This window comes from Grampus griseus, assembly GCF_964374135.1.
Source record: "Grampus griseus genome assembly, chromosome: 12".
Lineage (NCBI taxonomy): Eukaryota > Metazoa > Chordata > Mammalia > Artiodactyla > Delphinidae > Grampus > Grampus griseus.
Window position 1 is genome coordinate 1,277,204 of NC_139006.1, and position 71,478 is coordinate 1,348,681.

A 71,478-nucleotide genomic window follows, 5' to 3' on the forward strand; every position below is an offset into this window, starting at 1 on the left:
TACTCCTCACGACTCAGTGACGTCAACGTGATGACTGTCCCCATTTCACAGACGGGCAAGCTGAGAGTCGGAGCGGTGACGTCATTGCCCACGGCACGCGGCTGCGAGCTGCACGTCCTCCTGCCCCAGACCTGGGTGTCCTGCCAGCAGGTCCCGGAACCCCCGGCACATGGAGGCCACGGGGCCTCCTCTCCCGAATCCCAGGCTCTTCCCCACCGGCTCCAACTGAGAGTCCGGCTTTTCTTTCCTCTGCCCCCAGAGCACGGGCACAGGCCCAGGCAGCATTAATGACGGGGGCAAAGCCGCCTTGGGTGGTGCCTGGTCAGGACCTTTCTCACTCGGCCTCTGCACGGTCTGAACCACGAGCAGGAAAACAGCTTCGGCGTGAATCCTGGGGCAACGAACTGCAGCAAGCACACTACCAGGAGGTAAGGGCGCGTCTACAGCTCTGGGGGTGCGGCCCCCGAGCGGAGGGTCAGACGAGGCTTTACCGGGAGCCCAGCATCCTGAGTCATCGCTCCACCCCCGAGTCCTCATGGACTGAAGATTCAGTCACTCAGGTGGGACGTAGGCAGGGCTTTCAGCCTTTTCTCCACGGGGTGGGGCGCATGAGGGATGCTCTTCGAATGCACAACAGACACTCTCCCGGGGCTCATCTGGAGCCTGACAGACCCAGAGAGGCTGTGTAGGGGGTGAGTGGAAGCAGCAGCTCCTGAGCCCCAGATGAAGGATGACTCTTCAGTGCTGAGAGGGACAGAGAGAGCATCTCTGCCCATCTGCACCGAAATCGGCCCCCAGGGGTACTCGGAGGTTCCTGATGAAGATCCTGTTGTCTGTGTGGACTCCTGGATGGGAGTGAGCTGGAGGTAAGAGGTGAGCAGGGGCGGGGGGCGGGGCTGTTCTGGCTGGTCCCCGACCTCGCCACTTCCCTGGGCTCCGTGTTCCTCTCTACTGTGATGATGAACAAGCCGCCTTGGTCTTTGCATCTCTGCTTCCACAACCCAGTCTCAGCCTGTAGACTGAGAGAAATCAGTGACAAAGTCAAAGAGAAAGTCCATCTGTGTCAGAATGTGTTAAGTCTTTCTCCAAAGAGAGCTGAAACAGGGCAGACATTCCTGCCTGGGAAGCGCGGCCTGCGAAAGCAGGGTGCCCCTCCCCCAAGATTCCAGCACTCTGGGTGGGCAGGGCTTGGGACATGGGCCACCAGGTCAGGCTGACATCAAGGATGGTGTAGCAACACCTGTAATCACCGAGCCCTCAGCACCCAGCAGGGCTCAACAGCCTGGCTGGGGACCCAGGTTTGCTGTTACCTCCTGAGTCCCCAGGCTTGCCCCAAGCCTCAGTTTCCTCCTCTGTGAAATGGGAACACCGACCATAGTTCTCCACCAGTCAGGGTAATGCTGTGGGAGCACTTCCTGCGATTTCAGCGTCTTCAGAATAAAAGTGTTTCTCGCTCTCGGGACGCCCAGTGCAGATGCGTCTGCCGGGCCGGTGGCCTAGTCCACCCTCAGAAGGGCCCTGCGTGGGGTTTAATGCTCTGTGGATGTCATCTTGAAACCTGTCACAATTTTATATTTGACTCTGTCCACCACCATCCGGCCTGACTGTCCCCTGCCTCCTGGGTGCTGGGGCCCTGGGGCCCTCGGTCCCGTCCAGCCGCGCCTACTGCCCTGTGACGGCCACCCTCTGCTGGTGCAGTGACCAGGTCTCTTGAGTGAGGGCCACGCTCCACCCTCCGTTCCCAGGAGGGGTCTGGGTGTGGGCACGGGGGCGGGGCTGGGTTGGGCGTGCCCCCCGCAGCATCAGAGCGGGCAGCTCTAACAGTAGACATTTACAGTCCCAGGTCCCGGAGGCTGGAAGTCCAAGAGCAAGGTGTCACGGGGCTGGTTCCCTCTGAGGCCTCTCCCCTTGGTGTGTAGACGGCCGTCTCCCCCGCTGTCCTCGCATGGTCTTCCCCGTGTGCGTGTCTGTGTCCCAGTCGCCTGCTCTTCTAAGGACACCAGTCCCGTGGGATTCGGCCCTACCCTATTGACCTTGTTCTACCTCAGTCACCCATTTAAAGGCCCCGTCTCCACACACAGTCACATCCTGAGGTCCCGGGGGCCAGGGGTTCAGCATGTGAATTTTGGGGGACGCAATTCATCCCATAACAGCCTTTAACCGCACCCCATGCCGTGGGACCTGGGGCTCGTCCTGCGCCTCTCAGAAGCCCTCCTCCCCACCCCCACCCCCCAGTTATTCCTGCTTGCTGGGCGCCGGCACTGGGCCTGCTCTGCCTGTTACTGGTCCAGTCATCACCCCCTCCAGTGCGACGCGGCTGCCGCCACCCGGCACATGGGCGACGGAGGCCCAGTCCCGGGTTCCTCTGACCCTGGGTCTGTGCACTGAGCACCCCGACTCGCTCTGACCCCAGGAGCTCCTGCCGTTCCCTCAGTGACAGGAGCCCCAGGCCCTGAGGGGCCCTGCTTCCTGGGACCCCCCGAAAGCCGCCCCTCCCAGGCCCTCCCCGCCCCACGTGTCGGGGGCACAGACGGCCGTAGGAGCGCTGTGCCGGGGCCCAGCCGAAATACAGCCAAGCGGACAGACACATCGACCCTGTGTAATTCCGTCCCTGGAGGGGCTCTGGGGCCAGAAGAGGACATTAGGGAAAAACGAGGGAAGGTGAGCAAAGTAAGGGCTTGGTTAGTAATAATGTATCAGTACTGGTTCCTTAATGGGGACAAATGCACTGCGGTCCCATGAGAGGTGAGCAGGGGGGGAAACTGGGGGGCCGTGAGAGGCTCTGTGTAATTGCCCCAAGTTTTCAGTCGATCTGGAGCTGCTCTAAAATTGAAAGCGTCTTTAAAGTATGGAATGTGGTTAGTGTCGGGGTGTGTAGCTGGAGGCGAGGAGCTGTGGTCCCCTGAAACTCCTCCCCGCATGGAGGTGAGCTGGACACGGAGGGGCCCCCGGCCGAGCTCAGCGTTTCCTGCCTCAGCTCAGAAGCCGTTGCCCCATCCTAAGATGGTTGCGTATTCAATTGTCATCTTTCTCTTTCTCTCAAATAAAATGCGCCCGTGGGTGAGAAGGTGTAGAGTATGAAATGGGACCCAGTGGGGAGAAAAGACGTTTCTCCTTTGTTACTTTGACCATAAGTCTCCTGTTGGCCTCGCCGAAAGCAGCGGCTGCCACCCTGTTTCTGAGAATCTTTCCAGAGACGGTACGAACGTGAACAAGGGCACACATGTATATGTACACATATACACACAGGTACACATGCACACACACACATACACACAGGTACACATGCACAGACATACATAAACACACACGGATACACAGGGATACATCCACAAACACATCACACACACATGTACACACACATGTACACACATGCATAAGCACACACATTACACGCGTATACACATACATAAACATATACACACGCACACACACATACACTTATACACACGTACACATATACACACACATGCATATACACACACCCCAGCCTGTGCATATACATTTTTTTATATTATACAATTCCTCAAATAAGTACATTCACAGCACTCATTATTTTTCATGGTTTCAGAATGTCCTTTAGTATAGATGCCCCGTAATTTATTTAAGCAATTCTCTATCAACAGACATTTATCTCTGTCTTTACCACAAATAGCAACATAATGAACGCCTTTGTTCAGATATTCTGATGCACATGACAGCATTATTTTCATCTGCGTGGAATGCTGTTAGGATAATGTACAATAATTTATATAATGCATCCCCGATTTTAAACATTTAGATTCTCTCCAGTACTTCCACCATTATAAACAGCACTGTTATGCTCATTAATCTTGGCATACAATCATGGGATGAATTTCTAGAAGGAAGTGCTGGGCAAACACATTTTAACCCTAAAGCTTTCAAGCCCATTTCCCTAGGCCTGAGACAGGGCTGCCCCGCCTGGTGGTGCAGGTTGCACACTGCTCAGAGGTCCCAGAAGGGGCAGGAAGGGGCTGAGGAGGAGCCTGTGGTCCACTCCGCAGGTATCCAGGTGCCCCCTGGAGCAGGTAACTTTTTCGAGTCTGCACAGAGGCACAGAAAGTGCCAGCAGAGCCCTGACTGAGTTGTCAGACAAAGAGTCTGAGGTCAGGGGGACCCTCTGAAGCTTCAGACACATGTGATGTGACCTGCCTGCCCTTCCCTCTGCAATGCCAGTGGTCCATGAGCACCGAATCTTCTCTTTCCTGAGCCCCGCCTGACACTGTGCAGCCTTCTCCAAACAGGCGACTCCTGAAGGGCCTAGACTTCCTTCCCTCTGATCCACAGTGCTATCCAGGCCATGATATATGAGGAGACCAGGAGGTAGAGGCCCAGGGTGCTGTGAGCTCCCGCCCACAGAGAGGAGGCCCCTGCCCAGAGGGACACCTGCCCCGAGGGGCCTGACCTTCTGAGTTTAAAGAGAAGCTAAGAGGCTGGAAACTGGCATTTTAACTTTAAATGCCCTGAGTTTTCAAAGTTGGCTCATGCAGACCAATTAAAGTACCCCAGGCCACCAGGCTGCAACGCCTGCCTTAAATGTTTGAAATGTGACTGAACCAGCAGAATCATGTTTAAGTAACGAGCCCCGGCAGAGGGGCCCTGGGGGGCTCAGCGCTTCTCAGACCCCAGAAAAGCCGGAGGGCACCTGCCGCCAGGCGGCCTGGCTGGGAGAAGGGCGTCCTTTATAGGAATCCCCCAAGGCAAGGTGTTAGAGGGAGGGAGAAGGTTCTCCCCTCCCACCACTGCTCCCTTTGCTCGTTGGCAGAACTGTGCAGTTGTACCTTTAGGAGAACCTGTGGTGCAGGTTGCGCACTGTTCACGATGCCCAGAACGGGCAGGGGGCAGGAGGGGGCAGGAGGTAGGAGGTGGCAGGTGGGCAAGAGGCTCCAGGAGGCGGCTGTCCTCTAGAGCAGGTGCCTTTTCCTGTCTGCACCGTCGCGCTGGCAGGGCCCTGGCTGAGTTGTCAGAGGAAGAATCTGAGGTCAGAGGGGTCCCCTGTGAAGCCTCAGACACTCGTGGTGTGTGCTGATCGTGGAAAGGGGGGTGCTCCCTGCCTGCATCTCCTGATTTTACACAGGGGAGTCAGGAGGGGGCTGGGGCCCGGGACCCTCCTGGCTGTCCTCTTGCAGCCCTGTGGGCCCGTTTTGGGTCATTTCTCTCCCACATCAGGGTGATGCTAGAACCACCCCTCACCCTGGCTTCATCTGTGGTGAAGGGAGAACTGTTTTCAGAGCATCCTTGAAAGTGTTTTCTTATAAAGAGCCCACTGCACACTGCCCTTGCTGGTCCAAGCATGTGGATGAGAAAATAATCCAGGGACTGTGTGTGAATTTAGCAGCGAATCACACGCCCCCAGAAAACACTGATTCCGTGGACCAGGCCTCCCACCGGGTGTCCTGACTGAGAAGAGAAGGGGCCTCTGGACACACCTGGGAGACACAGGTGATGCATCCTGATTCCAGGCTGAGCTGAGTGGAGGTGAACTGTTTGAAAGTCACTAAAGATATGGCCTCAAAGATGTCTTTTACCTTGGACTTCAAGATCAAGGTCTTTATTAGTCTTTTTTTTAGCAGGTAAGCCTCTCTGTGCTCATTCTCAGGTGTGTGAGGAACGGAACGGTAGTTCCTTTGCAGTTTAACAAATGAATTGAATTTCTATCTGCGCCCCATTCTCCCAACGGGGCGCGTACTGAATCTCAGCCTCTTTGGGGCTATCTGTGTCCCTAGGGAGAATTCCTGGGTTTACAGAGAGCCAGGGAGCTGGGGGGAGGCGACTCCTCGAGGCCAAGCCTATTTGTCTGCACAAGACAGGGAGGGGACATCTGTTCTCTGAGGGACCCCCGCAAACGTGCTCTGGACTCAGTGAGCACACACCTGTGGGAGCCATTTGGTATGTTTTCAGGGAGTTTGTGATTCAGTTGTGAAACAGGGCCATTAATAAAAATTAAGCTGTATAGACTTACAAGTAAGTAAAAGAAGGCAAAGGGAATGGTTACTGACAACGCATCACCCTAGTTTTTTACTGCTGTTCACGGTGATATGCACTCGTGTCCACTGACTGTGGCAATGATTGTGGTGGCCTCTGGGATCCCCTCACAGCTGCCGGCTGGGGGACATCCTAGCGCACTGGGAAGTCGGCCACAGCAGCACGGTTTACACTGGGACACAGGCACGGGCCAGTCCCGCTGCAGGCCTTGGTCATCAGCTTGGGGAGGTTTCTCCTGGGTCACCCCTCGTCCCTCTCCCTGGGACTCGGACCTGGAGGCCCACTCAGAGTTTCTGTGCCTCTCTTGGGACACAGGGATGTCCCAAGGATGCCTGATCCTTCTGCCGAAGGATTCTGAACACCCACCTCCTTCGGTGGTTCCACCGTGGAGTCCTCATGGCTTTGAGACCCCACCAGCCACGTGGGGCTTCCCCTCCCTCCTACTGCCCTCCAGGGCTCGCCCCAGGGAGCCGACACAGCCCTCTCCTCATCTTCCTGGGCCGTTTTTTCCTGCTCTGTGGCCTCCACCCCTAGGTCCCAGCTGGAGCTGGAGGAAGGACCCCAGGGAGAGGAGACCCAGACCCTTGGGGAGGGGCCTGCATGGCAGGTACTGGTGCTCTGGAGTGGGTGCAGTGAGGCTGATTGTGGGAGGGCTGGGGCTCGGGGAATCAGGAGGCTGGAAGCACGTCCACTGCCAGGGCCACGCTCAGAGCAGCAGGAAGCAATCAGGAAGCTGCATGTCCCCTCCCTCATCAGTGGCCCCTAATGGCAGTACCTCACAGGGAGCAGCTTACCCTGCAGAACTGGGATGTGCAGGCTCAGCCCCAGGGTCACCTGACTGAGCAGAGAAGGACCATCTGGAGCTGGGACGTCACAGCCCAATGAGGGACACACCTACCTGATGGGTCCCATCTCCCCATAGTGAATTAGGGACTCACTGACGCACCAGATACGACCCCTGAGGCTTCTGGTCACAGGCAGAGAAGTCAGGTGGGGTACCGCCAGCAGCCTCTGCTGAGAAGCCGGGCAGAGAGGATCCTGCAGGAGCAGCTGCTCCCAAACTCACTGCTGGCCATCTCCCCACAAAGTGCAGGCAACGCCGCGGAACCCAAGGCCCTGAGGAAGAGAGCTTGGTCCACGTGTGTGTCTCCAGCCCCGGGCACTGAAGCTGTGGGGAACAGGCTCTCTCCTTACTGTCCACTGGGTGGGAAGACTCATCACATCACTTGGGCTAATGGGTGTGATGGGCTCTGCATGGAGGGGCCGCTTAGGGGGTGAAGGTTCGTCCCTGGTCCCTGATCGGGTGCAGGGCCAGCGTGTACCTTCCTGGTGGAACCTCTGGAAGGACGGATCTGAAGGAGTGATGACAGAGGCTCTCGGCCTGGGACAGGCTCTCAGAGGCCCTGGGCAGCCCTGCCGCAGTGGATTCTCCATGTTCCTGCGTGTGGAATGTCCTGGAGGCAGGTAGAAACAGACTGTGGGCCGCCCAGAGTGTCTGACTCAGCAGGTCCAGATGGGCCTGGGATGTGCGGTTCTAGCCAGCTCCAGGGGAGGGCCTGGGGACCGGCTGGGGGGCCCCACCCTAGCGCCCTGTGCCGGAGGGCAGGGGCGGTGGCTGGCCTCTCTTCCCGCCTGCCAAGCCCGGGAGAGTCTGTAGGATGTTCCGGTGCTGGCTGGGCTGTAAGCCCTGCACGCTCGCCTCCACGGACGGATGGATGACACACCCTCTCCACCAGCGCCGCAGCCCCTTGAGGTCTCAGGATGCCTGGTGCTGTCGGACCAACTGAGACAGAATCACTAGAGATCACAGGTGGCGAGCGGATCGGACAGAGGAGGGGATGCTGGGTTACTCCCCGGCCCCTCCAGGGCAGTCAGCTCCTGTACCATCTCCCGAGACATTCATTTCCCAGGCACGTGGCCTGTGGGGTCAGACGGTGGACCCAGACCTCAGGCATCCTGTGACAAGCTGGGGCTGAGCCCCCGTGCTGGTCCCATCCCAGCCTCTTTCTTGCTGGTCACGCCCATCAATAATTACGTCAGCTAACAGCTTCCTCCAACGTGGTGGCTTCACCCCTCCTTCCTGTCCACCAGCTCCCTTGGTCCAGCCCAGGACGCCAGCAGTCAACACGCATGGGCTCATTGATTCGGGTGTACGGCTCTGTTCCAGGTGCATCATGGGGATTAACTCACTGAGCTCTCACACACCTGTGACGTAGGGTCTGTGCCCCATTTACAGGGGAGGAAGCTGAGCCAGCTGTGCAGAGGCAGCTGTGGGCCCCAGCAGTCAGCTCCCAGATCCACACCATGACCCACCTGTCCCCAACGCGAACCCCCGGGGCCTTAGGGGAGGGCGTTTCCATAGAAACCAAGGATAACCGTATTCAATCCTTGGCTGTGGTCCGTTATAAAACAGACTAGAAAAGTGAACGATTCCAGTTTCTACCTCCAGGACAGAGAGGGGAGTACATAAACATACGGGACCCCAGACAGCAGCAGGGGGTCCCTGCCTCTGCCTGAGTGAGACCACCTACCCGGGGCCCCAGGGGGTGGGGTCGGGGCCAGCGACTGTCCAGTCTCATCCAGGTGACCCTGAGCATTGCCCAGGGTGAGGTACAGAGCCCTCTCCCTTCTGCCCACAGCCCCTGGGCCTGTCCGTCCACAGCAGGCACGGATTCCCCCACTGGTCGCCAGCTGAGTGATGCCCGTCTGTGTCCTGAGGGTTTGCCTAACCCCACAAGTCACCCCACGTGGACCAGACATGCCCCGTGGGCCTGCGAGCCTGCGATCCCAGAACGGAGGATGGGGCCTGGGCAGCAGCCGGGATGCTGGTGGGGACCGTGAGGAAGTTCCTGCCCCCGACGAGGGGGGTCGGATGGACTGAGCTGGGCTCTCCCTCTGAGCCCAGTGCCTGGGCCCCCCCGGTCACGCCCAGCACAGGGAGGGGTGCTGGCGTCTGGACAGAGAGCTGTGCGAGGGGAGACGCGGCCTGAGGGAGCCGTCCCAGCCGAGGGAGCTCACAGCCCCGCGGGGGCCCTGCAGACGGACGCCGTCCCTGTGAAGACCCCAGTCCCCAGGCTCGGGAGCCAGCTCTGTCCCCAGGGGCCGGCCTGGGGCTGCGCAAAGAGGGTCTCTCCTCCTGGGCCACCCAGCGCCTCCGCCGCGGGGGTGGGTGTCCCAGCCGAAATCTCTCAAGGTTTTCACAATTACACTTTATGGGGAAATCCCGGCAGAGCGCCCGCCTCCGTCCACACTAGTGGCAGCGGTCACCTCGGAGCGATAGCGCGATCTCAGTGGGTGAAAACACACTTAGAGTAACCCCTACGACAACCTTCCAGGCAGGGCTTTGCCCGTCTGAACGGAAACGGCCCCTCGAGGGGACCTGCGATGGGAGAGTCAGGACCATCTTCACCGCAGAGGCAGCCGCGGGGGTCTGGGAGCTCCAGCCACTTTGATTGCGGACTTAATGCACTGACCTTGTGCAACGTCAAGCCCCCGTTTGGGTGCAGAAGTGGCGCTTTTGAGATGATGGGCTTTTAATGATCACCTTTGACCCTGTCAGCTCAGTGACTAATCTACGGGAGAGACAGAGACAGGGAGGCAGAGAGATGGAGAGAGAGACAGAGAGAGACAAAGACAGAAATAGAGAGAGACAGAGAGATAGAGAGACAGAGACAGGGAGACAGAGACAGATAGAGAGACAGAGACAGAGAGACAGGGAGACAGAGAGATGGAGAGAGAGACAGAGAGAGACAGAGAGATAGAGAGACAGAGACAGGGAGACAAAGAGAGACAGAGACAGACAGACAGAGATAGATAGACAGAGACAGAGACAGATAGAGAGACAGAGACAGGGAGACAAAGAGATGGAGAGAGAGACAGAGAGAGACAAAGACAGAGATAGACAGAGAGACAGAGACAGATAGAGAGATAGAGAGACAGAGACAGAGAGATAGAGAGACAGAGACAGAGAGGAAATGGCATTAGGAGTGTCTTCTGGGGGGTGCAGGGCGGCCCTGCCGGGACCCTACTCCCCAGTCCTGTGAGGTAGGGTCTGGGCAGGGCGGTGACTTGGGGTTTTCCTCTTTCCTTCCTCTGCAAAGAGACGTGGAACCAGAGCCAGAGGATGGGGGAGAGAGAGGAGGAGAAACATCACGTGTCTGCTCCGGTGACAGGAAGCACTGATCCCAACGGGCACGTCCGTGGGTCCACGTGATGGTTTCGGACCTGCTCAGGGAGAGGCCAGAGCAGCAGGGGGCACTCGGGACTGTTAGCCGCCGCCACCTCCCCTCCCTCCCCACCCTGTGGCTTTGAGCTCATGGGGCCCTAACAACTGTTAGGGTTGAAATACGTGAATGTGTCTAAGCCTGTGAACAGGCACTGCCCATCCGCCTGTGCTGGTTACTTCTGTGTCCACTTGACCAGGCACCCGGACGGCTGGGCAGCGTGTCCTGGTGTGTCTGAGAGGGTGTTGTGGGTGAATTCGCATCTGGAGCCAAGGATGTAGTAAAGCAGGTGGCCTCCCATGGTGGGCGGGCCTCGTCCCGGCCCCGGAGGCCTGAATGGAACAGAAGGGCCGAGCAGGACGAATTCATGGAGCTAGGACGCCAGCAGCCTTGGCCTCAGACTGCAGCTGGGTCTCCAGCAGCCTTGGCTTCAGACTGGAGCTGGGTCTCCAGCTGGCCGACCTCAGGTCCTGGGGCTGCTGGGCCTGTGACCAAGGGAGCGGAATACTTATAATAAATCTCTTTCCACCAAGAGTCCAAATGTGACACGTCCCGGGTCGGTGTTGTCAGAGGTGAATGGGGAAGGTCTCTGTGTGGAAGTTCTTACCCTCAAGTCCATGGCGTCCAGTTTGCAAACCTTTCCAGGGCTTCTGGGCCCCTTGAAACATGCCTCTTTGCCCTCAGGGACCCTGGGGATGAGACTGGAGGCCGGTGCTGGGCCCAGAGGTGCAAAATCTCAGGGCCACTTGGTCATTCTCTGGACGGCCTGGGCGGGGGCGGGGGGAGTCCCACAGAGATGCTCACACGGCACCCAGCCTCTTGGCCATCGGGGGGCTAGAATCCGATGGCATGGGCCGGCCTGAGTGACCCAGAGACAAGGCTGGGGGACACACGCCTACCTCTCGGCCGCACTTCCGGGGCTCAGGACACACCTTTGCAGGCTGTCTGCATGCACTAATTAACTCCCCTCAGCAGACCTGGACAGCAGCCGGCAGCCCTGTGGCCCCGATTCCAGGTCCTCCCGGGAATGGAGCTGCATTTCCTCCGAGCGTTGCCCACATCCGATGTTCCCGACCCAGCGCCCCCTCCCACATCCGGGTCCGACTGACAGGCGCGTCTCCCCTTCACAGATGACACCTGCCAACCCTGCAGGACGGCGGTCCCCCCTGAATGGCTCTGCCCCAGGGACCCCCAGGTTGTGGACAGTCGGAAATGAGGCTCAGAGTCCGACTTCCCAGGGGCCTCCAGGCTGGGTGTCTCCTCGTGCTGGGTCATTTCCAGCAGATAAAGGGGCAGAACACCTCCCCACAGCTTCTCCTAATGCTCGGCTCCGCAGGCGGGAGAAAGAACAGACGTGCCTTCCTGGCAGGCGGGAGGGGAGAAGCTTCGCCCTCCAGCAGCCCTGCCTTGGGGGATCCCCTTCCCCGGGGAAGCGCATTCCTAAAACGGCGCCCTTCTCCCAGCCAGGCCGCCTGGCGGCAGGTGCCCTCCGGCTTTTCTGGGGTCTGAGAAGCGCTGAGCCCCCCAGGGCCCCTCTGCCGGGGCTCGTTACTTAAACATGATTCTGCTGGTTCAGTCACATTTCAAACATTTAAGGCAGGCGTTGCAGCCTGGTGGCCTGGGGTACTTTAATTGGTCTGCATGAGCCAACTTTGAAAACTCAGGGCATTTAAAGTTAAAATGCCAGTTTCCAGCCTCTTAGCTTCTCTTTAAACTCAGAAGGTCAGGCCCCTCGGGGCAGGTGTCCCTCTGGGCAGGGGCCTCCTCTCTGTGGGCGGGAGCTCACAGCACCCTGGGCCTCTACCTCCTGGTCTCCTCATATATCATGGCCTGGATAGCACTGTGGATCAGAGGGAAGGAAGTCTAGGCCCTTCAGGAGTCGCCTGTTTGGAGAAGGCTGCACAGTGTCAGGCGGGGCTCAGGAAAGAGAAGATTCGGTGCTCATGGACCACTGGCATTGCAGAGGGAAGGGCAGGCAGGTCACATCACATGTGTCTGAAGCTTCAGAGGGTCCCCCTGACCTCAGACTCTTTGTCTGACAACTCAGTCAGGGCTCTGCTAGCACTTTCTGTGCCTCTGTGCAGACTCGAAAAAGTTACCTGCTCCAGGGGGCACCTGGATACCTGCGGAGTGGACCACAGGCTCCTCCTCAGCCCCTTCCTGCCCCTTCTGGGACCTCTGAGCAGTGTGCAACCTGCACCACCAGGCGGGGCAGCCCTGTCTCAGGCCTAGGGAAATGGGCTTGAAAGCTTTAGGGTTAAAACGTGTTTGCCCAGCACTTCCTTCTAGAAATTCATCCCAGGGAAGCATTCAGGAGTGTGTGTCAGGATTTATGATCGTAGCAGTATTGTTTATAATGATGGAGAAATTGGAAACTATCTAAATATTTTAAAACAGGGACCCATTAAATAAATTCTTGTGCAGTATTCTCACAGCTCTCCAAGCAGCAGTAAAAATAGTGCTGTGATGCGCATAAGACCATCTGTGCGAGGATGTTCACTGCAGGCTTGTCTGGTGTAACTAAAGACTGAGGTAAACGTCTACAGATAGGGAACCACTTCAGTGAACTGTGGGCGTCTGTACAATGGCCGCTCTGCAGCCTTCGACCGTAACGACAGCAAGGGAGTTCCAGCAATGTGGAAGAATCCTTGAGATTTCTGTTCACTGTGAAGAGGAAGGTTGTATAATATAAAGACGTATGCGTGTGCTACCATTTGTGGAATATACAGAGATACATGTACATGTATATGTTTATCCCATTCGTGCTTATTCTCCTACATGCTTGTTCTTGGTTGGAGCATCTCTGGAAAGACCTTGAAAACACGATGACGATGGCTGCGTTTGGTGAGGCCGACAGGGAGACTCTGTGGTCAAAGTCACAAAGAAGAAGCTCCTTTTCTCTCCACTGTATCCTGTTTTATACTCTACAGTTTTAGCCATAGGCATGTCTTATTTGGGGAGATAAAGGCAAAAGAAATGTCCACAGTCCCCTTCCCCGGGGTAACGGCGTCTGGGCAGTCGTGGATATGATCAGCCCAGCTCAGCTGCCCGCACTGTGTTCAATCATCTCCCTGGGGGGAACAGTTTCGGGGGTCACAGCCCCTCGTCTCTGATTGGCAGCCCAAACTCTCACCCAGTAGTTATGTACATTTTTAAAGAAACCTTTTATTCCAGAATGGTGTTCGTTTTACTGAAAAGCTGTGAAGATGGTGCAGTGTTCTCCTGTACCTCACCGATGGCTTTCCCATCACTAACATCCCACAGACTGTGGCGCACTTGTTAGAGTTCGTGAATTAATATTGATATTATTGGTAACTAAAGTCCACACTTTATCCGTTCTTCGTTAGTTTTTACCCAATGTTTCAAGGAGTGTCTAGGGACACTGTCAACGAAAATAATCAATAATCAATAATAAGAATAGAAAAAAAGTTTTATTTGAGCCAAACTGAGGACTAGCGTAGAAGCCTGCTTCCCAGATGACTCTGAGAAACAGTTCTGGAGAAGCAGCGTTCTCAGCACAGTTTTATGTCTTGTCAGAAAAAAAAGAACATTAAACAAGTCAGGGTTACAGGTCTTCAAAGTTTAAAAAAAAAAAAAAAAAGACCAGACCAGCAGGTATGCAGCGAGTCAGCGTGGCCTTGGCACCTGGGAGGGAGTCTTATCATCAAAGGGGGACCAGCGCTGGTGTCCCAGGAAGAGGGCCATTTAATCTTTATAGATGTTCTGACTCCTGGTCAATGTGCCCCTTTCTTTACGAATTAAAGCAGACGTACACTGTATGTTTGACAGGCCACAAACAGGCTATTTTAGTTAACATCAAATCCAAGTGAACTGATGTATAAGCCACAATGACTTCCCTGTACCTCAATATGTGAACATTTCTTTTACCAACACCAAAGACCACAGGGGAGATGGGCTCTTCCACTTTGGCCACGGGAGCTCTTTCAGGTGGGCCATGTGTCCTGTCCCATCACCGTATGCATGTGTGTGCATGTGTGTTCACACTTCCTTAATCTCTGGCACCACCAGGGGCTCCCCCATCGCCTGTGTGTTTCCTGCTCCCTTGTCCTCATAGACTGATGGACCCACAATGTCCAGTTATTCCTTCCCCGCCCGGCGACGGAAGTGACACATCAGTGACACGAGGGTCAGAGAGACTGAGGCCAAGCCCCGCTCCATCTCCTGGGAGCCATGGGCTTAGTCTGCTGCTCTGTGGGGTGGAGGTAAGACCCCCTGGCAGGGCGGCTGCAGGACTGAGGGATGTGCGATCCGGGCACTGTTGGGGGCCTCCAGCTGCAGGAACAAAACCGGCACCGAAACCATCCCTGCCTCGTGGTCCTGCTGCTCCTGGAGCCCCTGTATCCCTTCTAAGATGGAACGAGTCACGCCTCCTCTCCTTCCTTCTGAGGGGCGGCAGGAGTCCCCCGGGCCCTCGGGCCCTCACTGTGCAACACAGGAGGCCTGGTCACCCTCCCCCTTGGGAACGTCGTGGGAATGACGTGGATGCATCCTGATCTCCAGCCCCTGCCTTCCCAGACCAGCGGAAGCACCCCAGTGTGTCAGCCCCCCAGGCCCACATCAAATCACCATTTGGGGCCCAGTGATGGTCCTGAAGAGGAGGTCAGAGGTCAAGTTCCAGCGGCGCCCTGAGAGCCGCTGGCTAATTGTAGGGGCTAATCAGAGGCTCATGGCTTTAATCCCTGTCTCAGCAGAGATGACCCGCAGTCACAGGCCAGTGCCACAGGGAGGGAGAGAGGCCGTCAGCTGTCCCGGGGCAGGAGAGACGCCACCTGCGGACGGTGGCAGAGGACGGTGTCTGAAAGGCCAGCTCAGGGCGGGGACACGGCAGTTACAAGGGGACACATGAATCTCACAGATCATGTGTCTGACATCAAATAAGACGACCCTCCGCAGCCATGAGTGGCTCGGAGTGGGGTCCTGAGGCTCGCGGGGGGCGGTTTTGAGAAACGGCTCTGGGACTGATTCCCCTGCATGCCTCACCGGAGTGGAAACGTGGTCAGCAGCCGCCTCACCTCCGTTTCCCGCCTGCTTCTCTTCCCTCTCCTCTCCTTTCTCACGGCCCCCTCCCCCGCCCTCCCCTGCTTAGTATTTACGGCCCGGGAACTGTCAATCATGCTGCCCATGGGATGTGACAGTTCATGGCTCCTGAGAGAAGCCCAGGGTCTTGGACAGCGCCGTGGACTTCCTTCAGGAGCACGTCTAAGCAGACCTGGAGAATTCTGGAAGGGCCAAAGCTTGGGCACGGTTAGAGGCTGCTGGGAAACACACAGCACCCACCGCTCTTGAGCGAGGTGGAGGGTCAGTGGGGAGAGGGGGGCACTGACCCGAGGTCCTGGGTGGTTGTGTTACGTTTGCTCAAGGGGATGGAAACAAAGCAGGTGCCTGACACCCTCCCTTTGCAGGAACTTCAGGCCCTGACAACCCAGGTGGGGACAACTCCTCTACAGAGAGCAGAGGTGACTCACACCCAGCATATACCTGTTCAAAAGGCTCAATTCTCCAGCTGTCAACTGGAATCCATTAAAGAGACTAAGATTCAATTATCTTTCCTGCACCAGTAGGAAGAGAAGAAGAAGTGGGAGGAGGAAGAGACCGGGGGAGGGGGAGCAGAAGGAGGGGGGATGGAGACGGAGAGGGGATGGAGGAGGGAGGGGGATGGAGGAGGGAGGAGGAGATGGAGCTGGGAGGGGGGATGGAGGAGGGAGGGGGATGGAGGAGGGAGGGGGTGGGTGGAGGACGGTTCCTGGATCCACAGCTACCCTCTCTGTACACACACACACACACACACACACACACACACACACACACACACTCTGGCATCCCCTCCTTGGCCCTCACTGGCCCCCTCTGTTTGCTGCCTTTGCTCTTGGTCCTTTTTTCCTCCTCTTGCAATATTCCCACGGCCCGGTTCTCCCAGCTCCTGCACAGCCAGGTCGGAAACCTGAGGTGCTGACACCCCCATGACACAGCCTGGTTCTGTTACCAGTGACTTTCCCCATGTGTCCTGGGGACAGGGTTGCAGAAATTATTGCTGCTGCCTCTTTGCGTGTCAGAGGAGAAGTACGGTTGAAACTCTTTATGTTACAACTTCAGCGGAGTTTTTTGAGTCCTCTCTTCAAAAAAATGAAGATGGGCTTCCCTGGTGGCGCAGTGGTGGGGAGTCCGCCTGCCGATGCAGGGGACGCGGGTTCGTGCCCCGGTCCGGGAGGATCCCACGTGCCGCGGAGCGGCTGGGCCCGTGAGCCATGGCCGCTGAGCCTGCGCGTCCGGAGCCTGTGCTCCGCAACGGGAGAGGCCACAGCAGTGAGAGGCCTGCGTACAGCAAAATAAAAAAAAAAAAACAAAATGAAGATGAATTATTCAGCAGCTGAAATCTCAGTCTTAGTTTCACGTCTGGAAATGACTAATATTCATGCAAAGCAAGGAAGGTGACTCGGTTTTCCTACTTGATTTCTCTAAGGGTCGTTTTTATTACTGTTAAGTGAGATTGCAGGAAGGTCATCACAGTGTTCCGTTTTCTGAACTTCACATGTCCCCGAATTGCGCTGGGATCAGCGCATCTCTCAGTCTGCAATGATGCTCTTGGACTCTGGCATCCCTTTCCACACCTGCACCCTATTCATATTTATGTGAGCATCTCCAAAGGCAGATGTTATGGAAAGTCAATTATGGAACAGGTTATCTCTACGAATTTTCAGTGTGATGGTTACATCACATACATATTGGCAGGAACGGTGATTTCTGAGAGGTGATTTTTTAGGGGTTTTTTTTGTTTTGTTTTTCTTTTGTGGTACGCAGGCCTCTCACTGTTGTGGCCTCTCCCATTGCGGAGCACAGGCTCCGGACGCGCAGACTCAGCGGCCATGGCTCACGGGCCCAGCCACTCCGCGGCATGTGGGATCTTCCCGGACCGGGGCACGAACCCACGTCCCCTGCATTGGCAGGCGAACTCTCAACCACTGAGCCACCAGAGAAGCCCAGAGGTGATGTTTTGCTGCTCATTCCAGGTGCTGCAATAGCCTGTCCTTTAACCACAGGCATACAGGCCATGGACACACCCCGGGTATTTCTCTTCACCCCCTCCCGTGGCTTTGTCACTGATTTCTCTCAGTCTACAGGCTGAGACTGGGTTGTGGAAGCAGAGATGCAAAGACCAAGGCGGCTTGTTCATCATCACAGTAGAGAAGAACACGGAGCCCAGGGAAGTGGCGAGGTCGGGGACCAGCCAGAACAGCCCCGCCCCCCGCCCCTGCTCACCTCTTACCTCCAGCTCACTCCCATCCAGGAGTCCACACAGACAACAGGATCCTCATCAGGAACCTCCGAGTACCCCTGGGGGCCGATTTCGGTGCAGATGGGCAGAGATGCTCTCTCTGTCCCTCTCAGCACTGAAGAGTCATCCTTCACCTGGGGCTCAGGAGCTGCTGCTTCCACTCACCCCCTGCACAGCCTCACTGGGTCTGTCAGGCTCCAGATGAGCCCCGGGAGAGTGTCTGTTGTGCATTCGAAGAGCATCCCTCATGCGCCCCACCCCGTGGAGAAAAGGCTGAAAGCCCTGCCTACGTCCCACCTGAGTGACTGAATCTTCAGTCCATGAGGACTCGGGGGTGGAGCGATGACTCAGGATGCTGCGCTCCCGGTAAAGCCGCGTCTGACCCGCCGCTCGGGGGCCGCACCCCCAGAGCTGTAGACGCGCCCTTACCTCCTGGCAGTGTGCTTGCTGCAGTTCGTTGCCCCAGGATTCACGCCGAAGCTGTTTTCCTGCTCGTGGTTCAGACCGTGCAGAGGCCGAGTGAGAAAGGTCCTGACCAGGCACCACCCAAGGCGGCTTTGCCCCCGTCATTAATGCTGCCTGGGCCTGTGCCCGTGCTCTGGGGGCAGAGGAAAGAAAAGCCGGACTCTCAGTTGGAGCCGGTGGGGAAGAGCCTGGGATTCGGGAGAGGAGGCCCCGTGGCCTCCATGTGCCGGGGGTTCCGGGACCTGCTGGCAGGACACCCGCGTCTGGGGCAGGAGGACGTGAAGAGCACAGGCTGAGAGGTTGGGCAGAGCTGAGCTAGAATGCAGCTCGCAGCCGCGTGCCGTGGGCAATGACGTCACTGCTCCGACTCTCAGTTTGCCCGTCTATGAGATGGGGACAGTCATCACGTTGACGTCACTGAGTCATGAGGAGTGGACGGACAACCCCGCTATAGCGGCACAGACACAGCACAGCCTCCATCATCGACAATTAATATAATTACTGTTATTAATATTGTGGATGATATGTTTGTTGTCGTATTATCTTGACGCCCATCTGTGAACTCTTCCCGCCTACCCTGTCCTCTGAACCACGTCCCCAGGTCACCCAGGACCACGGGGTCGGGCTGGAGGCCAGGGCGTGGAACAAGACGGCTCTCAGACGGTGTCCTTGGTCCCGAGCTGAGGGTCACAGCTCAGCCTGGGTCCCTATGGAGGGAGGGGAGGGATTCGTGTGGTTCCAGGAGCCCTCGGCTTCCCCTGGCAGGCACGGCTGGTGGGTCTGTGACACTGCCACTCCTGCTGTGGGTCCAAGCATTCCGGCCCTGGATAAGCTCAGCTCCCTCTCTCCTGGCAGCCTTTACCCAGCCTCCCCTCCCTAGGACCCCAAGGCAGACCCCAGAGCCCTGCACCTCTGTCTGCCCAGAGGGCCTGGCTAGACTTGCCTGAGGTCTGTTTCCCTGAGCGCCCATCACAGGTCAGAGACGAGACAGGTGGGAGGTGCAGCCTCACTCCCCAAGTCATTCTGTGGTGTCTTTTGATAAAATCCACCTACGAAGAGTGTGTCCTTGTGTCAGTATGTGTGTGTGTGTGCACACGCACCTGCTACTGTTGCCGGAATATCCCAATCTGAGCATTTTTGTTGGTCCTACCAGTAACAGTAATAAGAACAACACACACTCCGGTAACGTTTACCATCGGCCGGAGCCCCTCATTAGGGTCATTAGAAATGAACAGAGAGATGATAGATTCACTTAGTCGTCTCAACAAACTTCGTATGTACAGAAGCATCGTTCACAGAAGATTAAGCAAGCAAACCACTGCGCGGAGCGGATAAACAAAGTGCGGTACATGTGGATTCTGCCCAGAAAGGAAAGTGAATGAAGGAACTACTCACGGACTCTTTAACACAGATGGCGCTCCAAAGGTAATTGAACACAAGAAGCAAACCACAGGGGATCGCGGGCCGGACAGCTGCACCCTACAGACGTGCAGTGACAACAATCGCCTCTGTGTGTGAAGGATGCGTGAAGAGGGGTTACAGCGTAAACAGAAGCAAGGGGGAGGGAGGCAGGACTGAGGACGATGGTACCTCGGAGGGAACGGGGAGGGAGGCTGGGAGGGATTCGGGGCTATTGTGGTCCTGATGATTCTCCAGATGTGAGTGGTCCTGGGTGCGAGCCGCCGGCCGCAGGGGCCGTGTAAACATCACCCACACCCTCAGCTCAGGTCACCCCTTCCTCTTCCCCTGCCCATGGCCACGGAGGCGGCAGTGATGGCAGACGGGAGGCGTGGAGCTCAGGTGCGGTTCCTTCCTGGTCCCACCTGTGACCTCGTCTCCTCTCTGTCCTCTCGTGGCGGGTCCTGGATGGTCAGGGCCCAGCGTTCAAAGTGGCTTTAGGCCTGACTCCCCAGGGCGATTACGTTACTAAATTAACCTAAACTCATCATGCCACCTGCACTAGTGTGGAGACCACAGGTGGGGGGTGCTACGGCACCATCACCATGCTACCCGGGCATCCAAAGACTTACATCTATTGTGTGTCTGTGGAGGGCAGTAAACAGCATCAGTGTCAGCGCTGCAGGATGCCCGCGGGATGTGAGCCTCTGCCTCACCTCTGTCCCCTGATCCCCCCTCCTGGGGACATCCAGGGCCCCTAACCTCCTCTCTACTTGCGCCTGGGGCCACAGGAGCAGGTGTGCACTGCAGGGTCCCTCTCGTCTATTCTCCCGGGACCCTGCCTGTGCCCCCTCCATGCCCCACAGAGGACTTCCACGGGGGCAGCAGAGAGCAGAGGAAACCTCACGTGGCCTCCCCGCCAGCCCTGCTGAGCCTCGCTGACCTGAGGCCAGCCTGGTCCACTCGGTGTCCACAGCACCTGCCTCTGTCCACCTGCGGCCCCGTCGCCTCCCTCCGGTCGCTGAGTCCTCCCTGGACGGGAAGCTGGGGTGGCTTTTCAGCAGGTGGGAGGACAGGGAAGGGCAGGGGGATGCTGAGTCTAGAAGCCCTGTGGCTTGTTCCCGTCCCAGCTCCCTGTTTCCTTGGCCTTCACCTTCCGCCCGACGTGTCCTGGGCCATCGGCCTCACCTGGGCCGTGTGTGTACGTGCGCTGGCCCAGCATCTCCTCAGGAACCACATCCCCATTCTTAGTCCATTCACTCGAGGGGGGCAGACCCACATCTGAGCTTAGCAGGGGGCATGTTAGCCAAGCCTGGTGACGGGATTTTCCTTTTCTCGGGCCACAGGGAACCCTCCATGGTCCGCAGTGAAGCTGGACCATGGTGTCCCCTGCTTTATTGGCGCCCTCAGGAAAGAAGTGCTTTATCTTAATATAAATCATGGGCTGCTTTAGCCATTTCTGCTGCCCCCACCCCGGCTCCGGGGATGGGATGGGAGGAGGACAGTCTTCTCTGTCTGTCTCGGAGTGTATTTAATCCCCCCTGAGGTGTCCCCACTAGCTGGGCTGGCGGGGAGCCACCACTCCCTCCCTCTCATGCTGCAGTCGGGTGGTCTTGGCAATTGGTCCCTTTGATTGGTAGCTGATAACTCACTGAAACGGAATTCCACGGGGTGCAGGCTCGTTAAGCCCCTAATGAGGAGGGAGGTGCCCACCCTGCACGCCCTCCCTCCCCTCCCTGCACGCCCTCCCTCCCGGCCCCTCAGCAGCCCCATGAGTCTTTGCAGCAGCACGGCTGCCCTATCAGCCTCAGAGGCTAACAGGAGGGGCCCCGGAGGTCTGGAGGGGCTGCTGGGACTTTTGCATCAGTATTCACCAGGGGTATCGGGGTGCTGGTCTGTAGTTGCCTTATACTATCTCTGATTTTGAGAGTTTGAGAAGGATTGGTATGAAATTCTTAGATGTTTGGTAGAATTCACCAGTGAAGCCAGCTGGCGCTGGGCTTTTCTTTGTTGAGAGGTTGGGGTAATGACTAACACTCCTTATTTGTTGGGGGTCTGCGCTGATTTTCTATTCCTTCATGATTTGGTCTTGGTATGTTGTACGTTTCTAGGAATTTATCCATTTCTTCTCAGCTGTCAAATTTTCGGGTGCAATTGTCCAAGGAGGTCTCTTAAGACTGTGTGTGTGTCCGTGGCATCAATTACAATGTCTCCTGTTTCATTTCTGATTTTTGAGTCTTTTTTCTTCTAGCTAAGGGTTTGTCAGTTTTCTTGCTCCTTAAAACAACTTTAGTTGCATGGATTTCTTTCTATTCTCTATTTTATTTATTTCTGGACTAATCTTTGATATTTCCTTCCTTCTGCTAACTTTGGGTTTAGTTTGCTCTCCTTTTTCAAGTTCCTTGAGCTGTAACGTTAGGTTGTTCCTTTGAGGTCTTTCTTCTTACATGTAAGCATTTACTGCTTTCGCCTTCCCTCTTAGCACGGCTTTTGTTGGATCTTGTAAGTTTTGGTACGAGGTGCTCCATTTTCGTTTGTCCCAACATGTTTTCTAATTTCCCTTGTGATTTCTCCTTTACCCACGGATTGTTCGAGACTGTGGTTCAATTTCCAAGTATCTGGGAGTTCCTGGCTTCTCTTCCCTACCAATTTCTAGTTTTTTTCCCTTTTGGTCGGGGAAGATATTTGCTATGATCTCAATCTTCTTAAATTTGGTAAGACTTGTGGTGGCCTGGCAGGTGGTCTCTGCTGGGGGACGCGTCGTGTGAGCTGGAGGAATGTGTGCGTCTGCTTTTGTTGGGCGCAGGGTTCTGCACGTGCCTGCCGTGTGGGGTGAGCCCGTGTCTCCCCACTGAACTTCGGTCTGGCTGATACATCCCTTACTGGAAGCGGGCACCGCGTCTCCTGCTGTCCCTGTGCTACTGTCTACGCCTCCCTCAATTCTACCGGTGTTTGCTTCCTGTGATTAGGAGCTATGCTGTTGTGTGCACGTATATTTGCGATTGCTCTGTCTTCCTGAATTGACCCTCTTTTCATTATATAACGCTCTTCTTTGTCTCTTGTGACACTGTTTTACTTAAAGTATATTTGGTTGGATCAGATATAAGCAGAGCTCCCCATGCCCCCTTCTGGTCACTAGCTGCTGGAGGACCTGTTTCCATCCTTTACTTTCAGCCCGTGTCCATCCTTGTGTCTTAAGGGAGGGTCTCGTGGGCAGCATATAGCGGGATCCTGTTTCTTTATCCATTAGCCAATTGATGTGTTTTGACGGCGGAGGTTAATCCGTTTACATCTACGGTAATTACTGATGGGGAAGGGCTTTGTGTTGCCTTTACACGTTGTTTTCTGTAGTCTCTCATTACTTTGCTCTCTTGCTGCCTTCCTTTGTGTGTTGCTTTTTGATGTAGTGACATGTTTGATTTCTTTATAATTTTCTTGGGGGCATCCTCCATAGGTATTTTCTGTGTGGTTACCGAGGGGATTAAAAAACCCCTTATTAGACATAAGCATCTATTTTAAACTGATCATAACTCACTTTCAGTCACCTACACAATTCCCACTTCTAAAGACCCCCTCCTACTTTGTATCATCAATCCACAAGGACGTCTCTGTATGTTTTGTGTCCATTCGCACAGTTGCAATCGTCCGGTAAAGGCTGTGGACCGGGTGCCGTTGTCAAGCTGACATCGCTGTGGGGAGCCAGGTCAGGGTCTTCCTCCTCCGTCCCCCCGCCCCCTTGTCTGGCTGCTCTAACTCGCAGCCAGGCTCCCCTCGTGGGACGGCCTGAGGACACTCTGGGCCTCCATCCTGCTCCCTGAGCAGCCCAGTGAGAAAGTGTGCAAAGGGCTAGCGTGGTGTGTGAACCACGCTTCTCAGGAAGGCCACTGGCAAGGTCGTCCCCGGGCAAGGGTCTGGGAACGGGGCTGCAGGCTGCCCCCACGCTGACGGGAACTTTCCCTCGGTGCTAAGAGGCCTCCGCCCGCCGCCCTCCTAAACCACTTGCGCAGACCACGTGGCTGAGGCCGGGCGCCTGCTTCCCTCCCTGGCCTGGGATGGGGGGACATGCAGGCAGGGTGGCTACCCGGGCAGCCCCCAGGGCAGCTCTGGGCACCGAGTCTGACGAGCTTCGCTGGCGACACCGTGTCACCGGGGCTGTCACGACCTGCTGGGGACGTAAGAGCATCGTCCCGTGTGGCTCCACGGGAGAGGACTCTGGACGCCCGTGCCGGACGCTCCGGACCGCACGGGAGACCCAGAGCCCGGTCTGCTCGCCGCCCGGCCGCCCAGCCCTGCCGTGGCAGCAGCGGCCTCGGTGGCCAGACTCGGCGCCCCTGCCCCGCGCTCAGCTGCTTCCCGCCTGCACGAGCAGCGTCCTCCCTGAGCTTGTTCCCAAGCTCCTGCCGTGGCTTCCACCTCCCTCGCTGATGCACCGCAGCGAGTCAGGAGCTGCCATTTCTCTACCAGAAGAGCGTCCCCCTCGGAGCCAGGAGACGGGCGGGGCGGGCCCGGCTGGGACAGAGGGCCTGGGGCCGGCAGCTCCCTGCACTGACCAGGGGCCGTGTGTGCGTTTCGCTCCGAGGCCGCCTGTCCTTCCGCCACGTCTCAGGAGCAGACCGCCAGCTCCTCCCGGGTCTCCGTTGTCGTTTCCCTTCACACACACAGGATGTCCATGCGACGTCTTTCCTCCAACTCAGGGAGCAGGACAGATGCTCAGGCGGGAGCCCACGAGGGCTGGGGGTGAGGACAGGGCCGCAGACGGACAGACAGACAGACAGAAGTACCGTGGGAACCCCGACTCTGCGTCCTACCAGCCGCGTGGCCCAGCTGCTCAGTCACCTGTCGGGAGCCCTGTTTGCTCACCTGGGGTTGGGGGGTCGCTGGTGTCTGCTGGTTAGTGAGCACTGGCCACGCCCACCATCCCCCGCCTCTCAGGCGTGTGGACCAGGGCGGTGGGCACCACACCCCCATGCCTGCTGCCAGGCTCCAGGGCGGCCCCTGGGCCCAGGTCACAGAGAGGGCCTCGGTGGGAGGTGGGGGACGCCATCCAGGTCGGGCATGTGACGTGGGATACCACGGTCTGGGACGATCGGAAGGGGGTCAGCAGAGACCACGTGAGTCCTGAGCTGGGAGTGGACGTTGTGCTCCAGGACGGGCAGGCTCCCTGGAGGAGGACACACAGGAGACAGAGGGAGAGTGTCTGCCTCAGAAAGATACCAGTTAACAGCATCCCTCGACCCCCCGGGTCCTGCCGACTGGATGCTGGACCCCACCTGGCCCTGCAGTTGTGTCTTGTGACCAGTGCTCCTGGGGCTACAGTCCGTCTGGGTGCGATTTTCTGTCGCTCACGACTGTCTGAGCGCTGAGGACTGCAGGGCTAACATCCACCCCCCGTGTGTGCAGAACCCTGACGGGAAAGCTGGGAGGACGTGACCAACCACTGAGCTCACTGTCCCTTTGCTGGGAGGAGCAGAAGTGGGAGGGTTTATCAACTTTATCATCTTTATAACAAGGAGGATAAACTGCTGCTTCTCCTGAGGTTTACAGAGTCAGGGGTCACGGGGTGGAGGTTAAGTTATCAGAATCCGGTCCCGCGAGATGGAATCAGCCTCCCTCCATCCAGTTAAGAAATGATCTCCCGCCTCAGACATCACCGCTCCCAGCTCGCCTTCTCTGCTCGGAAATTTAATAATCAATGCAAACATTTAATTCTACAGAAGTCAGAACTTCTGCCAAAGCTTGAATTTTCCCTAGTGGCTCCTCGGCACCTGTGCGGTTGTCCAAACATTTGCTTATAACCTAACTCGGCTCCTTTTCTCGGGCTTCACTTAACAGCGTAATTGCGCCCCTGGCAGCTGTGCCCAGACGCAGCTTCTACAAACAGAGGAATCAACCCCAAACCTGCTCTGAGCGTCTCCCCTGGACCAAGCCCGAGACCCTTGAGGCTGGTTGGGGCAGCACAAAACTCGGTGACCTCTGCCCACGGGCTCTGCTGGTGACACCGGAGGTGAAGAGGGGAAGGAAGGAAGGAGAACTCATTCCTGCAATCATTCATTCATTCATTCCTTCGTTCAACACATATTTGTTGAGTCCCTACTTTGTGTTAGACAGATTTATGCACTGGAAACACAATCTTGAATAAAACAGACCAAATTCCCAGCCCTCTTGGAGAACATATTCAAAGGACATTTATTAGATAAATTATACAATGTCGTTGGTGACTGGAGCTCTGGGGGTGGGGGAGTGAAGGAGCAGGGGGTGCACAGGAGGAAGAGAAAGGCTGCCAGGTGCGGTTGTCCAGGTTGTACACTGCCCGAGTCTAGCAGCACAGCTCACATCAAAGTCAACCTGGGGTTATACAGACGCTGGGATGGTTTCCCAGCAGATGGCAGTAACGTGTCTGAGGAAGGGTCCATTTCTAATTTACCCAAAGCCATCTCCTGGGCTCACAGCCATGCCAGTGAGACACAGAGTGTGGGACCCTCACTTCCAAGCAGCTCAGCCCCTCACATCCAGCTCCTAACCACAGCATGACACCTCTAGGCCCACACACTGATGGAGGACAAGGCCGTGACTCCAATGTCCTCGGGCTGCAGACTGGAATGTGAGGAGTGCAGGTGCCTGGAGGTGAGTCATAGGGAGGGGTGGGGACTGCGGAGAACAGGAGAGGGTTGTCCTCTCCTGAGGACAGGGCCTCTCGTTTCATGGACAAACCTGCACCAGCCGTGGTCACCTGCCCAGGAGCTACTCCAGCCCTGAACCCCAAGTGCACCCCTGCCAGAGGGGGGATGGCTCAGAGGTGCAGGAGCCGCTGAGCCTGGACAGCTGCTCTCGAGGGAGGGGGTCTTGGGTTCAACATGTCCTGCTGAGAAAAGTGAGGGCTGAGGGCTGGTTCCAGGCACAGGGGAGTGTTCACGCCAGAGCCCTGGGATGGTGACCACAGTGCGGTAGGAATGATTCTCATGAGTCCAGGTGGGTGGATGAGCCTCTGTGGCTCAGAAATCCTGTTCCCACCTGCAGCTCCGTGTGTGATGCTCAGATACTGGCTGGACTGAAGCACGTGCTCAGAACTGGGGATGGAGGACAGAGCGACGGGCACCGTGATGGGAGAACTGAACTTCCACTTGCTCTCTCAGGAGCTGTCTGGAAGATGCAATTTACAGAAGGACAAGTGGCTGCAAAGCCTGATTTGAGGCTTTTCCTAACGGTAAATTGAGTTTGGTACGCTTTGGAAATTGATATCCCTGCTCTGTTTGCAATACGCTGTAAATGTCAACTGAAACAGTCTTTCTGGATCCACCGCATGAATCTATCACCTTAGACTCTCCTCTCTGCTTGTCCTCGTGACCGAGTTGGATCTTGTACCCAGCCATCCTCTCCACAGCCCACCGTCACCTTGAACGAGGCCCACGTTCATTCACTCAACAAACACTTGTTGCAGCACCTGCTATGTGCCAGGCACTGTTCTGTGCTGGGGCTCCCACCACAGGACAGGTAGAGGGACAACAGACAGGTAAACACATAAAACAAATGAGATTAAATCCACCGTGTTAAGGGCTATGAAGAAATGAAGAGACGATAATGTTCCAGGGGTATGCGAGGGGCAGGGAAAGGGTCTCTATCCTGGCCTGTCTGGAGGTTCCTCTGAGGGAGACCTGCACAGTGCTGGCCACAGGCAGGAAGGGCGCTCCAGGCAGATGGAAGAGCACGTGCAAAGGGCCTGAGGCAGGGGACCCAGGGTCTCGGGGACAGGAGGCCAGTGTGGCTGGGAGGGGTGAGAGGAGGAAGACTTGGGGGCGGGGAGGTAGCGTGTCCCGACTCAGAGTCACTGGGAGGACTTTGGATTTTATTCTCAGTGCGTCGGGAGCTACGGATTCATTTGTTAAGACTTCCGCGCTGCTGTCGGGTCGGGGCAATAGATGGGGGGGCAGGAAGTATCTCTTTGCTCCACTTGTTTTCCCTGCTTAACACGTCATTAAAATTCCTCCAGGGCAAGCGACGCAGAATGAGCTGGTGGTATCTAACGGACACGCGGCAGGTCGCTCTGAGAGCAGCGTAAGCACTTTAACGCTCACCCCGTCCACACCACGAGGTGGAAGAGAAGCTTGTGACAGTGACCTTGTAAGTTCCCAGGCAGAGACCGCAGGGGTCTCCTCTGAGCCAGTTACCAGTCGGGGGCAGCTCTCCCTGTAGCGGGAACGGCAGCGGGAAATAAGCGATGCTCCTGACACCACGCGATGCTCAGGTCGTGACGACATTGGTTTATACGCTTGGATATTACAGGAAGTCTAGCAGCCACCTTTCCTTCCCCTCGACGGGACATTGTCTCTATTCCCTCTGATAGTGGGCTTCATGCTTATCGACATTATACAAGAAAACGCAATTTCCTTTTCCAAAGCTTGTTAATGAGTTTGAAAAACCCCCCGAGGCGATGAGGCAGAGGCAGCAGCTCCAGCCACAGCCTCGCAGGGTCACGGGTGGAGGGCCGAGAGCTCGCCTGGGTCCGCGGGTTCCAGTGTGAACGTAGCCCGAATCTGATGGGCTCTGGTGGGTCACCTGCCTGCTCCAGAAGCCATCCTTGTGGCAGGAGGATGAGTCCTCACAGCTCAGGGGTTGAGTGGACACGAGGAACCAATGTCCGCTGTGAACCGAGGAGGGGGGCAAGAACCGCAGCTGAGGGCGCCCTCTGCTGGGCCTGAAGGAGCAGATGTCCGCCAGGACGCCCCACCCACGAGCTGCATCCCAGGTCTGCGCCCGGCCCCCTTCACTGGCCTGGTTCACCTCTGCCCCTCTGCCGGACCCCCAGCAGGACGCTGCTCGGCCATAGTGTTGCTTTGCCCACACCCTGAGGCCAGGGACAGCCCCGCCCACTCCCCTCCCCCGCCCACACACCCCTCCTCGCTCCTGGTCCCGTTGTTCTCATCAGGGTGGATTCCCCAGCAGAGACATCAGACACTGATGGTCCAGGCGTATGTGAGCGAGGGGGCTGTCAGGGACAGTTTTATGTGTCAACCAGGCTGGGCTACGGGGCCCAGGTGGCTGATGGATGTTCTGCGAGGGTGTTTCTAGATGAGATTGGCGTTTGAATCCATGGACTTTGAGTAAAGCAGATTGCCCTCCCTGGAGTGGGTGGGCCTCGTCCAATCAGGCGACAGCCCGAATAGAACATAAGGCTGACCTTTCCGAGGTCAAGGGGGAATTCTGCAGCAGACGGCCTTCAGGCTGGGACCGCACCGTCTGCTCTCCTCGGTCTGCAGCCAGCCGGCCCACCCTGCAGATATGGGATGCACAGCCGTCCTGGTTTCCCTGAGCCAATTCCTCACGACAAGTCTTTCTATAGATACACGTCCCCTTGGTTCTGCTGCCCTGGACCCTGACAAACGCAAGCTCTGAGCCCGTGCCTTTGGGCTGGCTCTCAGGACGCTCCCGGAACTGATGTGGGGACCCTGTGAAGGTGTGGTGACGCCTGGCACGGATGGAGCGGGGAGGACTCACACAGGAGAGACGGGCGGCCCCCCCTCCCTGATTCTCTGGAACGTGGCATCTCCCTGTCCCTTGTCAACACTGCCATTTTTACCTGCCGATTCTCCTCTGACTTCTCCATGATCGACAAGCTTGTCTATGAATTCTGGAACTCCAGGGACCCTCTTAAATTCAAGCTGTCCCAGCACCAGGGCCATCATGGCACTGGCCGCTGAGAGTCCCACGCGGTCCCACGGGTGAAGGCCTTGGGCGTCTGCAGGGCCCGGGAGGGAGTCTCTCCTGCTTGGAGGAGGCTGTGCTTTTGTGTCACAGCTGTGAGAGCAGAGAACGTTCCTGAAGCTGGCAATTCTCAGACAAATTTCCTTTCCAAACACTTATGAGCCTGAGCGACACGTTTGGTTTTGTGGCGCAGCATCAGGTAAGGCCTGCATTTTTCAAGTTCTTTTTTCAATCTGTTGGGCCCCACGTGCATGATTCCTGAGCTTGTCAACGTGTTTTAATTCAGGAATTTGTTTTTAGTGTGTGATTGGCAGGATCTCGGGAGGGGCCCCTCCTGAGAATAGCTTTGCATAACGAGTCCAATTTGCCCTTGAGCGTCCATCCTGGGGACAGGGACAAGCCCAGGACGATGCTCCCAGCCTCTCTGCTCACCTGTGTCCACAGCCCTGGGCTCAGCGCTGCCCTTGGCTCAAAGGGCCCTCAGGGAGAGGGGTGTCCTCGGCAGGGGATGGGGCAGCGGGTCAGGGGCTGCCAAGGGCCTCCCCGAACCTCCTGCAGGAAGTCCTTGTTGTCCTGGGGACGCACAAAGGCCTCAGCACGAGGAGGGGGGACTGGAGGGGCCCCCAAGATGTCCCCCAGCCCCCTGTTCTGGACCCCCCAGTCACCCTGTCCTCAGCCCCTCGGCCTTCCTGGGGGTCACACCTGCCCCGAACAGTAGAGCTTTTCCCCAGCAACCTGGACGATTCCGCCCCATCCACAGAGCCAGCAGAGCGGGCCTTGGAGAAGTGGGGTCTCCAGGGACAAAATTCAGGCGTGGACTGTCCCCCTCAGAGAGCCTGGGGACAGGACACAAACCCTCCCCAGGGGCTCTCAGGTGGGAGCCGAGGTCATGATTTGGGGGCCCAACACAAGATCAAATTCAGAGCCCCTTGTTCCAAAATCAGGAAAAGCTCTGTTGAACGGCACTAAAATACCAACGCTTTCTTCTGTGGTCTGTCTGCACTTGCCATGGGCTTTTTCATGCGCTATTTAATGTTTTATGTAATTAAAGCGCTAGGTCGCTAGGTCGCTAGGGCGCTAGGTCGCTAGCATAAATTTTACCGCTCGCTTTTATATTTACAACAATAGTTTAAATGCAAATATTAACACTTAACTCGAACGGGAAATCCCTGGACTAGCGCAGGTCACATCCGAGGCTCTCCTGGAGGCTGCCTTCAGGGGGCTGGCCCAGGAAAGGTGGAAGGGGGGTCCCCCAGCCATGGAACCAGGAGGTGCAGGGGCACAGGGACGCCCGCGGGGCGACGGGGACACGCACGCTGGCTCGGATGGCCCCCGGCTCCCGGGGCCCAGGTCCTCACCCCGCCCCCTGCAGCGCCCAGAGGGAGCCCTGCTCACAGCTCTCAGTCAGGTTCCCTCCTGAGCCGGGCGGGGAGCAAAGCCCCTCACAGCCCAGGACAGAGGCTCTGCCCTCACCCTTCATCACCGGCTTCCAGGAAATGCATTGTTCATCCCACAGACACAGGGGCCGAGGCAGGGGGGAAAGGTCCACATGCGTCCAGCGGCTGCTACCCCAGACCCGGACCCCGACGGCAGGGGGCTCAGTGGAGGGCAGCCCCGAGCAGGGGGCTCGTGGCCCAGAAAACAGCTCGGGTCTGAGGGGCTCCCCCTAAATGCCACAGCTCCGACCTTCTCAGAGCCTGTGTGCCCTGTGTCCCCAGCCTCCACCTGCCGGCCTTTCATCCACGCTGGGAAAGCGCCCTGTGACCCCCAGCAGGGATGGTTGCCTCCCGGCCCCTCGGCAGAGGTCAGCCTGGTTACAACTGCCCCCAGGGGGAATCCGTGTCCTGGGGAAATGTGCCAAAACGGAAAGTGCCCGGAAAAGAGTTTCATCTAGACTTTTCTCCTGGTGGCGCTCTGGCGCCACAAAGCCTTTTGCGCTGAATTCAGTTTAGTTGAGAAAAGTCCTCTGATTGCTGCAGAGAGCAGAGTGGAGATTTAGGTGAGAAAACTCATTTCAGAGAGACTTGTGAGTAACTGCAGAGCTCTGAGTGAGAACGCCGACCACCACACTCAAGGGAAAAGACAAAGGGCAGACAGGGCAGCGACGTTTGCTGTGTTTAATAGAAAAAGATTTGGTGCACGAAGCATTGATGGGGCTTCTGCAAATCAATAACAAGCGGAGAAATCCTGACAGAAAAGTCAGACATTAGGAGAAGACATTCACAGAACAGGCTGCGAGAGTCCAATTGAACACGAGGCAAGGGCTTCCCTGGTGGCGCAGTGGTGAGAGTCCGCCTGCCGATGCGGGGGACACGGGTTCGTGCCCCAGTCCGGGAAGATCCCACATGCCGCGGAGCGGCTGGGCCCGTGAGCCATGGCCGCTGAGCCTGCGCGTCCGGAGCCTGTGCTCTGCAACGGGAGAGGCCACAGCAGTGAGAGGCCCGTGTACCGCAAAAAAAAAAAAAAAAAAAAAAAAAAACCTCGAGGCAAGATGTCCCGTCCCAGTAATCACCAGGCCTTGAATGCAGAGGTCTGTGACGTTCCTGCCCTCCCAATCCAGGCTAATGTGCTGTGGAGTGCGGACACCAGCCCGGGGACGCCAGCCCCGACGCCTCCCCTGGAAACTCCCCAGGAGGTGGGCACATCAGCCTCGTCAACAAAGTGGCCCAGCGCCTGCCCGCTGGTGTCCATTCCTGATTCCCCTCGGCCAAGCACAATGGGAGCCGCTGTCTCGGTGCCACTGCAGGAAGCAGGGTCTGCGATGCTAATGCGCCTTCCAGGACACCAGGCCCAGTGGGGCCCTTGGGACAGGGCTGGGGGACGGCCTGTGTCCCCTGCTTGCCTGCGGGACATTCATGCCTTCTGTAGAGGACTCCTGCTGAGGACAAGCTGGGAAAGGAGGTTTTCTAAAGGGGAGCTCGTTTCCTGCCTTCTAACCAGGGGCCCAGGACAGGAGGGGGAAAGTCCACTTCACCAAGAACATGAGGTGTTAGTAAGAATGATATTAGTAACAGCAGGCACAGGGCCTGCTCCAAGCCCTGCCTTGCCGCATCACCTTTCCTCCTCTCCCTGGAAATAAGGCACCATCTTCACCACCATCATCACCATCACCGTCATCATCCCTATTGCGCAGCTGCGGAAGCCCAGCCACAGGAAGCTCAGTGATCGGCACATGATAAAGAGATTAAATTTCTCCAAAGCTCACAGACCCCCTTTTCCCTTGGGGCCTCCTGGGCCCAGATAAGAAGCTGACCCAAGCAGACCGGGCCTCATTCAGCCAGTGGATGGGAAAAATGGGAGGGGAGGGCTCCCCTGCATCCCCTCAGGGCGCGACCCGAAAGCCGCTCCCATCACCCCCTGCGTCCCCTCAGGGCGCGACCCGCCAGCCGCTCCCATCACCCCCTGCGTCCCCTCAGGGCGCGACCCGCCAGCCGCTCCCATCACCTCTGCTCACGGTGCATTGGGCAGAACTCGAATCCACTGGTCAGATGATCCCTGATTCTGCGAAGGCGGCCGGGAAATGCAGTGTGTGCCCTGGGGATGCTCGGGGTTCTGATGCACCGGAGGGGCCGATGCGGAGGGAGGAGCCTGGGAATCTGCATTTATAACGAGCTCCAATGATGCTGCTGCTGCAGGTCCAGGGACCCCAGTCTGAGTAGCAAAGCTTTAGGGGCTCAAACACCCCTGCGTCTTTCCCCGTGGGAGGCACCTGCTCAAGGACACTAGAGGTCCCCACTCAGCCCTGTAACCCATCATCCCCCGGGGTCCTCTCCGCTGTGCCTCCTGATGGACCCGTGAGGACAGACCCCCGCGGTCTCCTCCGCTAATTAGTGCAGCATTTCCTGCGGTGGATTCTCCCCCAGAACGCGTCCCCGGGATACCTGGCGCCTGTGTTTGTTTTCCCAGCATTGATCCGATGCATGTAATGAAAGCACAGAGCTGGCTTAGCAGAGGGCTAATTTCTCCTGTGGACATCAGACATACTCAGTGCATCGCCAATACTGCTCATTAAAATTTCACCTGCTTGCACAGAGGGAAACCTAAAAATACTCACCAGTCTCTCGCTGCCTCAAACTTCAGAGGGGAAGGCGTGTGCGGCCCTGGACCGGCGTGAGGAGACCCTGAGACTCCAGACAAGGGCAGAGGACCCCTGCGGCCTCCTGGGCAGGGAGGCTTGTCTTCAATGTGCAGAAGATGTGGGAGGGAAGGGGCCACGATGCACCGGGCTGTAGCGCCCAGTGGGCAGGACACACGCTCATCAGGGACCCTGAGCCGCATCTCCAAGGCCTCCAGCCCGTGTCCCTCGCTCATACCTGAGGTCCAGCGTCAGCTAATGCCCGTGAAAGATGAGAAAGTCCCACAAACCTAACTCCACAGGAATCAGCGTGGCGCAAACACTGACATGTCAGGGTGCTGCCCACTAAGGTTCACCGTCCGCCCTGCGGTGACCGCCTTGTAGGACTTACAGACCCCTTGACCCAGCCTCACTGCATCACAGTTGGGGGGGGCAGCCGCACACCCCTCCTCCCAACCACAGTCTTCTACGCACCGTTTTACGGCAAAGGGGTCAGCCCGGAACCCCCTCCCCCAGGCTTCCAAAGTCCAAGAACTGAAGCACCAGATTCCTCTGCATTGAACCAAGTCTCCATTGCAGGACGTTTCATTTTTTCCTCCGAGCTCTCACGCCTTCAGGGAACATCGTGGTGGGTGTTCTCTTTCTCGCCTCCTTTGCACACGAGTGGGTGTTTCTCCAGGTAGATCTGGGAAGCGGAGAAGCCAGGGCCTGTGCGGTCTTTGCGCCAATAGATGTGCCCAGATCCCTCTCCGCAGAAGGCCCTTCAAAGTACGTTCTCACCAACAGCACGTAGGAATCCTGTTTCCGCACGTCTCTGCTGATACCCGCTATTGTCCATCGTGCTCGTTTTTGCCAATCAAACAGGTGAGAGAGGACGTCTTGTTTTAACGAGTTTTCCCCTCATTCCTACCGAATCGAGCATTTCCACGCTTACTGGCATTTGTAATTTCTCCCCCATGAATCGTGTTTATATCCTTTGCCTGAATTTCCACCGTTGTTTCTTTTTCGTATTATTATACGGAGATGATGGCATATTGTATCTGTGAATCCCTTGCTATGTATGGTGTGAATGTTTTCTCCAAGTCTGTGGGTAATTCTTAACTGTATCGTGAGTCGTATAGGGATTTTAAATCTTGAGGTAGTCAAGCTTATGTGTTCTTTAGTTTAGCCTTTTGCATTTTCTGTGTCTTGTTTGAGGTCTTTTGTCTCTCCAGGTTCCATTGTCTTATATTTTTGTCCAATGTTTTTACAGTTCTGTTTTACACTGATGTCTGAAATCCACCTGAAATTACTTCGGGAAATGATGTGAGGTTGAAGATTAATTCTGTTTTTCTTCCACAGCAGCAGAGAAGTGTCTCCGCACCATTTAGTGCCATCAACCCCTGTGGATGCGAAATGCATCCTTTCCTGTGTATTAATTTCACATACGCTAAAGTCTCTGTTTCTGGACTTTTCATTACGTTCGATTGATCTATTTGCTCACGTCAGCTGCCCTCCCCGTTTTATACCCATCTGTTTTGTGCCCAACATGCGGAGAGAATCACCACCCCCTCTTCCTCCTTTTCTTCCTTTCTTATCTTTTCTGGTCTTGCCCTTTCTCTTCAAGATGAATTTTTGATTCCGTTTGTCAATATCTCTAAAAATCTATGTTGAGCTTTTGATTGTTGTCTCACTGAACGTGTAGAGTAAAATGGAAGAAAGTCAGCCACGCACTCCTGAGGCTTCCTGTTTAGGACGGTAGCAAACCTCTGCTCCCTCTGCCAGGGTGTCGCAATGTCTTGCAAGGATGTCCTACTGTCATCTTTGTACGGATCTCACACGTTAATCAGCCTCACTCACGTATGTTAAAGTCCTGCTGCCGTTGTAAATGGAAAATTACTTTTCTATTGAATCTTCTAAGCAGTTACTGCTGATAATTAGGACAATTTTGGTTTTTTATTAAAAAGTTTTTCTTTTGATTTGAATTTGTCCGTTTGATTTGTGACGTTGGTTTGGGGTTTCTACTTAGACAATTATATATTCTGCAAATATGAATGACTGCATCTCCTCCTTTGCAGTATTTGTACCACTTTTTCCATGTCCTGTACATTACCCAGATCCTCCATCAAAAGTTGTCCATATCAATGATATCAGGCACCTTTCACGTGTTTCCTGACTTCAGTGGGAAAGCATTGATATTTCACCATGAAACATGACAGTAAGTGGGTTTCTCTCAGTTCTTTGAACTTTGTATGTTTACAATGTCCTGTATGGTACTCCTGCTTAGTGCCCCAAAATGTTTTAAAAACCATACACCTGGGACTTCCCTGGTGGTCCAGTGGTTAAGACGTCGCCTTCCAATGCTTGTGGTTTGGGTTTGATCCCTGGTCAGGGAGCTAAGATCCCACATGCCTCGAGGCCAAAAAAAAAACATAACATAAAACAGAAGCAATTTTGTAACAAATTCAATAAAGACTTTACAAAACAATGGTCCACATAAAAAAAATCTTTAAGAATAAAATAAAATAAAATAAAAATAAAAACCATACATCCACATCCTGGGCAGATGAAAAGGATGTAGGAATAAAACCAGCTGCCGCTCAAGAGTCCCGGCCGGGCTCCTGACCCTGGGCAGGTAAAGGTGGACTTTTCTCCTGGGGAAATGGACAGAGACCCTGCATCACTTTTGGGCTCCCACAGCCTCCATGACTCTCAGACCAGAGCCACGGGGAAAACGAATGGAAATCCACCCAACACGGATCAGCTGCCATCCTCTCCAGCCCTGCCCACAGCCCCAGAACTAAGCGTTATGATGTCATTGATTAGAAGAGCCCCTGAGTCTCACGAGATGTCAGGTGGTTTGACAGTGAGGTTTGCAGATGGAGCCCACATGTGTCTGGACCACGGTTCTTCCCACCATAGTGAGCACGGTAAGTGAGAAGCATGAATCACTGACAGCATTTCTGTAAAATAAACGGATATCACCAATAAAACGCAATAATTAACCCTAAAGAGAGCTCACAGGAATGGCTGGCGCTTTTCACACACCTCATCCCGTATAAGACTGGCCAAGGCCACTGTTCAACCAAGAGGAAACATACATCTTATAAAGACAATGAGTTCCTGCACCTCCCCCCTCCCACCCCCAAGAGCAGACCCCACACCAAACCTGTGGACCAAAACCCTCCACCAGCATGGTGGAGAGAATTAGGACAGAAAGTGTGATCCCATGATGTTCAATCATAAGTCTACCCCCCTTTCAAGGGACACATTTCTCCCAGTGTTTAAGAGAAATATAAAACATAAAACTGGGGCTTCCCTGGTGGTGCAGTGGTTGAGAGTCCGCCTGCCCATGCAGGGGACACAGGTTTGTGCCCCGGTCCGGGAAGATCCCACATGCCACGGAGCGGCTGGGCCCGTGAGCCATGGCCGCTGAGCCTGCGCGTCCGGAGCCTGTGCTCTGCAACGGGAGAGGCCACAGCAGTGAGAGGCCCGCGTACCGCAAAAAAACAAAACAAAACATAAAACCAAGAAAAAGTGAGACTTCTAAAAGGGAGTTTTCAGGTTTACAAATTCAACTCCTTTACTGCAAATCATCTGCCTGACTCAAGAAAAGCCCACAGTCGTTGGGAGACCTTCCCACGTGGTCATCCCACTCATCTCATGCCACCCGCCTCCCCCAGGATGAAGAGGTCACTCGTAGTCATCCCAGGAAATCTTATACCACAGGGGAGTGGCGGGGGGGGGGAGTATTGCCAAAGTCTCCGTCACAGGTGAGTGGTGCTAATGCATGGACCATCAATAAGGATTTCAGTCTGGTCCCAACAGGACTGTGGACACAGGAAAGCAGCAGTACCGGATCCCATTCTCCATGGGAAGAACCCTCAAACAAAACTATAGGTGAAGGAAGGTACTCCCAACCTTCATCCCCAGGTCGGAGCCAGGTACGCGCTTCAGAAAGCTCAGGGGATAAACCATGGTGATAGAGCCAGCCTTCCCCAGGTGGTGTCAACAGCATCACCAGATATGTCTGGGTCTCACCCTTCTGGGCACAAGGAAGCGCTACACATCCTCCCGGTCCCTCGTGGCTGGGCGGGGCCAGCTCCTGGTTCTGGTCAATGACATGTGTTTATCCACATCAAAGCACCTAATGGCCAGTGTGAGACTCTCAGGGATTCTCCTCTCCTGGCACAGGAGCTGGCAGCATCCAAGGGGGTGCTGCTCTGTCTGCAATGAGCATTGCCTGCCTGACGACTCGAGTTGCACATGCATCACGAGTGAGGATAGAGCTTTGTGCTTTGAAGCTGCTGAGATTGTTGTGTGTGTTATTCTGATTATTATTATTTTTTTAATTTATTTATTTTTGGCTGCATTGGGTCTTCGTTGCCGCGTGCGGGCTTTCTCTAGTTGCGGTGAGCGGGGGCTACTCTTCGTTGCGGTGCGCGGGCTTCTCATTGCAGTGGCTTTTCTTGTTGCAGAGCACGGGCTCTAGGCACACGGGCTTCAGTAGTTGTGGCACGTGGGCTCAGTAATTGTGGCTCGTGGGCTCTAGAGCACAGGCTCAGTAGTTGTGGCGCACGGGCTTAGCTGCTCAGCAGCATGTGGGATCTTCCCGGGCCAGGCCTCAAACCCGTGTCCCCTGCATTGGCGGGCGGATTCTCAACCACTGCGCCACCAGGGAAGCCATATTCTGATTATTACACCTCTATTTCTTCTCCTCTTGTCTGTGGCCCTAAAATGTACCATTTCCTTGCTCGTAGCAGGAGCTCAGTTAATATAGATGGACAGATACTGGAATTGGCGCCAAAGCCCCCCAGAGAGTCAGCGCTGGCCGCCCTTGCTGGGCTGGAAGGCTGGGAGCCAGCCTGACCTTGGAACTTCCTCTTTCCTCAGATTAAGTGCACAGGCGTCGGTCGCCTTTATGGTGTCATCGTCACACACGTAGGACCAAGCTTGGGGAGGGAACGTCAGTCCTGACAAGCATGTGACGCTGTACAGAAGGCAGACCTGGATGCTGGTGGAAAAGCATCTTCTCATCCAGCCAGGTTGCCCTTTCCGGACGAGAATGCCGTTTATTGGGGCTAAGTGCGGACCTATTCGGGGTCCTTAATGAAACACACAGCCACGCCCAGGCAGTGTGTGGGACACTGAGGCCTGCGCAGGGGGCTGGGGTGGGGCTGCGTGAGGCTGCGTGCAGGGCACCTGCTCCCGGGTGGCGTGGGACCTTGGTGCCTTGGCAGCACGCTGATGCTCAGCTCACGTTTGCCCTGGCTCCCTGATGGGCAGTAATGGACACAGGGCGCTTGAAGCTTTGCTTCTTTCCAACGGCCTCCCCGCAAAGGGCACTGCAGGAGGAAGGGCTGGGGCCACCCTGAGGACACTCGGTGCCGCTTGGCCCCAGCCAGGGTCCAGGTCCTCAGCCACCTCCCAGCCCTGGACTGGGGTCCCCCCTCCCAGAGCCACTGAGCCAGGAGCCCCATGCTCCAGGCCCCTCCTGGGGTGGCACTCCACACTCTGCCCCACACCTGGGACCCTGAGGGGGCTTCCTGATGGCCCAGTGACTGGGTTCCTCTGGCCTGAGCAAACCAGGCAGCTTCTGTGCCGCCCAGGGAGTTGTACCTGCACCTCCTCCAAGGAGGCCTGAGCCCAGCCCGGGGAGGCCACTCCGGTGGGTCCTGCCTTGGGCACCTTCCCCAGCCACCGAGGGTCCTGGGAGTGTTCTTGTGTCTGCACTCAGTCCTCCATCGAGGTCTGGTCTTTCTTTATGTTAAACTTCCACTGCTTAAATCCCTGTGTGATTTCTGTCTCCTGGCTGGGTGTAGACTAATCCAAGCTGATGTCTAAGGCAGGAGGAGAGGCCACAGGAGTGCTGGGGCAGGCCTACCAGGTGGTAAGGGCACCAGGTAGGAACGCGCTGAGGACGTGGGAGGTCCCAGGGAGAGTGCGCTGTACAATATAGTGATTCAAAATTTTAGTAGATTATACTCCATTTAACGTTATTATAAACTACTGGCTAAGCAAAAACGTAAAAAGAAATATTGGCTATATTCCCCGTGTTGTACAATATATCCTTGTAGCTTATTTATTTTATAGGTAGTAGTTTGTACCTCTTAATCCCCTAACCCTATCCTGCCCCTCCCCCTTCCCTGTCCCCTCTGGTAGCCACTAGTTTGTTCTCTAGATCCGTGAGTCTGGTTCTGTTTTATTATACTCACTCCTTTGTTTTATTTTTTAGATTCCACATATAAATGATAATATACAGTATTTGTCTTTCTCTGTCTCACTTATTTCACTAAGCAAAATACCTCCAGGTACATCCATGTTATTGCAAATGGCAAAATTTCACTCTTTTTTTATGGCTGAGTAGTGTGTGTGTGTGTACATCTATATAATCTCACATCTTCTTTATCCATTCATCTGTTAATGGGCACTTACGTTGCTTCCATATCTTGGCTATTGTAAATAGTGCTGCAATGAACATTGAGGTGCACGTATCTTTTCGAATTAGTGTTTTCCTTTTCTTTGGATATATACCCAGGAGTGGAGTTGCTGGATCATATGGTAGTTTTTTTTATTTTTATTTTTTGAGGAACTTCTATATTGTTTTTCATAGTAGCTGCACCAACTTACATTATTGAAAAATACCACTGGCATTTTGATAGGGATTGCATTGAATCTGTAGATGGCCTTGGGAAGTGTGCTCATTCTCACAACATTAATTCTTCCAATCCGTGAGCACAGAATATGTTTCCATCAGTTTGTGTCATCTGCAACGTCTCTCATCAGTGTCTTATAGTTTTCCGAGTACAGATCTTTTACTCCTTAGTTAGATTTATCCCTAGGTACTTTACTCTTTTTGATGTGATTTTAAGTGGGATTGTTTCCTTAATTTCTCTTTCTGATAGTTCATTGTTAGTATATAGAAATGCAACAAGTTTCGGTATAGCAACTTTGTATCCTGCAACTTTACCAAATTCACTGACGAGTCCTAGTAGTTTGGGGGGTTAGGGTCATGAATTTTATCCCCAGGGCAAGGGGACCACTCAAGGGGATTGTGGAGGGGAAGGGGTGTGGGTGAGCTGAGTGACCTGTTCAAAGGTCACGAGGCAGCCAGAAGGAGAAGGGCGATGAAGCAGGAGAGGATGTTCAGGACACCTGGGGAAGGGGGGTTGTCATCAGGCAGGAGAGGAGAGAGGGCAGAGGTGGACAAACCTGGGGGACATTCTGGGGATGGAGATGATGGGACATGACGTGGGGTTGGATGGAGTGAGGGAGGAAGAGAGAAAAACCAAGGGTGACCCTGAGGTGTGGCGCCCTGAGAAGAGATCTAGGAGGTTAGTGCCCAGGAAGCCTGGCCCAGAGGAGGGGCTCTGACTAATGAATGAGTGAGTGAATGAGTGAACGAATGAATGAGTGAATCAATGAGTGCGTGGGTGAATGAATAAATGAGTGAGTGAACGAATGAATGAGTGAGTGCAGAGACCTCAGTCCCCGACACCAGCCCCTACTCAGGCCAGCAGGCCCCAGGGTCTCTCCCTCCCCTCGATTCATCCCTCTGCCCACCCCCCCCACCCTAACCGCCACCTCCACCCCTGGCACCGGGTAGAATCCAGGGCACCCGGTTTGAAGGTCATTTTTCTTCGAACGAGGAGTGGAAGCCAGAGAACAAGGCCCGGTTTCTGTCGGTGCTTCTGCCCCGCCTGCAAGCCACCAGCTCCAGCGAACGTGACCAGGCGACCCCGGACACTGACGAAGCTCAGAGTCCCTCTTTTCTCCTTGGAACAAAGGGTGGAAAGGATGCCGCCAGCTCTGTGTCCTGATCCTGCCGAAGGACAGAGCGTCAGGGTCACCTGCCCCGGCTGCCTCTGCTGCTCTGAGAGATGCTGCAAAACTGAAAACAAGGCTGCAGAGCTGTCTCTGCCATGACTCCTGCTCTCCCCAACGGAAGGCGTGGGGTGCCCAGGGCTGCCTGGGGGACTTGTAGCATGACAACCCCAGAGCTTTGCGGGGGAAGGCGAGGCTCCCAGGACGGGCCTGGTCAGCTGCAGGAAAACAAGGGGATGGGGAGCTTCTCCTCCTAAGAATAGGGACAGGGACCGCGGGGCTGGGCCGGCAGAGAAGGTGGCGAGAGCACCAGGAGAACCAGGGTGTCTAGGGCGCACTCAGTACCCCCAGGAGCTGACAGGCAGTGTAAGCCCAAGCTTCAGGGCTTGTCTCCCTCGCACCTGCATATGACACAGATTCCCTGGGGATGCAGGACTCAGGGCGGTGTCTGTGCTGCGAGGTCGTGGGCTAGGTCAGGAGACGCAGAGTGGATGGGGGTTCACCAGAAGCAGATCAAAGCAGAGACGACCAAGAAGAAGGAGGAGCTTCTCCCACAAATCCTCAACGATGAGATGGTGTCCGAGCCAAGCGCATGTCAGGCTTGGAGGGTAGGGTGACCCCGTCTGACTGGAGGGGTTGGAACGCCCAAGGAGCTGACCCTTGAGATACAAAGGGTTTGAGCCACCAGGAAGCATGAAACCTGCCACTGGAGGGGTCTCGGCTCACCTGGGTATGGCAGGAACTACTGTGTTGCTTAGTATCTCTTCTCCCAGCTCCTTAGCCATAAACCCGAATCTTAATACAAGTGGAAGCACCAGGTAAAAGACTGTGTTTTCAACCTGCTGCAGCTAAGTGTGACCATATGTGTGGGAATCCCTGTGTGGGAGGCTGTTCCAGAGGCTGACTCGGATGGGAAGAGCTGCCCTTTTGTTCTTTCCTGCTTCCTCCTCTCTGCTGCCAGAATGTGGATGTGAGGACTGATCTCCAGCAGCCATTTTGGACCATGAGGCATCACACTAAAGATGATGCAACAGAAGGATAAAAGGATTCTGGGTCTTTGGTGGTACTCGGGTTCCCACCTGAGAGTAACCCTTGTATCTTCAGGGCACTGTGATTTAAACCCATCTGTTATCTGCCATTGAGATTTTCCCCAGTTGTTCCTTTGACCTGCCTTCTGCCAAACTTTCCTTCTCTACTGTGTTGCTGGTCCCATAATAGCACCTTAGGGGGAACCCACCGTTTTCCAGTTACTCTCTGTTATTAAATAAGCTATTTGATTATAAAAACAAAGTCAAGGTCTTCCCTGGTGGCGCAGTAGTTGAGAGTCCGCCTGCCGATGCAGGGGACACGGGTTCGTGCCCCGGTCCGGGAAGATCCCACGTGCCGTGGAGCGGCTGGGCCCGTGAGCCATGGCCTCTGAGCCTGTGTGTCCGGAGCCTGTGCTCCACAACGGGAGAGGCCACAGCGGTGAGAGGCCCGCGTACCGCAAAAAAAAAAAAAAAAAAAGTCAACCCAGACAGTTTTAAAGCCTCTTATTTACATCTGATTTAAAGCTTTCCCATTTACCTGTTTCAAGACCCATGTGCTTTCAGAGCCCTGAACTGGAGAGGGGACATCATCTGCTTTTTCACTCCTCTCAATTCAACACCTGGTAATGGGAGGGACCCCACTCCCCTCCAGGGACGCTTCTTGCCCTATTTCCCCAGGGTTTGCTGTCTGTCCATCTGCCTGCCCTCGCTGAGGCTGACACACCTGATTGGCGAGGTGCTCTGGTCCCTAAATCACCTGGTTACAGAGGCAGTGTGGTGGATGTGAGCAGAGGCTGTGGACCTCCCAGGTGTGAAGTGAGACTTGCTATGTGCTGTGTGGCTTCAGGAAAAGTCATGCACCTCTCTGTGCCTCTTTTCCTTCATCTGTAAAATGGAACTGACAGTGTTCCCAACCCTAAAGGCTTGCTGTGGGGACAGAGCTCACTGTCGTGTCTGATCAAATGGACTCACGGGGCGCACGCTCCAGAGACGTGTCTGTCCTTGTTGTCTGTTGTTTCTTTCCTCAGACAGCAGAAATGGTGTCTGTTTGCCAGAAATCCAACATCTTGGCTCTCTCCTGGCACTGCTGCGCTTACAGAATCACATCAGGCACATAAATGCCCACTTCAGAGAGCTAATTTGGGGGCTTTTAATCTTAGGGCAATAAAATTCACATGAAACACGCAGGTTTATAAATTCAACCTCACTTGATTTCCCAGCAACTACACACTTCCCGGTTCAGCCATTTGCGCTGATCAGTTCCAACATTCGGGTAATGGATGCGTCAGCCAGGCGGTCAGCCAACCTTGACCGGTGTGGATGCCCCAGGCGGTGCACACGTGGGGGAGACTGCGAGCCTACACTGGCCTAGAGACAAGAGGAAATGAGCCCTTCTGCGGATAACTGGGGTACAAAGGACTCCTCCCAAGAACCTGGAGCGCTCAGGCCACGTGGACTGGCTGGAAGAGTTTCCCTGGTCACCCCATCTTCCCGCCCCGTGGTCCCCACGCAGGTGTCGGCCAGAGTGTCCGTCACCTGCAGAGGGCGGTAGGGAGCCTCAGCACAGAAGGTCTGAGTCCTCTCCCCCAAGGGAACAGGAGGCCCATCTTTCCTCCACAAAAACTAGCACATCCCAGGGCTTGACACAGAGAAGGCACTTTCTATGGATTTCAATTTGCATTTTAAATGAACTAAGTCCCTCTGGAAAGACAGTAAGAGTTCATTCATGTTGTGAAATGTCATTTTCACCAATTCCTTGCACGTGAAGGCTAATTACAGCTCTCCAGGGAGCAATCCAGTGACTCAGACCCACCACGCCACCAATGGGAGCTCAGGCTTCAAAGCAAAGGTGAGCTGGGACATAGCCACTCAGCTGGGCCAGGCCTCAGTTGGGACAGCTGGGGACGAGGGCTCCTCCTCGGCGACGAGGGGCTGCTCCCCAAACTCAGAGGGCGGGGACCCTGACCTCCGCCGGTGGGTGGCTGGCAGTTTAAGCAGCAGCTGAGTCAGCAAAGTGCGGCCAGAGTTGACGACCACCCTGCTGGGGCCTTCCGCCTCTCCTTACTGTGTTCCAGAAACAGACGCTAGTTCCCAAACGCAGACAAACGATCCCTCAGCAGCGACTAGCCTTAAAAAGGATGGAGTCTCGTCTAACCATTAGGCTTCATGCACTTTTTAACTCGCTCATCCAACAAATACGCATTAATTGGAGATAAGTTTCGTATTATCTATTAAAACTTAAAATGCATTTGCGAAGGCAACTCAACGGAAAAAGCATAGTCCTTTCAACACAGCACTTTAGCAAGTGCACATCCCTAGGCAAGAAAATGACCTCAACTTATACCTCACACCTCATTCAAAATTTACTTCAAAATGTACCACAGATCTAAATGTAAAATATAAAATTATAAGTTTTTTGGAAGAAAACATCACAGAAAATTTTGTGACCTTGGATTAGACAACACAAAAGGAACAATTCATAAAAGAAATATTGATAAATTTGACTTTATCAAAGTCAAAATTTTTCTCTGCAAAAGACATTATGGTGAGAACGGTAAGGTCAGCCACAGACTGGCAGAAAATATTTGCAACTCAGATACTCGCCAGTGAACTTGTATCTAGAATACCTAAATAACTCCTCAAACTCCGTGATAGCAAAGTGAAGAGCTCATTTTTTAAAACTAGCAAAAGGTTTACACATTTTGTCAGAGAAAGTAAACACATAACAAACAAGCACATGAAAAGATGGTCAGCATGATAGGCTATTAGGAAAATGCAAATTAAAGCCACAAAGAGAGTACACACCTACCAGAATGGCTAAAATTTTAAAAATAAAGAAAACAACCAAACGAGGCCACGTGCTGTTGAAGAAGGGCAGCGGCAGGAGCTCTCTTTGGCAGCAGGTTTGGTGGCTTCTTACACAGTGAAACCCACCCTTACCAGGAGACCCAGTACTCTTACTCCCAGGCATCTGATCCAGTAGAGTGAAACCCAATGTTTACACACCCATGCAAATTATATGCAAATGATATGCAAATGTCCACCACCGCTTTATTTGTCATTGCAAAAACTGGGAACAACTCAAGTGACCCTCAATCAGCGAATGGGTAGCCAGCTGTGTGGCGCCCACGCAGGGAACACTGCTCACAGGGAGAAGATCCAGCTACTGGTCTACCCAACCGTGTGGGAAGAATCTCAGATGATTCTGCTCAGAGAAGGAGCCGGACTCCCAAGGCTCTATCCTGTATGCCTCCATGTAGATGGAATTCTGGGATTTCAGAGCCCGTATTAGGGCTGCGAAGAGGGTGTGAGCCCCACGAGGGTCATGAAGGGACTGGGTGCAGTGGATGGGACTGCCGGTGCCAGGGGGCTTACCCAACTCCACACATTTGCTCAACCTCAGAGAACTGTATGGCGAAGAGAGCATGTCAATTAAAAGATAAATTTGAAAATGCATTTACGGGCTTGCCTGGTGGCACCATGGTTAAGAATCCGCCTGCCAATGCAGGGGACACGGGTTTGAGCCCTGGTCCTGGAAGATCCCACATGCCGCGGAGCAACTAAGCCCGTGCAGCACAACTACTGAGCCTGCGCTCTACAGCCCGTGAGCCACAACTACTGAGCCTGTGTGCCACAACTACTGAGCCTGCGAGCCACAACTACTGAGCCTGTGTGCCACAACTACTGAGCCCGCGAGCCACAACTACTGAGTCCGTGTGCCTAGAGCCCATGCTCCAAAACAAAGAGAAGCCACCGCAATAAGAAGCCCGCACACCCCCATGAAGAGTAGCCCCCACTCGTCTCAACTAGAGAAAGCCTGAGCACAGCAACAAAGACCCAACGCAGCCAAAAATAACTTAATTAACTAATTAAAAGAATAAAATTAAAAATGTATATCTAAAATGCATTTACTCTTCAACAAGGAAGTTTGCTAGGAACACCTCCCGGAGAGGTGCCCACATGTGCAGAAAGACACAGGCGCCTGGACATTTATCACCGCAGAGGATTGGAAGCCTGGGAAATACCTACCAGTAGGGATGGGATGGATAAGTTCTGGACACCTAGGCCATAGGGTAGAATATTCAGCTGGTAAAAAATGGGGCTGATCTCTGTGTTCTGAGAGGAAACACCTTCCCATGTGTGTGGGTGTGTGAAAAAGCGAGATGCAGAGAAGTGTACCTGGTACGCTACCATTTGTATGGAAATGAGAGACAGATCTATGTACTTCCTTGTAAGTACGCAGAAGTTTCTGGAAGCATGATGAGAAGCTGATAACACTGGTTGTGTCTGGAGAGGGAACTGCAGGAGGGACCTTTGACCTGCACTCTCTCTTCAAAAAGAAATGGACTTACTGCCAGTTCTGCTGACAGCGCTGCAGCTAAGGAGAGCTGCCGTCCTCTGCTGACAGCGCTGCAGCTAAGGAGAGCTGCCGTCCTCTGCTGACAGCCACACAGGAAGAAACCTCAGCCCAGACGTCCAAAGAACTGCCCCAGGCCCACAGTGAGGATAAGTTCAAGTTCATCTAAGGAGATCTGGCCACTGTGACTCCCGCATGGCACCTGCAGAGACAGCACCACCTGTTACCAAGCCTGCACTTGATCATGGATGGCTAGCAATGCATGTTCCAAATAAAAGAGGAACCACGACAGGTCGGTAAGAAAACACTGGCCAGCTGCCACCAGCGTTCAGGGGAGTGAGCGCAGTGCAGCTGCAGGAAGGCCCAGTGGAGGGAACTCTGTGCTCAGTGAGCACACTGCCCCGCGGATGGTGGAGCCCAGGAGCCGGGAGGATGGGCCGCCCAGGGAGATTCCATCATGGCGGCTTGGCCCCAGAACCAAGGTCCCAAAGGTAGGTCAGTGATCCCCTGACCTCTCAGCAACCTTCATTCATTCACTCATTGCTCCATCCAACAAATGTTTACTCTGCGAGAGCTGGGAAGAAAGCCCTTAGGAGGAGAGAGGAGGCCCTGTCCTCCTGGAGTTGGTGCGATGTAGGGGGGCACATGGCCACCATGTGCTCTCATTCCGGCCAATTGAAATCAAATTCTTCGTGAAGAAACTATATTGAAATAGCAACAGACATCTAACATTTTAAAATTTCCTATGGACTCAGATCCATATTTTCACTTGTCCCTATTCCTTGCTGGTATTTATACACAGAAATGTTTAATTTGTACACGTTTACAGCATTACCATAAATATATATATCTGTACTCTATGCTTTTCTCTTTTCATTATAACATTTTGCTAAAGTCTCTTTTCTCTTATTCCTGCAACACAAACTCTCTGTTCTTACATCTACACTCCCTGCCCAGGCCCAGTACCCAGTGGTCCCCATTATCAGCCTGGTGTATAGAGGGTCTTCTGTCACCTGCTTTTACAGTCCTGGCACTTAACCATAAGCTGGGAACATCCCTCCAGGTCAGTGAATTTCCCCGACTCTTTGCAGCAGCTGCATACAATCCCACAGTGTTGATGGACCAGTGTGTCCTGGATGGCCCTCCCATAGCTTGTCATCTGCGTTATTACACCCACTTCTCGGCCACTGCGCATATCAACACACTATACGGACTTCCTTACCTGTTTGTGTTTCTCTCTCCGAAACAGAAAGAATTAGTGATCGCTGTTGGCATAAACTCCAGGAGCCAGTAGGGCATCTGCCTGCTCTGGGGTTGGGAGGCTCCTCTGGGGAGTGAAGCTGGTCAGAGCATCCAAAGGGGGTGGGGGGGAGCGGGGGGAGGAGAGGCCCAGACAGAGGGAGCGCAGGTGCCTGGGCTCCAGGCCTGGAGGGCTTGGTGTGGACCAGGGCAGGGAGGAGGTCCTCTATGAGCTTGGGGGAGGATAAGGGGGGGCCCCTGGCACATGATGAGGGTCATGGGGTTTCCCAAGGGCAGGGAGAGGTCTTTGTCTCACACAAGAGCTGACTCACCCAGCGTGGGGTCTGCCCGACCCCTCCTCTGTGAGCTGGAGAAGGGGCAGAGGGAAAAGAGTCAGTCTGGAAGCTTCTGCTGGGAAGAGACGATGGTGCATGAAGCAGATGATGAGTGAGGACAGGAACAGGGGTGCTTGAGCTGTATTGGGGTGCAGGGTCCTCGGGATTGGTGACTGTTTGGTATGGATGGGAGAGAAGTGGCCGTGTCCCCAAGGTTTCTGGTGTAGGAATCGGGAGGATGGAAGTGGGGATGTTGGAAAAGGAAAGGACTGGGGGTAAGGTTCCGAGTTCAGTGGGAACATGTGAAGCTGAGTTCCTCCGAGACGTCCAAGGTGGGTCCGTGTCAAAAAGGTGGGTCCATCTGGAGGAGCGGGTAAGGCCAAGGCCAGCGGCAAAGGTTGAGGTTGTCAGCAGATGGTGCTGTGGCCTCAGGTCTGCCTGGGCAGCTGGGTCTAGGATTCAGCAGATCAGCATGCAACGCACCCATGAAATGTGACTTTCATATAAACACCAGGTGACTGTTTTAGTAGACGTATAACCCATGCAGTACTGGGGACATAACACTAAAAGTATGTGTTTATCTGAAATTCAAGTTTAACTGGGCATCTTTTATTTTACCTGATAACCTACTGGGGAGAAACTGTAAGGTGAGGAGAAAACCCAGGAAAGAGGAACAATGCTGCCATCCTGGTGGGGGTCGGGGGTCAGGGAGCCTCCCCGCCCCCGCCCGCAGCATCCCTTCCCTGAGCCCCCCTAGGCTGAGGGTGTGCTCTGTGGGTGCAGTACCTCCTCACGCCACACGGGGCAGCACCGGCAGTGTTCGGGCGGGCGGGCGGGGGGCCGGGGGCCGGGGCAGTTCTTAGTGAAATAACCGCGCAGATTGCCCGGTGGACCCTTCTGGACGCCAGACTGCATCTGACATTTAATGTCTCAGCATATTTATTCTTTATTTTATTTAACAAACTCTCTATATTAAATGGATGGTGTCCTTGGTTAGAGAAGGAAGACGAATCCTGAACGCAGGGCTGCTTGGCCCTGAAGCCTTTCTCTGGCTCCGCCCACCCCGGAGGCGCCTCCAGGCTCCTGGGGTCCTGGACACACCAGGCCTTGGGAGGAGCCCTGCGTCAGATGCTGCGCCACCAGAGGATCAAGGGGCATAACCCCCATTTGTAAGAGGACAGGGACAACATCCTCTCTGATGGGATCAGGTGAGAATCTCCCAGAAGGGCTCCAGCCCGGGGCGGGGCTCAGGGACTGATTAAGGTCTAAGGAGCCCCAGTCCCAGCCTCTTTGGGAACCGAGAGAGCCCAGAAGCTGGTGTCCCCGCAGGTGACCCTCCCTGGGGACAGAGGTGAAGAGGAGGCCAGGAGCAGGTGGGTCTGTCCCTTCCCAGCGCCCGTTTCTCTGACCACATGGGGGTCTCAGGCTCCAGGGCTGATCTGCATAATACAGAGCTGGGGAGGGGGGGAGCTGCCCCAGATGTCTGGAGGGAGGGAGGGTAAGTGAGGGGGAGAGGGGAGGGAGGGGAGGGAGGGCGCGGGAGCTGGGTGGGTGTGAGAGAAGCAAGGATGGAGTAACGCCCTCTGTAATGCATGTTCTCTCTGTCGGTGTTTCGAGAGGAATTTCAGTAAATATTTTATCTCATCTTATTTGTGTCTGTTATTCTGGGAGAATAGGGTCCTGAGACGGTGGGTTTGAGGGTTTCCTGGCCCCCGGCGTGCAGGCACCAGACTCAGTGCAGGGATGAGCTCCCAGACCTGGTCTGCTGCCCCACAGAGATAAGAGGTGGAGGTGCCTGGAAGAGGGGTGGGGACAACCGTCAGTGAAGGTCCAGTTACAGTGAAATTCAGTAGGGAAAAACCTGCCCATCCTGAATCCCCTCAGGTGCACTGCCCGGGTGCATTGTCCTAGGGCGTCCCCTAGGTGACAGAAAATTCCTCCATTAAAGATTAAAAATTTATCCAATCCACTTCCATAAAGGGGCATTATCCTTTTTAAAAAAAGTAATAATTGGGACTTCCCTAGCAGTCCAGCGGTTAAGACTCCGCGCTTCTAATGCAGGGGAGCGGGTTCGATCCCTGGTGGGAAACTAAGATCCCACATGCAGTGCAGACAAAAAAAAAAAAGTAAAAAATAAAAAAATAATAATTATTAAAATTTTGATATATTAAATACACATAATACATATATTACATATATGTATTATGTGTGTTAGTATTTATCTTATACATTGTATAAAAATATATCTGTTATATATACAGATATAAATATATATATTTACACATGTTGTAAGTATACACATTATATAAATATTTAACCCATGCTTTTTTAAAGAATTGGCTGCTACTAAAAATGCAATTATAACTTACTCCGGAAGAATGTTTTAACACTTGAAGCTTTTCGACACAAAATTTATTTTATTTAAACTTTAAAAATACATATAGTAATTTTTATAGAGAAGTATAATCTAGCAATCAACAACATACTTTCAAGCGTCAGAGCACTGCATGGGACAAATGGAATGCAGTGACATATGAGTTGCAGGAGAAAAAAGAACAACGTAAATTTCCCTTCTAAAATAGAGGTAAATAGATGAGGTAATTTCCAATGGATGACACAACGCTATGGTCTCCAGTACCTCACTAGATACACTGAGAAGAGTGATGTACCCATTTTATTATAAATGTCAATATTTGTAACATGAAGAATTACCTTTCTGCAACAGTATATTTACACTTTAAATAAAAATAATGGAAATTAATGTGCAAGGACAAAAGTATGTGATGACGCAGATAGTTTTAAAAAACAGTGTGAAGGGCACTGGCCTGGACTTTGCCAGGGGAAGCCCCCGGCAAAGGGGCAGGTGCCCCCCAGGACCTGAATCGCCAGCAGGAGGGGTTTAGGGGAGAGGAGGGGATTGTTCCAGGCAAAGGGAGGGGCTGGTGGGAGCCTGGAGGGGAGGCCAGATCCGTGGAGGAAGGAGGGGGTCCTGGGGCTGAGACACTGGTGCTTGGGGGAGGGGGGAGACGTGGAGGGGAGGAGCCGGTCCCGCGGGCCAGATGCAGGCTTCTAGGGACAAAGTCTGACAAAATGAAGGTACCTGGCAATCCCCACAGGGACCCTACAGAGCTGGCCTGTGCTCAGCCCCATTCTCCTGACTGGGAAGCCGAGGCTCAGACCTGCCCAGGCCACACGCCAGTGTCCGAGCCCCGGCCCCACCAGGATGAGCCCAGAGCCCCGCTCAGAGCAGATGCCCTCCCGCACTGATGGAGTTAGAGGAAAATGAGCAGATACTGTGGGACCCGCTCTGCTCCTCTCTCTGGAAACAGCGCTGACACTGGAGCTCCTGGCCGTTTTGGAGGAGATGAATGAACTTAATCTTCCAGAGAGTTGGTGAACCTGCATTATCTCTGGTTTCCTCGTAAAGTTTAACAACTTCCATCCAATTAATTACCAGGATGAAACACAGAACCAGAAATCATCTTGGATTCCAAAACTTTCATTGCTCTCAATGCAATTTAACCCTCTTCCTCCTGCCAAATTAGAAATCCCATGAGCAGCCTTATGGGTTTGCCTTTAAACAGCCCATTGCACTGTCTCATTAATTAGCAAGTGTCCTCGGGGCTGTGTCTCTCCTCCTGGCTGGTGGCGAGAGGAGCAGCCCCTGAGAAAACAGCCCAGGTGACGTGTGATGAAGACGGGGAGACAGCCCAGGGTGCGGTGGGGCAGCGTGGGTGACGTGAGGCTAAGGCGGCCAGCTCTCCTCCCCGTGTGGCCTCTGAGGGGTCCATCCATGTTTGCCTGTTTCAGGCGTTGCTTCCTTGGGACCCGCAGACTCATGAGGAGAGAAAGCCTGATGGGCATCTTGGGTGCTGGGAGATGGTGGCCACCACTTCCGCAGGAGGAGTTTCTAAAGCCCAGGGTGACAGCGCCACGGGAACCCTGGAGAGACAGCGGGGAGACCTGGGCTCCTTCCTTCTTCTGGCTCCCCAGGGTCCCACCCCACACTCTGCCCATGTGGTCTGTGTGAGGCGGACTCCACCCCCCAGGCCCAAGGGAGGTCACGTGACTCAGGCCTATGCAGACTAGAACATCCCATCCCCGTGGCCTGGACGGTTGATGCAGGGTGGGCAGTAGGATGGGCCTGCTTGGAGAAGAGAATTTGTTTCAGTGAACATAATCCTGGGGAGATGCTGGCCTGGAAGGGACATGGACACAGGAAACCTGAGCCACAGGATAAAGAGGGGTCAGGCCCTGAAGTCAGTGTTTGAGCTGCTGGATCAGACTGTGCCTGAAGCTGCTCCTTCAGGCTCCTTCAGGCATCCTGCATCCTGAGCTTTTCAGTACACTTGTCTTATGCCTGGGCCTGCTTGGGTGTTTTCTCATTCCTGGCTCATAAGCCCACCTGTGAGACATCAAGACCTGCTACCCATCAGGGGCTGGTCCCCAAAACCATCTCTGGGAGCCTCTGCAGTATTTCTCATGACTCACTCATTCAGTCCTGATGCTCTGAGCTGGCTCTGCCTTGCCCCCTGCAGGTTGTCACTCAGTCCCCAACATTGTGCTGGGGTTTGAGCCCCAGGGATGTCCCTGCCCCTCCCCCTGCTGCTTTGAGCCAAGGGCCCCCTCACCACTGGTCACCTCCCCCAAGGACACGCCCCACCAGTTTGTCCTCAGGGTGCCCTGCAGCTCAGGGTCTGCTGTGGGGGGCTGGGAGGGGAGGAGACGCCCTGTGAGGAGCAGCCCTGCCACCCCTGGCATCTCTGCTGGACCCACAGGTGTCCCCCTCAGGGTCTGTCTCAGGGGCCTCCTCACAGGAGGAGAATCAGGACACAGCCACTCAGAACAGGTGGCAGGTGGAGATGGCACAGAGAAGGCTGGAGCGCATCCCACTGGTCTAGAGGGTCTGCGTCTACATCCAGCCATCAGGGGAGGTGGCTCCCTGGGGGGCGGGTCTGCAGGGACCCCAAGTCACCATGGGGGCTCCCCTGCACTGGCTCCTTCAGCCCACCTACCAGCCTTGTGAGCACCCAACTCCCCGCATTAACCCCCCTCTGACCTAACGTCACTGGGAGCTTCGTCCCCACCCTGACCTGACGGAGGCAGCAGAAGCTGGGATCACGGTCGCTACACGGGTCTCAGGGATGGGGGGCATCTCCGCCAGGGTCTGCAGGGGTGCAGAGACCCCAGGCACCCACCGGCCCCTCCTTCCTTTCAGCCCGGGTGGATTCCCGTGTAGCCGCAGGAAGTCGCCCCAGGAGCAGCAGGGAGGCACATGAGGGCAGAGCTGTGATGCCTCCAACAGCTGCTGCTCCTTCCTGGGGCCCCGAGTGAGCGCAGGGGGCGCTCTGTGCCCCTCGGCCTCCTCCTGAGGCACTGACGCCAGAGGGCTTTCCCAGCAAGGACAGTCCAGGGACTGGAGCCTCAGAGAGGCTCCTGAGTTCCCAGGCTGAGTCGCGGGGCTTCCTCCTCGTTACAAAAGATGGGAAGAGACACCCTGGAGGCCCGTTATTTTTTCATCCACAAATTGGGCTGTAGATTTTCAGGGGACGTTTTCACAGGAGCAGGCTTGCCCTCTCTCTTTCCCTTTATGTCCCAGAGACCATTTGCTCACTGGGAGGAGGGAGGGGACTGTCTGTATGCTTATCTCTGACCTGGAGTGAGGGTTCTGAACACCACGGTGCTCATCCTGCCAGGCGGGGGCTGAAGGATTCCCACCTGTTCACTCATTTACCCTCAGGACAGCCCCGCGAGGCTCCCCTGCTGTGACTTTCACTCCCATTTTACAGATGAGGAGACCGAGGCTCAGAGAGGCTGAGTGGCCCCGCTGGCTCTCCAGCTGGTACCTGGAGGGGGTTTGACTCAGGTCACGGAGGCCGAGTCACCTAGTGGCTCCACCCTGAGCTGACCATTCAGGGCCGGCCACTGCCCCCCGCATCCCCTGGTCCAGTGCTCACCACGTGCCCGGGCAGGGGTCACCGTCATCTCAGCCTGTGCACCGCCTGGGCCCGTCTGCCGACTGTGGTCTTTGCTGAGTCTCCTTCTGGGCACTGAGGTTAAAGGGCAGCTCTCCTGACCCTGCCCTGGGGAGGCTCCTGTCTCCACCCAGAGACGGGGGAGGGGGGCGGGTGAACCCCTGAGGGTGGTCATGACAGGCGTGCCTGGGTAAGGAGGGGCCTGGACTCGCCCCAGAGGAAGGGGGAGCCAGGGAAGGGCGTAGAGGAAGGTCAGGCTGCCCCCAGAATCCCCGGGGGGCCTCTGGCCACTGTGGAGGCTTTATCCACATCCTTCCACGCAGCTGGGCCCTCTGACCCCTCTCGCCCTGAGATCTGTCACCTCTGCCCTTGGTGAGGTCACAGCTGCGGGGAGGGCCCTGGGGCCGGATGTTCCAAGCTACAAATAGCTCCACTCAATGCCCCTGTGTCTGCGAGGCTAGAGACCCGAGCTAGAAATAGCCCGACAGCGACCCCACACGGTGCTGGCCGTCCGGCCACCGTGGCCAGGCCGCCTGCCTGCTCAGGAGGGAGGAGATCGGCGCCTGGGAGGCTGGTCCCAAACACGGCCGCCTTGTGTGGCTCCCGGAGGGCCTTTCAACATCGCGCCTCCCGCAGCCGCAGCCCCGCCTCCAAGGACCTGGGGTCCCTTCCCCGGCGCCAGGCCAGGAGGCAGAACAGACGGGGCGGGGTGAGCGGGCCCAAGGATGAGCCCAGCGCCCAGGGGTCCCACAGCTATCCAGCAGCCCCTCCTACCCCCGGGCCCCTCCCAGGTGAGGGCCTGTCGGGGGCGCAGGGTCTGTCAGCTGCTAACCTACAGGGAGGAGAAAAGGGAAGGCGAGAAACAGGGCAGGACGGCGGCCCTCGAGCAGTGTCCTGCGCGTGCCGCTGCCCTTGCGCCAGGGCGTCCAGCTCCGGAGGTTTCCGTTTCAGGCCGACCCTGCGGGTGCCCATAACAGCCCGCGGTGGTGTCAGCACCCCGGGAGGGGCCCCTTTCCTGCCCTCCTCCCAGGACCCCCGCAGACCGGGCCCTGGAGGCAGGCGCGGTGCGCAGGGTCGCAGGAGGGCCGCCCTCCCGGCTTCCCGGCCGCGCAGGCTGGCGGTGCTCGCGCGCAGGATCGCCTATCGATGGACTCATGGATCGGCGGGCGGACGGGCGGCCTAGCGATGATTGCTCTGAGCAGGCCAGGCCTTCAAGGACAGCAGATCGGGGCGTGCTGTCCACCTGCCGCCGTGTCCCCAGAGCTCCTCTAGGTCATCGTGTCCCTCTCAGGCCTGTCCAGCTCCATCACCAGCATCAGCAGCTCCCACGTGCTCTTCCAGAAGGTTCTGGAACATGCCCCTGAGCCCTCAGTCTCCTGACACGATGGGGGACATGTCCTGTGGCTGCAGACCTTCCCATCTTGGGGGAAGCTGGCTCCGGAATGTCTTAAAGGTGTGAGTCCTGGCCTCCAGGGTCCCGGGAGCCCTCCCTCCGCGCAGGACCCCGGAGGCTCTCGGGACGGTGACCTCCGAGGCTCCGGAGGTTCGGCGGCAGCTGCTTCTGGAGGAGCAGAGCCGGTCCCGGCCCAGCGGGGCCTGGATCTGCGAGGTTTGCAGAATGAGGCAGATGGGGACCAACTCGGGGACAGAAAGTCCTTTTCAAGTGCATGAAGCAGATGGAGAGGTGGTGGTGGTGCTTCCCGCACTGTGTGTGCGTGTGTGCGTGTTAGTGTGTGTACAGGTGTGCTTGTGTACCTGCGTGTGCACGTGTATATACTGTGCCTGTGTATGGGCATGTGTGCATGTGGTGTGTGTGCATGTGGTATATGTGTGTGCGTGGTTTTGTGTACAGGTTTGTTTGTGCACCTGCGTGTATACATGTATATATGTGTGCGTGTGTATGCCCCTGTGTGTGCATGTGTGTATGTGCATGTGTGTGTGTGCACGCGTGCTGGTCTGTGTCTGAGGTGCAGAGTCGGCCCCGGCCACCCCTGCGGTCGGCGAGCACCCTGTTCTCTCTTCCACCCACTCTGGCCCCGCCCACGAGCTCGCCTGGCACTGAGCTTGGGCTCTCACGCCAGCTCCTCCCACCTCCGCCCTGGGCACCAGGCAGTAGAGCACGGACGCCGGCACTAAATGAACCCAGAGCAAAGGGAGGTAAGAGTCCAAGGTGCCACCTGCTGGCGTCCGAGGCTCAGAGTCAGGTCCAGCCCTGCCGACCCCCCTGCTGCTGAGGAAACAGCGTCGCCAATGGGCATCTCCTTCCTGGCGGGAAATCACGAGAGCCTCTGTCTGGGAGAAGTTTGCACTTATCTGCTCTCCAGCATCATCCTGAGCAGAGGGTGGGGAGAGTGGAGCGCAGCTCCTGGGAGTGCCCAGGAGCCCAGCCCTGGAGGAGCCGGAGGGACGCCGCTCTTCTGCTTTGCCCACGCTGGTCTCTGGGAAGACCGTCTTCCTCGAGAGGCTGCATTTGTGGGGACCGTACCTGAGAATAGAAGCTTCCTAAAGGCCTTGTGAATAGTGCACCTTCCTGGGCCCCAGCCCAGGCTCCCGGATCAGAATATGGGGGGAGAGACCCAGGCACTCGCATTTTAACAAGCTCCCCAGTTGTTCACGTGTCTCTAACGTGTGAGGACCAGTGCTGTAGGAAGAGCTGTGGGGTCCGTGCAGGAGACGTGCTTCTTCCCTTCCTCCCTTCCTTCCTCCCTCCCTTCCTTCCTTCCTCCGTCTAATTCATCAGTGCCGGGGACATAGTGACTGGGGCAACCAGGCTGGTGCTCGCGGTATCCATGCTCCAGTGGGAAGACGGGGTGTCAGTGTGGGCCCCACGGGAAACGGGGAATCCAAGGGCCACCTGAGGGAGTGTGAGGGAGTCTGAGGGTTGGACCAGGCGGTGATGCCACCAGGGCAGAGCAGGTGGTCTGAGAGTGACAGCGTCTGAGAACCCGGGGGCCGCCAGAGGCTGCCGAGGCCTCACCGACAGCACAGCTGAAAGGCTTTTCGGGCCACTGGCCCCTGCACGCGTGACGCAGCATGAGCCCCCGAGGCCTCTCCACCCTCGAGAGGCTGCTGACTGCGCAGGAGGCTGCTCTGAGCGCCAGCGGCTGCCGTGCTCGTGGTTAATTATGGACGGCTTTTAGAGTTTCTCCTGCACAGCCGGGCCCATCGAATATTCATAGCAGCCAGACATCTGCCTCCCAGCAAGTCGGAGGCATTGGGGGAAAAGGACACCGGCGTGAGGGGGGCACAGGACAAGCTGGGCACCCGAAGCCTGCTTGTGAGACTCCAGCAACACTGACCCACAGGCCCTCCCTACGGGATTCCAGAGAGGAGCCGGGTGGTTGGTAACCAGAGGGTTCATTCATTCATCCGGAAACACTCACTGAGCACCTGCTCTGTGCAGGTCCCGCACTAGGCGTGGAGGAGCCGCAGTGAACGAGAGGCCAGGACCGTGTGCTGAAGGAGGCCACATTCCGGGTGTGGGGAAGGCAGGATGCCCAACTGGACTGGAGTCCCGGGGACGCCCGGAGCAGCAGAGTGGATGTCGGACCCGCTTCCCTGATGGGGAAGGCTAAGAGGAGATGGGACGGAACTCGAGTTTGCTTTGCGCAGGTTGGTCAATGGGAGTCTCGGTTATTGGTCCTGAGACAGGTCCAGCACCCACGGGGCCTTGGATGGGGCTGTGTGTCCTCCGGAAATGAACAGCTCAGGATTCCAGTCGTGGACCCCCTGGATAATGCAAGGATATAGTACATTCTGGTTCCCAGCTATTGGGAAACTGGTAGATCAGGAGGACAGACCCCGCACACGATGCAGGTTTGAGTCAACATTTCATTATTCTGGGTGGAAAGAGGGACCCGAGGGCACAGTCCATTCTGGGGAGCCGCACCTCCCCCCTCACCGTCCTCGCGCACCACTGATGCTCATGAGAAGACCCGCCAGGGGCCGGGCCATCTCCTCGGTGATAAACAGCTTCTCTTAATGAGGAGCCTTAGAGCGAGAGCGGGTGCAGTCAGTGTGCCGTTCTCTCCAGGCGCTGGGGGCCGGAGGAGAGAAATAACTTATTATTAGAACTTTCATATCAGAGGCTTCACTCATTTTCCAGGAAGGAAGATATGGGCTGAGAAAGTCGGAAATCATCTTTCTTCTGTTGTTTTTGGATTTAATTTCTAATGATCTTCTCTCTGCAAATGACTTTGAGTATAAGAGCTGGTGGACATTTCATTTAGTTTACTTGAAGTCTTGGTGAAATCCACTGATTAACTTGGAGATCCCACATTAAATTATATAAAGAAGCTATTTTCCTGACATTCTTTGCTACACAAAAATCACAAAGCAGACCCCTTCCCACTCCTGGTGCTAGTTAGCTCAACTCTCAGGCCTGGTACATGGGCACTATTTTTTTTCTTAAACTGGAAACAAAAATATTAGATAAAATAATTACACAATGAGAATTGTGTTGAACAGTCCTGTGTAAGTAGTTTGAAGGGGAGAGGATTTATAATTCATCTGTCCACTTAAGCTCTGCTCTCAAACCAGGATCTTCCTGGATCAGAGTTGAATTTCCAAGATGATAACTTTATACTCTCTCTGCTTCTTCCCGCACTGTTCCATGTGCATATAGAGTTTAAATTACCCCTGGGTATGTTTGTTGTCTGAGAATAACATCTGGTCATTTCAGATCTTTGAAGCATCTGGAAGTCTATAAGTGCTTGAGAATCTAATCTTGAAACACTAATGAAGATAAAACTTGTGTAAGACCAGCACCGTAAGCTGCCTCTCCACCTCAATTATTCATGAAATGGACTCATTCAATGTAGATCGTCATGGTAACAAGCGGTAGGAACAACATTTTACGAAGTTTGGAAAAGATAATCTTGGTTGTAAGTGACCGAGAGCGGGTTCTTGCTGGATCAAGGGGAAAAGTGTTTCTTTGTTTGGGGGAATGTTTGTTTGCACACCTTAAAAGGCCAATGACTTCTGCCGTTTCTGCAGTCAGGGCTCAGCATTCTCATCAGGACGAGAATCTCTTCATGGAGGGTCTCTGCCTTCTGCTGCATTGCAGACAGTGTCAGTCTCCATGTGGCCTCTCTTGAAAGCCCCAGCTCTGAGCCTTAGTATCAGCGATCCCAGAGTCTAAACAAACAATCACCAGATGGCCACTTTCTGAAGAATACCACAGAAGCAAAGTACTGAAGAAAGGAATTTGATAAAGTCGGGGTGGGGGGGTAGTATAGGGAACATGTCCCTGAAGAAGTGACACTAACCCAAAAGCTCAAGAATAAGTATGAACTAAACCAAAAGGTGGTGCAGGGAGGGCATTCCAGGCGGAGGGAATTGCAAATGCTGAGGCTCCGGTTCTGTTAAGATCCCAACTATCTGGAGAATTGATTCAAGGTCTGAGGCAGGCGATGTACTTGATGAACTTGGGTCATCTTGAATTTTCACTTGTCAACAGGACACAAGAGCCAGCTGGGTGGACCTCTCACTGGACAGGGGTGGGTTAAATCAAACCTCAAAAAGAATGACTGTAACATGGAGACCACACATGTGGTTGCCAAGGGGGGAGGGATGGACTGGGAATGTGGGATTAGCAGATGCAAACTATTATAGGTATAATGGATAAATAACAATGTCCTACTGTATAACACAGGGAGCTATATTCGATATCCTGTGATAAACTATACTGAAAGAGAATATTAAAAAGAATGTATATATATATATGTGTAACTGAATCACTTTGCTGTAGCAATTAACAGTAGCAATTAACACAACAGTAGCAATTAACACAACAGTAGCAATTAACACAACTTTGTAAGTCAACTATACTTCAACAACAAAAAAAGAAAGGCTGTAATAGATTAAAAGACATTAAGCATGTGAAGAACTATGATTAAAATCAGATATGAAAATGAGCACAATTATCTACCCACAGAAATGAAAGGATTACAAACAAGAGTAGAAACAGCTGTATACCAACAAATTAGACACCCTAGAAGCAAAAAACAAATTCTGAGAAACAAGTAAATAATAAAAACTGACTCAAGAAGAAATAGAAAATTTGAACAGACCTATAACAAGCAAAGAGATTGAATCAGTAATCAAAAATCTTCCCGTGAAGAAATTTCAAGACAAGATGACTGTACTGGTGAAAACTACCAAACATTTAAAAGAACTAACACCAAGCTCATAAAAAATGGAATATGAGGAAACAGTTTCTAACTCATTTTATGAGGCCAGCCTTATCCTTATACCAAAGCCAGATAAAGACAACAAAAGAAGAGAAAACTATACACCAATATCCCTTATGACTATTGATGCATAGATTATCAACAAAATACTAGAGAGCCTAATCTAGCGGCATATTAAAAGCATTATTAAATTCCATGACCAAATGGGATTTATCTCAGGGATGTGAGGACGGCTAAACATACCAAAACCATTCAATATTATATAACACAAAAGCAAGGGAAAAAATATGATCATCTCAATCAATACAGAAAAAGGTTTTGACAAAACCCAACAGCCTTTCATGATGAAAAATATACAGCTTTCCAGTTAAGTTCAGGAGCAAAACAGGATGCCACTTCTATTCAACACTGCATTGTTCTAAACGGAACAATTAGGCAAGAAAAAGAAATAAAAGGCATAAAAATTGGAAATGAAGAAGTAAAACTATCTCTATTCAAAGATGACTTGATTTTATATATAGAAAATCCTAAATAATTCACACAAAAAAACTATTAGAGCTAATAAAAGAATTTAGCAAAGTTACAGGATACAAATTCAACACATTAAAAACTAGTTGTATTTTTATACCCTAGCAATGAATGATCCAAAAGTGAAATTAAGAAAGCAATTTCATATGAAATAGTATCAGAAAGAATAATATACTTAAGAATAAATTTAATCAAAGAGGTGTAAGACGTGTACGCTGGAAACTACTAAACATTGATCAACTTGATTAGAGAAGACGTAATAAAGGGAAATATATCCTGTGTTCACAGATTGAAAGATTTAATATTGTGAAGATGTCAAACTCCCCAAGGTATACACAAATGCAACGGAATCCCTGTCAAAACGTCTATGGCTTTTATTTTTTTAGATCTGGTAAAAGCCAGATGTTAAAATTCATACGGAATTGCAAGTTATCCTAAATAGTCAGAACAATACTGAAAAATAAGAACTAAGTTGGAGGACTCACAGTTCTCTATTTCAAAACCGATACATCGCTACATTAATCAAAAACACGGTGGTACTGGCAGAAGGATATACTTATAAACTGGTGGAATAGAAGTGAGAGTCCAGGATTAAACTCCTACTTCCATGGTCAGTTGGTTTTTGACAAGCATGTCAAGACAGTTCAATAGAGAAAGAATAGTCTTTTCAAAAAAAAAAAAAAAATGACGGGAAAACTGGATTTCCAGATGCAAGAGAATGAAATTGAACACCTATCTCATTCTATATGAAAAAATCAACTCAGAATAGATCAAAGAGCTAAATGGAAAAGCTAAAAGTACAAAACTATTAGAAGAAAACCTAGGAGTAAATCTTCATGACTTTAGATTTGACAATGGATTCTTATGGCACCAAAAGCACAAACAACAAAAGGAAAAAATGGATAAATTGGACTTCATCAAAATGAAATATTTTGTGCATCAAAGGAAATGAAAAAACAACCTACAGGATGAGAGAAAATATTTGCAAATCACATATATGCTAAGGGTCTAAAATACAGAATATACAAAGAACTCTTACAACTCAACATCAAAAAGACAAATAACCCATTTTTTTAAAAAATTAGGCAAAGTACTTGAATAGCTATTTCTCCAAAGAAGATATACGAGCAGTCAACGAGCACATGAAAAGATGTTCAATATCTCGAATCATTAGGGCAAAGGCAAATCAAACCACAAGGAGACACCACTTCATTCTAAATAGCGTGGCAATTAATAATAATAACAACAACAACAGTAACGGAAAATAGGAAATGTATTCTCTATCTATACTGATAGATAATACAACATGGTTGAACCTCAAAAACATTATTCTAAGTAAAAGAAGCCCGAAAAATAGTCATATGTTATATGATTTCATTTATGTTGAATGTGCAGAATCATTAAATTCATAGAGTCAGAAGGCAGATTGATCAGTGGTCACCATGGGGTGTGGGACCACTTCAATAATAAAACCTATGAGCAAAAAAAAAGAACTTGTGACGGGTGGTGAGGAGATGCAGGACTCACTGTGTACCCCTGAGGTTGCTAAGATGCCAACCTCTTAATCCGAAAACGGTAAACAAAGGGGGAAATTAAGGATGGATCCTGGCATTCTGGTATGACTTCTATTTCATGGGAGACTCCCAAGGACCTGGGATTCTTCATGACAGACGCAGCAGGAAGCCGCCAAGGGAGAGGCGGAGTCTAAAACCCAGCGCACCTTGGCCGGTACACTGAGCATCTTCATGCAGCCACAGGTGTACCAGGAGCCGCCATCACAACACATCCATCCTGGGATGGATGGCAAAGGAGGGAAGGGGGGCAGAAGGTGATGGTGAAGAAGAAGGCTTGGAAGCGATCAGTGAAGAAAGGGACGCGGACAAAGGAGAAGGTGATGAAAAGGATGATGAGGGAGGAAGCGGGGGATGGGGAGGTGGCCCAGAGCCTCTGATGCGTCCAACCTCACACTCACTTCCCAGCTCCTCCACCCTCTGTGCTCACTTTGTCCTTTAGGTCTCTCTTCTCTCCTTTACACCTGGGCTCTCAACTGACATTTGGAGAAACACCTTGAAAGGAACACAATGGGAAAATAATCTGTATGCATTTCCGTTCCAAGTTCGTTTTCATCTTTTCCTGCCTCACACTAAAAGGGTAGGAATCAACACATCATGTGGGGATGAAAGAAACCCTTCCCCTCTGTCGCTGGGCAGAGTGGAGGGTGGAGGGCCTTGCGCAGGCCTGCGGGGACTGGAGCGCATCCTACCCTCTCGCGTGCTGGGCTCAGAGGTCCCACTAGGTCCGCGTTAGCATGGGCAGCCAGCATTTATTTTAGCAGCCTCTGCCTGTGCACTTCCTTGTGTTTAAAGTAGGAAAAAGTAACCTACACAGTAAGATTCTAGAAGATCAGCAAAGGGCGGGCGTGGCATGGTTGGTGGCCAGATGGACATCTGACCGTGCGGCTTCTCCAGCATACTTAATTGTGACGTGGGGTTAGAAACACTTGCAGTTTAAGGGGACGCCTTTAAGGTGAAGTTCTATCCTAATGATGAGTCCTGCCCTTCGGTGGAGAAAATGCAGAACTGGTGGTATCTTATTTGGAAGTGACCTTTTCTACTATTATTTCATTCCTCTTTGTTTTTAGACTTTTCTTTCTGTTTTCCTTGGAAAGCTGAGGCTCAGTTTTAAATGAATCGGAAAGTGTAGAAAGTAACACACACGTGGTTAAATTTGTAATTCACAAAGAGACAGATGAATTAACCATGTTAAAGACAACAAAGCCCACAAACAAAATGCAACTAAGTATGCAAGGTTCCTAACCTCCCTACTTAAAAACAGCAGGATCCCCTGCGGGCTGGTTCCCACACTAGACTTACTTTACCCGTCGCTCCAGGCTGGGCGCTGTGAGCTGCAGGGATCCAGGTGCTGCCTTACTCTCTAGGGGCTGCAGGATGTTAGGCAAGAATTTCAATTCCTTCCAGCCTCTGTGTCCTCATCTTTAATACCGGACAACAACAAAACCTCTCTCAGGGCATGGAGGTTCAGTGAGACCACTGCAAAATGCACTTAAGGTCGTGCTTGCAGGTCCAAAGTGCACAGGAAGTACTAGCCAGTATGATTCTCTCTTCAAGTTACCTGCAGAAGAGAGCGCACAGAAGACAGCAACGTTCCTATCAGTTAGGGCTCTCTTAGTTGGAAGCGACAGGACGTGGTACAAAATGGCAAAAGCAAAAGAGAGACGGTGCTGACCGGCATATCTGGGAAGTTCTGAGAAGGGCTTAGGTGCAGCTGATCCAGGGTTCACTGATGTCCGTGGGATGACACGATTCCTCAGCTCCAGGTGGGGACCTTCCCTCCTCCCGCAAAGAAAGAGAAGAAGCTGGCACGGGGATATAAAGGACCATCTGGAGAGATGGAGAAAACCCAGGGAAGGTTGGTTTGCCACAGGTCGAGAATAGAGGGGCCACCTCATCTCTGATGCTCCCAACGTGCCTGCTTCATTATTGGTTCCCGGCAGGTTAGATTTCTCAGGAGCTCCACCTGCTGGGCAGAAATGGTCCCGAAGCTCTTGTACCTCTTCCAGTTTAGAGACCAGCCCACTTTCAGGTGGAATCTCCTGGCTCCAAGGTCACCTTCCCAGGAAGAGGACTCCATTGCCCAGCTCGGGCTGGGTGTCCACACGGGCTGGTCAGCTGGGGCTGGAGGACAGAGTCACATTGTGATCACCCAGGTCCTCTGATTCACCCATCCCAACAGCCAGGGTCCCACGGGTGACCTCTCACCATAGAAACTGTACACAGGGGGGAGATGCCGTCACTCTGCAACCCCATGAGGCACACGGATGCTTCAAGTTTGCCCTCAGAAATGCAGACAGAAAAGGCCTCCCGCAAAAATGTGACTAAATTGTCTTTTCTCCTCATGAGCCCATTCCAGGAAGGAAACCTCAGAATGGATTCTTTCACAAAGCATTTCCTTCAGGCCAACATGACGATTACATTTCACTACTGAGCCCCCAAATTTCCCCTTGGAGGACCCACCGTCTGAGCCCTTCATGAGCACAGGCACCTGCCTGAGCAGAGCATCGCCAGCTCCTTCCCCGGGTGACCTGCGCTGCCCACGCCGGGCTGGGGGAGGCTCAGGGCTGCCCTCCCATCGGGACCCCATGGTGCGCCCGCTGCCCTCACGTGGGCCACTGTGGCTGCCCCCTTCCCGACTTCAGCCTCTGTTTCTTTAGACTCATTAATCAAGCTGACAAAATCTGCTCAGAACGGACGTTTATGGTTTTGGTTCTCCGGCCGGTGCTCTCTGATCACAAACTACCCAATCTCCTCACTGTCCGTTGGTACCAAGGGCTCTTCTTTCTGACTGAATGAGAATTGGGCCAGAGCCTGGACTTCCCCTGAGGCCAGCCCCTGAAACATGCTTCTGTTTACTGAAAGACACAAAACCATGCACCAGGCAGATCGAGGCTGGGGACACACTATTCCATTTCCCAAAATATTTAATGCAGAAGTTCTCGAGGCAAAACTTCCTGGTGACCTACCATGAGATGTGCTATAAAGGATGCTGCTTTCAGCAACATGTACCACACACCAGAGACAAATGTTACTAAACGTGTATTTTGGACAGAATGGAAACATCCAAACTGGGCTCAAACAACACCCATGGTATTTGCCTCCAGCCTAAGCCCTGTAGGTGACCACAGAAGTGGTAGGAGATGTGACCCAAGAAATCAATCCTGCATGCACAGCCTCTGCCTCATTTCAGAGTGACGGTGGGGATGGATGTTCAGCTGTTGATTCCCAGTGTTTCTGGAAAGATTTGAATGACACCAGCACATGCTTCTACACTGTTTTTATTTCTAATTGGTTTTTTCACTGGACTGATTCCTTGTGGAAAGAAAATAAAGCAACATAATTTAAAAAAAAACCTCTATCCTAAGCTCCTAGAAGCCAAATGAAACACATACTCTTGTAAATTAAAACATGCCCTTCTCAGATATGAATTCAAGGGGAAAAGTCTACATTGGAACTGTAATGCTTTCATTTACCGGCCTTCAAGATTTAAAAATTCTTCAATGATCCTTGTCGAGCAAATCTAATGATTTCCTTCTGTTACTGTGACCAGCCCACCGAATTTGGGAAGAAGAAAGCGAGTGTATCAGGGTATGGGAAGGCCGTCACAAATTATAGCACAGAGACTTTTGCAAGGTGAAAAAAACTATTGCAGGCAAGCAAAAAAAGAAAAACTGGTTGTTACAGTCTGAAAGTTTGTGTTTCCCCCAAATGCATATGTTGAAATCCAAACCCCCAAGGTGAAGGTATTAGGAGGTGGGGCCTTTGGGAGGTGATTAGGTCATGAGGGTGGAGCCCTCATGAATGGGATTAGTGCCCTTATAAAAAAGAGACCCCGCCCATGGGCTTCCCTGGTGGTGCAGTGGTTGAGAGTCCACCTGCCGATGCAGGGGACACGGGTTCGTGCCCCAGTCCGGGAGGATCCCACGTGCCGCGGAGCGGCTGGGCCCGTGAGCCATGGCCGCTGAGCCTGCGCGTCCGGAGCCTGTGCTCTGCAACGGGAGAGGCCACAACAGTGAGAGGCCCGCGTACCACAAAAAAAAAAAAAAAAAAGAGACCCCCGAGTTCCTTCACCCCTTCTGCCATGTGAGGTCACAGTGAGCAGATGGCATCTATGAACCAGGAATCAGGTCCTCACCAGACACCGAGCCCGCCAGCTCCTTGATCTTGGATTTCCAGCCTCCAGAGCTGAGGTAAGTAAATCTCTGTTGTTTATGAGCCACCCAGGCTCTGTTGTTGTTGTTGTTTTTTCCTTCATAGTAGCCCAAGCAGACTAAGACACTTGTGGTCCATGGCAACAGAACTTACAGCCAGCTTCTCTCTCTTCTTCCCCAAGCAAAGGCATATAAAGGCATAAAGTTGGAGGAGTCTTTGTTCAATATAGTAATCATTGCTGGAAGGACCCATGGTGTGATGATAATTCATTATTTGCCAGTGCTGGGAACATCAGCCGATCTTCAATAAGAGGGAGACATCCTGAGGAATCACAGGGATGAGGAGAGGTTTGTGAAGGAGAAGGTGAGTCTAATGTGTCTTGAGACCATCCCCAAGGGCACAAAGACCTTGTGGGCTGAGTTGTCTTATAATTACCGTACTCACTCTGAAAAGTGTTACCAGATACCTCACGTGGTTGGCTGTTCTTAACAGGATATTTATTTTCATTTTTGAAGCAAATGATCAGTGTGCAGAGTAACACAATGAAGTACATAACATGCGGGAAAAGTCAGTCTCCTGTCCCTGCCCCTGTCTCCACCCCATGGACAGGCACTTTGACCAGATTCTCAACTCCAAGATGTGGACCCAACCCACTTCTCCTGAGCACTTACTGCTATGATGCACGATGCTAGGGGCAGGGGTCAAAGGCCACCTTGTCACTTCAAGGTCAAACAAGATGCTGTCCTGACGGCTGCATCTCTTGAGTTTTCTTGTACCTTCATAATCATAAATGCCTGCTGCTCCTTTGTATTTGCCCGCAGGCATGTGTGATGCCGGATAAAATCACAGAACCACAGACTTGCCGGGACTCTCAGGGGATACTAATCCTCCTTCCACTGACTTACTGACCTGTCTGTGGATGAGAGATGCAGTTAAAGTCTGTGACAGTGGAGAGCGCGAGGCATCGCGATTAATCATCAGTGCGTCACCCAGATGTAACCACTTTCCTTCCTCATATCTCCCACGGAGCCCCTCAGGCTCAGGGCGGGATTGATCTGTAATTCATCACAAAGGTTCCACTGGGATTAAATAGCCCGAGGATGACCCTCCAGATGTGGGGACGTGGTGGGGAGAAGCGAAAACTGGCGTGAGTCGAAGGATGGTGAGCGCTGCCCGTGCGCGTGAGCGGAGGGACCGCCCAGGCCCGACCGCCCAGGACGCTGTTTCAGCAACACCTGGGCAGATGGGAGAGAAATACAAGGATATTTCCAAACGTGCTTCTTCCAGCAGGACATCTCCTGAGAAAGAGTCCAGAAGCTTCCAGTCTGAAAAGAAAAGAAGTGGGGCGGGTGGCGGGGGGTGTTGGGGGAAGCCTTAGGATAAAAGGCACAGACATATTGATAAAAGGCTCAGAAAAAAAAAAGATGAAGTTGTGATTTTTCTGTGGTTGCTTTGGAAACCAAAACATCCTGATGTTGGGGAAAAGCGGAAAAAAAGATTTATTTGTTTGGTGCTTGGGTTGTTGTTTATGATGAAACGTGGCTTTCCTTTTTCTGAGGTTTTTTTTCTTCCAGAAATTATGTGATGAGGGAGCGAAAGGAAAGAGACACCGGTTTGCCTCCTGGAGAGGCTGTGGAGGTCGGGAAGGGAGCAAAGGCTTAGAAGGCAGCGACTACCCTGATCAGCTGAGGCAAAACGGGGCTCTTACCCACTAGACGAAGGCCTCAGATTTGCCTGAATCCTGGGGCTCAAATTACGATACCAGAAATGTATGTCTCTCTTCCCTCTGCTTGTCTTTCTTCCGCAATAGCTCAACGTTTTGTAAGCTTTCCTGGGCACGTGGCCAAGAGGTGGCTGTAAATGCTCGAGGCTTCCCTTCCGTCCACTGAGCGCGGCCGTCCTGGACAGAGTCCCTGGGTTCTGATTGTACAGGTCGGGGGTGGGCAGCCCACCTCAACCACAGGAAATGAGTGTGGAGGATGGTTCTCAAGGGGCGCTGAGGCAGGCTGCTGAGTGATGTTGATGCTGGGGAAACCGAGGCAGCCCCAGGCTCTGCACCCTCCCTGCTGGGCTCTCCCTCTTCCTGCCGTAAAAGAGGAAAGCAAAGCAGAGAGGACAGAGGGGAGGAAATGAAAAGGACGGGGGAGAGGAGAAGGGAGCGGAGGATGGAGGGAGGGAGGGGTGGAGGGAGGGGAGGGGAGAGAGAGGGTGGAGGGAGGGGAGAGGAAAGGGAAGGGGAGGGGAGAATTGGGGATGACAAATTTCAAACCAGGGTTGTAAAAACAGTGGCAGGTTTTCCGTTAATACAAGCAGCTTAGAACTTTGGAGACACAAGGCAGGATGCATTATAATTGTGCTACGTACATGACATTGAACAGACTTGTGAATACTTTCATTCAGGCGCCTCTGTGGAAAGTGTGGTCTCATTAGTAACGGGAGGCTGGATGCTGGCAGAGGGAGCCTCCCTTGCATTCAGCCTGTGTCTCCCTGGTGACGGTCCCACAACCTCATTATCTCATTCGGAGATAATTTCAAGATTCTGAATTCAATGTCCTTGGGTAAAGTCGGCCTGCAAACAGCCACCCACCTCTCTCCTCCACCCCAAACAGGGCTTGAGGGGACTGAGACACCAGGTACACATTTTCATCCGAAGAATCAGCAGATCTGTGAATATTGTAATAGAACTTGGAGTATCCAACAAAAATCACACTGTTCCTGGGTTTCTGTCTCTCATTTTTCTTTAGTTTTAGTTTTTCTTCTTTTTAAAATTCCCTCCCCTCCATCTTTCCGTCTTCCTTTCTCTCCAGGTTTCCTCCCAGGCTGTGTTGTGCTCTCACCATCTCTTCTGGACACAGGCACTGCTGACGGGGCATTTCCCCCACCTGCAAGCCTCCCAGGTGCCCAGGACGGTCCATCTGCTCCAGGGCGAGGGGCAGGGGCCACTGCATCCCCCCATCCCGGGACACCAGGTACTCAGAGCTGGCTGAACTTGATACCGACCAGGGTTCTTCGCTTTCCCCAATCAATAGAAATTGATCAGAGGCCAGACAAGAAATCCAGGCAAGGCTTTACTGGGGCCCCTGCTGCTGCACGGGGAGCAAAAACAAGCATCAGGTTCCCTTGTTTGCCTGCTGCCTGGGGGGGGGGGTGCCAGCTGGTTCCTTATATGACGTGAGGGTAGGGGTGTGCTGGGGGTGGGGCTGGAGGCGTGGCTTAGGTGGTCTGCTCCACCCCCCCGCTTTGGTGGTGTTGATTGCCGGGGGCCTGCGCAGTGCCCGTCTTTTGCTCCCCACCTCCTGCTTTTGCTCCTGGCTCTTCAGAAGTAGCAGTGGGGTTTTTTTGGTCTTTTTGTATCTTGTTGTCCACAATTTGCCCCAGCTAGGCATGCACGTACTTATTTTTAGTCCCTTATAGTTTCTTTGTATTTTGCAGCTCGAGGAGACGTGTGTCCAGGTGCAGGCACTGCTGCAAAGGGTCCCAGGTCCCAGGTCCCAGCCGGTCTCAGACAGGGACCCGTCTGTCTCCTCTTCATCGTGGTGTGGCTGTGTGGAGTGTGACCCTCACCTCAGCCGGCTTCTCTCTGCTCTAAACTAAAAAGGGGAGCAGCTCTCGGACCACCGGGATAGACCAGGGCTCCGGCCAGGCCATTGGTAATTGTTTCTGCCTCTCACCGCCCTTCCTCTTGTGGTGATGGGATGGGGCAGGTGGGAAGGGGGCTGTGCCTTCATTCCATGTCCTTCTCCTTGGCGCCCCCGGGAGGGCAGGGGGGAAGGGGACCCCACTGGACAACTGATGGCAAAGACCTCTTGGTTTGTTTGTTTCATTTTCTTCCTGTCCATCCTCAGGGTTCCCGGCCAGCAGACAAGGGCCCTTTCCTGCCGGAGTAACTGACGCCTGGTGTTCCCGCATTTGGGGTCGGTCCTCCCCAGGGCTGTCCAAGGTGCTGAGTGTGGAGCTGACACACAGGCTTGGGGTCTGGGCCTCATCCTCCAGCATCACCTTATCCTCTTGCACCTGAGCTCTGAGGTGGTGGCCCGGGTGTGAGCACAATGTTCTCCAGCCACTGGCCTGGATGGATTCTTGATGGTCCTGAGACCCTGGCTCTCAGGTCAGTCCCTTTGTCCTGTGGGTTCCAGGTGCTGGACATCAACTCGAGAGCCACTGACTCCCCGGAGCCCCTTCCCCTGGGCAGATGCTTCCCTGGCTTATGTCCCTCCCACCCTCCCCTGGTGTCCTTCCCCCATCACTGTCCCTGCCCTGCCATCAGACTGTGAGCTCCCCAGGGGCAGGTCATCTGGGTCCCCTTTGCAGCCTCAGTACCCAGCACATGGCCCTGCTACATGAGGACTCATGCATTCACTCCTTCATTTGTTCAAGTGATATTTATTAAATTCAGGTGACACCCCTGCTCCGAGGGTCCGTACAATGTGGTGGGAGAGACGGGCAGTAAACAAGCAAACCACGAAGAAGACAGCTCAGCTCCAAGTGGATGAAGCAGCATGGGAGACGGGGCCATAGTCGGGAGGAGTCCCTGCCACATTCTGGGGGCCCCTCATCGGCCGGCTGAATCTGGTTCCCACCACTACCGCCCCCTCCCCCTCCTCTTTCCCCTCTTCTACCTTCTCCTCCCCTCCCCGTCTCCCTCCCCCAGCCCTCTCCTCCCCAGCCCCTGGAGGACCCCAAGCCTGTGGGCCTGGATGTGAGCTCCCTGCAGACAGAGCGCTAGGCTGGTTTCTAGCAGCCTCCATCCATCTTCCTGCCAGCTTCCCCTTAATGAATTTCATCAGCGGCTCAGGAGCTGCGTTCTTCGCTCTGATTGGGCTAGACTTGGCTCTGGGCCTAAGAACAGACCATCTGCAGGCGGCTGGCCTCTCTCTACCTGCAGTTATTAATTAGGAAGGAGGTGGAGGCTGACCCAGGGCCCCAGGAGGTCACCCTGCAGGGAGGGCCCCTCGGAGAGGCCGCTTCTCCGCGGATTCCCTCCCTGCTCTTACCCCGACCCTCAAACCACCTGAAGCTGGCGGGAGTGGCACCTTCAGATGCCAGGCCCCCTGCATTTCGTGGTAAGGACTGTTGTCACCCCCATTTTACAAACGAGGCAGCTGAGCCTCAGAGAGGTAAACTGACTGCCCAACG